This window comes from Astatotilapia calliptera, chromosome 7 (genome assembly GCF_900246225.1).
Source record: "Astatotilapia calliptera chromosome 7, fAstCal1.2, whole genome shotgun sequence".
NCBI classification, from domain to species: Eukaryota; Metazoa; Chordata; class Actinopteri; order Cichliformes; family Cichlidae; genus Astatotilapia; species Astatotilapia calliptera.
This window is the reverse complement of record NC_039308.1, coordinates 5,002,631-5,073,064: the sequence shown is the minus strand read 5'-3', so window position 1 is coordinate 5,073,064 and position 70,434 is coordinate 5,002,631. Positions and strand designations below refer to the sequence as shown.

The following is a 70,434-nucleotide window of genomic DNA, read 5'->3' as shown; positions in this document are numbered from 1 at the left end:
GACTCCAAAAAGAAATGCAAAAGAAAAAAAAAAGTGGTGTTTGAAGTGTCACCCTGTTACATCCGTGTCAAACGGCCTAAATTTGCGTCATCCTCCACCAAAGAGGAGGCGGCTGTGAAAGGCGCTGAGAGCTGTTCACAGGACGCAGTGACGGGGAACAGCCGCGATCAGGACTCTCAGGGCACCAGTGATGACATCAACAGCCAGGACTTGTTTATTACCCAGAAGACTTTCAGAACATCGCTCTCCGAACCCTCCAGCGGGGAAGTCAATGACGGAGCCCTTATGCTATCTCCTCAGGTGCGAACACAGCAAGGCGAGTGCCAACAGCTTAAACAATTTCATGAAGAATCAGAAAAATGGCCACATGACTCACAGCCTCATCAGCTCTTTGTGCAGCCAAACCCAGAAGAACCTGAAGAAGGTAAAGGACATCATAAGATACATAAGCAGAGAAAAAAGTCCCTTCTGAAACAAGAAAACACAAACTTATCTGGAGAGCAAAGAGTCTCACGTTCAGTGCATTTAAAGCTCAGTGAGGGGCATCCTTTCCTGGAGGAGCCAATCATTGTCGACTCCTCCCTGGATCTTGGAGAGCGTTCCCCTTCATGCCTGCCACATATTAATAAGTCATTACTTCCTGCCAGGTCCACAGTGAGCTCTTCCACACAGACAGAAAACTTCTTCACCACTGAGCTCTCCTCCTACCTCAGCTTCTGCCAGAAAAGTAGACCAGCTGTTTGTTTCGATGACGTGAAACCTTTAGACCTGAGCCTTCCACACAGGGTGAGAAAAGACCACAGGAGCTGTTTGTCAGTAATGGAGGTCAACCGTGAAGGAGAAGGAGGCATGGGTCCATCTGGGTCTTCACTTGTGAAAGAAAATCAGGTGCTTTTGGGTCAAGGAGAAACAACTCCCAGTCCGCAGTTGTCAGAATCTGATCAAAAGTCTGCTGATACAACGACATCCAGCGAGGACAGCGAGCAGCCGTGCCGCGCTGGCAAGCTGGACCTGATTCAGGTGATACCACATGATCCTATTTGTGTAGTTACAGAGCAACAGATGATAAATTAATTCATCTTACATATTGAACTTTATATTACAAACTTCAGAGCTAACACCAGATATCTTTTTATGTGTTTTTCAGCTTCAAGCCTCTTGAAATCGCAGTTCTCTCTTTTTTTTCACAAAAATACTGAAAATACTGGCGTAAGATGTCCCACTGATGGGAATTCTGCTGTTTTATCCTGTTTGTGGAAAAAAAATGTAATGTACAGCTCTTTTAGGAGATTTAAAAAAAATAAAAGTATGACTGTAAAGATTAGTTTGTGGAAGATTTAGGTGTAAGAACCATGATAAAATATGAAAAACAGATTTAACAGTTACAAATTATTGATATTTATTTTCCCATTCTTTGCCACTCAAAGCCTATCCTGTATCCTATTTTTTACTAAAAGTATTCAATATAAACACACACTCACCAGCAGAGTGGCGGCAGGGTCAGTTAACCAGCTCTAAGGACACTCTCACGCTAGTAGGGACTACAGGTGGGTTTTGATTATCGATTTATCGATTAAAATCGATTCTAGCTTGGATAACGTGATATCGATTTATTAAAATGCTGAATCGATTTTTGAATACAAATTTATTTTGCCCGAAATGCAAGAATCTCAGGTTAAACCTCACAAAATTTCAGCAACCACCAAACAGCTAAAGCAGTAAATAAGAGCAGGTACACGGATTCTGCACAAAGACGTAAACACAAAGCGCGGAGATGTGGCTTTCTCACCCGACGGCACGGACACGGTCGGGGCTGGAAGCCGACAGCTCGCTGATTCTGATGTTTCGGCGAGTCCGCGCTTTGTGTTTACGCCCTTTTTGCGCTGATTCTGAAGCTGTAGGTTTTTATCTCTCTCCAAACAATATTGACTGAACCAGCAGCAAAAGAAGATCCAAACTACACTTCACACTAAACATCGTCATGAATTCCCTCCCAGTTTTGCTGTTTTGCTTCCACCACAATAAAATCACACTTCATGCAGAGCTCGCTCGCTCTCTCTCTCTCTCTCTCGCTTGCTTATTACACACAAGTCTGCCGTTGTTTACAGCGCTGTCGGCCGCTGTTTTTTCCCCCCTTTTACTCGCTTCTGAAAAGAAAGCCTCATTTCTGCTGTTCAATTATGAACAAATTTAAACTTTTTAAAATTATGCAAAATTGCAAAACACTTAGCTGTGTTGCAATTCTGTAACTTTGCTCTGCTTTACTTCAGCAGCATCAGGTAATGTTCATGTGTTGATTAATGGTTTTCTTTCGTTTTGATCTACTGCAGAATATTTTTAAGGTCATCTGCTATAAAATCCCAGGCCAGGAAAATCTCCTTCATGTTTTTCTGTGTTACTTTGACACAAAGGCATCTGCTGTGATGCTTACACCTTTGATAAAGTCTCGCAAGTGTCAGCTTTCTTTTTATAGATATAAAAATATGGAAATGTACTGATGCGTGATCAGAATTATAGTATTTCTGACTGAGGCAAAATTTCCCCGATTAAAATCGAATCGAATCGGATTGAATCGAATCGTGGATCGAATCGATTCGGGACCTTGTGGATCAGAATCGAATCTATTCTAGAAATCAGTGACGATACCCAGCCCTAGTAGCGACCATTGTGTTGTTCAAAGTTTTAGGAGCAGGGGTTGCTCAGTAGGTAGCGTGGTGGCCCCATGATTGGAAGGTACCTGAGCAAGGTACCGTCCCTACACGCTGCTCCCCAGGCGCCCAATGGCTGAGTGAATTGGTTAAATGCAGAGAGGAATTTCCCCACAGGGATCAATAATGTATATATTATTATTATTATTATCTTTCAATCAGTGACAGACGTTCTTTGACTAGTTCCAATAACCAAGACTAGAAAACCATTGTTGATATCGTATGTCCAGAGCACTAATAAGGATTACGTGCATGTACGCTGACTTCAATATTTGAGGCCATGTTGATTATGAGTAACACCTTGTAAAAGTACATATATAACACAAAATAAGGATAAAGATAATATGGTCACCTTTAATGCTTTTGTTTAGGACTCTTTTGACAAGTTGCAAAAATTAGTGTCACGTAGATGTCCGAGTTGTTGGCAGGGCCGATAAAAAGTATTAATTCAGTAAGGACTAGATGTTACAATCCCGGACAATGCATGAAGATTCATTCACTTTTTTAAACATCTCTCAATCTGTCAGATTTCTCTTATCACCCTTAAAAATACTGGTGACCAGCAGTGCTACCCCTCAGCCTCCTAGTAGACACACTACTAGGAGGCTGAGGGTATCAAATTTAGGCATCTTATTGGGGGCAACTCATGTTCAAGAAAGAAAATTATCCAGGGCTGTGCATTTCAGTTGGTTCGTGTATTTTGACATTATAAACACTTAAGAATTTCTGTTTTTGCTGAGTAGTAATAAATATTTATCAGGAGAAAAGGAGTAACTGAAGTTTCTTCCACTGTTCAGTAACAGTATGACTTTTTTTGGTCCTCAGGTCAGAGCGGTCCAGATGAAACTCAACGAATCCTTCTTTTTCAAACCCAAAGGAGAGGGACGGTCACCCAGGCCTGAGTCACCGCTGATGAAACTCTCTCAGGGCAGAGACACTAAAAGGAGGAAGAGTCGCTGAGGTCACAAGGTTTTAATATAGGCTGCTATTAGCCCTGTTGGCTGACGTCAACAAATAAGATGTGACGTTTGTGTTGACGTTAGTGGCCAATAGTTATCTGTTCAGTCATATCAATTTCGTGCTGACTAAATGTTCAGAATTTCATCTGAAAGCCTTTAAAAACTTTTATATAAGATTTTTTTGCTTCCCTGGAACAATTAAATGAAATCGTTACTGCCACACGAACAAACAAAGAAGACTTTAAAAACAATTATTTAACACATTAATATGGACCTAGAACTTCACAATTGGAGCACGCTTAAACTTTCCTAGCAGACACCATCTAACGTCTGGAAAACTGTTCAATTTTATGAGCTTCAGCTGAGAAGCAGCGTGTGTCAAGTGTCGAGCATTCCTGCTGAAACTCAGCCTGTGCCTGAGGGTCTTTAAGTAGAAGGACAGCTACATTAACACTATCAGTGAGCTCAGGTATTTTATTATATATGCCGTAAAGTTCTGATCTACATTATATGGACAACAGTATTGGGCCACACGCCTCAGTTCAGGTGTTTTCAGTCCCATTATCATAAGGTTAAAACATCATACACCCAGATGTGCAGTCTGCCTTTACAAGTATGAACATGGTCCTGCAACATCAGCACAAACACTGTGTGCTGGGAGCTTCGTGGCTGAGCAGCTCCTGTACGTGTAACGTGTAGCTGTACGTTTATCCAAATACTATATGTTAGGAACATGAACAGAAGAAACATGCTTCCATTAAAAGAAAAATAAACTTCTGGGATAGAAATGACTGATTACTGTCTTTTGACCTGTTGTTCTAAAGTTTTTAGTATTCTGTCATGTTTTTTTAAATTGCTCTGTAAGTTTGTCCGGCAGTGGCAGTTTTTTGATGCCATGTCGCTATGACAGCATGTCGTAGTTCATAACATCATAACAAATAATCTGTTGTTAAAGTTTATTTATTGTGACGTAGTAGAAGTTCACTTTCTGTTGAGTGTTGATGCAGTATTTACCAAGTTCTTAAATGGTGCTAAATAAAGATCTTTATTATTTAAGTCTGTCTGCCAGCAGAGTTTGTGTGTTCTGCTATGAAACATGGAGAATATGTGAAGATGAATTAAGACCTTATATTCAACCAAGTGCTACAAAGGGCAAGCTACATGTGCAACAGATGTTTTAAAATGATCTCAGTGTTTTCAGATGGATTAGTGAGAGTACAGATCCAGAGGTGGGCCAGACCCACCATCACAGACAAGGAGAACATGCTTGCAGATAAGTTCTGATGCACAAACTACTGAATAAATGCCAGCTGATGTATTACATGTGTTTTGCTTGCACAAATGAAACATACTCTTTGAACATCAGAGCCGAACAGCAGTGGTGCAGAGGTAATCCAGCACCTCCGTCTCATTGGACAAAAAGCTTTTGGTCAGAGTCCAGTCGGTTTTCACTTTGGTCAAGCTGTTATTGCTTAAATGTGTCTAAAGCATCCTAGAGTCTGATCCTGGGAAAGCTTCACTCCTCACTGGTCTCAGCCTCACATCTCACAGCAATCAGATATGGAAGATTGAATTCAGAGCTCTCTTTTTCCTAATTATTCTTCTGAAACCAATTTTATTTCAATTCTTACTTTTAATCATTCTGGAAACAAGATTAAAAAAAAGATAAAAAAGTTACTTTGTTGAAACACACCTCTTTCTTCTCCGCTTGTGTTTTCACGTTTCCCTAAAATCCCCCAAAATCAGTGTAATTCAGTCCAAGTCAAAGTGGCCACCAGGGGTCAGCTGTTGCCCTTACAAGATGGGCTTAACAGCATGAAAACAACACAACTAGTGTCACTTTAAATATCCACTGGTCCCGTCCCAACTAATGGCCTATAAAAAGGTATTTTACCAAGGTGTCACGCAAGAAACATTTCACTATGTGTAAAACCAATGAGCTGTCTCAAGACCTTCACAACCTTATTGTTGCAAAACATTGCTCCCTTTTTTTGTGATAGCCAGCTTCCCGCTCGCTTCCCTAACTGCAGCTGATGCGACAGGGCTTCGGCGCGGGTTTGCTGCCGTTGCTGCAACTAGGAACCGGGGAATATGGAGGAGAGAGGTGTGAATGTTTTTCATTTTTGTTCTCCGTTGTGGGTGTTTGTGGAGTGCATGTTCAAAATAGTTGGGAATGGAAGCAGCTGAGGATGCTAGTTGATTATGCTTTTCATATCTGAAAGTGCAATTGTTAGTACCTTGATATCTTTTGAATCAGATATCTGGGCCTAAATCCTGAGAAGCCATGAAAACTCTCCAGTAAGCTCCCATCCAAAAGTATGGCGTGGTCTGCTGGTTCCATTCTGCAGCCGTGTCGTTCTTTAATGGTGAGGCAGGAAATGGACCCAAAGATGCAGACTTGGAGGCAACCTTGAATAACCAAAGACTGACCTTTATTTAGTTGGCAGCTGCAAATCCATAGTACAAATGAAGACAGAGATGAACTAAATCAAGGAAGTACTACAGCAAAACAGAACTAGGCATGGGGAACATAGGAGGACAGGAAAAGCTTAACACCTAACAATATCAGAATAAAAACATAACCTAGGCAAAGGTAACATCCAAACTGAAAAACTCCAAAAATATAAAAAGGAGAATATAAAACAGGAAACTGGGTATGCCCGGTACAAAACCCAGGCTGCAGCTGTCTTATAAAATTGCTAGCATGGGTTAACATAACACAAAGCTTTATTATGCTTGATCGTGAACTCTGAAGAGCTTTATTCATAATCGTTCTGCAGATTGGTCATTGATGCAAAAGCTTCTTGAGCCCAGGTGACGCTCTGGCTCACACAGATGCGCCTCCCGGTGGCTGTACCGATCCTGCAGGAAGATTACAAGAGAGTTAGGATAGAAGATACCACGCTGTGGCTCGTGTTTTCATGCATTCTGTTTTGTGTTCAGAAATTACGATTACTGAAATTACTCATTGTGGTGACATACACAAATGCTTTTTCCAGACAGGCGCTGTGAGACTTGAAGACAGAGACTATTTTCTTCGGTGGTATCCTTCCAGTAAAGAATTTGAAACAGCATTGTCCATGAGACATTTCAAGCAATTGTTGAGCTAAAAGGAAAAAAAATAATAAAAAGACAGTAAAAAATTCAGTTTCATAGCAGCATGTGTCAAAGGTGTTGAGCATTGTTGCTGAAACTGACAGTCTTTAAATAGAAAGGCAGTGACATTAACACTGTCAGAGCGCTCAGGTCCTTTATGATATACACTGATGATGTTTTGAAATAACTCATCAGCCCAAGATTAAATTTTAAACAGAGTGGAGTTGCTTTCAAGTTTTGTAAAATGTAAAATGCATTAACAATAATAAGTTAAAGTTAACAACCAAATATAATCTGAGGTTCAGCTGATCTGAACATTGATTGAACTGAAAGACAATAAAAAAGATTTTTAAACACCACAGCTATTTAGGGATTTCTTAAAGCCAGCAGAACCTTTGTTCCCTTCTGACTCTACTAACACTCACTGAACATGAACTATCAGCTCCCATTAAACCCTTCAACCAGAACTCATGTGACAGTAATCTGTATTGATTAAAATAAACACAACCTTAGTCATGATCATTATAATGGTCCTAAATGACTCATGGCAAGATAACTAGCTAATACTGCAGAATTCCTCTTAGTTGACGCTGTTCTTTAGTGATGCAAATATCCATTTGGGGCTCATTTAACCAGCTGGTAACGCAGCTGTGAGGATGATATTATTTTCAACATGTTTTGTAAACTAAGAGAAAAAGGTGATTCAGAATCTTGAAATTGACATTTCTAAAATGCAGTTGCACAAAATAAAATAAAAAATCATAATAAATCCCTCCAAAAAGTTTCATAACAGATTAAAATGCAGCATATAGAACTGATTAACAACAATAAGTTTATTTAAAACCAGATAAAAACAGGTATAATTGGAAATAATTCGTCTAAATTTCAGGAGCAGGAGCGTTCCTCCAAACACTCCCCTGCACTACTATCTGACTGGCCCAGGGGCCGCCACCAGTCCCCTCTGAGGCCTTCCTCAAACCCCAGCCTCAATTCATGCTCAAACCATCTGCCATTATCTACTAGAAATGCTGTCAAACCTTTTTGCAGATGTGGTCCCAGTTAATTAATCTGAGGTATAATGTTCAGTCATTTTCTCAGTGTAACTTGTAAAAGTTACGACCAATCAAATAAAAACATTAAAGGGCCTCAGATTACATTTATCTTCAGACTGTGAAGCAGACTGACAGACTTATGTGCAGCAGCGCAGTAATAAACCGTGAGCAGCAGAAGCAGCAGTCCCACTGTGGCCTTCATGTTTACTCCTCTCTGGATGTGATGATGTCCTTCTGCTGTTGCTGTAAGAAGTGATCTGAATGTTTAATGCAGTCTCACGCTCACTTAAAGGGCCGTTATATGTTTGTCATGGTGAGTTTTTACTGTCACTTAAACACAAAGATTAGAAATCACCAACCAAGCGACATCTCTGCAGCTACTCCACACTGCATACAGAGACAGATAACATCAAGAGATATAAATGTATGCGACTCAACTAAGTAGTTACATTTAAAATATATTAATCTGAAATGAGATGACCCAAATGCATACTGTACAAGGAGAAAACGCACCTTTTATGAGGACAGTCCAAAGTCCAAAAGATGCAACAAGTCCAGACAGTGCAAAAAAAGCAAAATAAGTCCAAGAAACAGACAAGAAGCACACAAAGGCAGATCACTGAGGAGTTAAAGAAATGCCACCTCAAAGATTAAAGGGAGATGGCTGTAAAAACAGGATTATGTAACAATAGGAAATGGGAGGGAAACTAAGGAGAGCAAATGGGAAAGAAGAAAAACAACACAGAGGAAGTAAAACTTGACACAAGACACAAAAGAAACAAGCTAACACATTAAAACAGGAAGTAAGTAAACACTGAAGCCAGGACACAGAAAATAGACTCTGGGAAACACTGGAAAAGGCTTTGAAACTAACACAAAGAACTACAACGAATAAACCCGAAGGCAAAATACTAAACAGAAAATAAACAGGAAACAAAAGTTAATCAAGAGATTACAATGGAAAACTAAAAATGGAAGTAATTGAGAGAAAAGCTCTAAATAATCCTAAAATCCACAAACTCCCATGATGGAAAAAACATGAACGTGACACGAAAAGAAAGGAGTGAAAGAATAATTCCAGTTTTTTTCTTCCACGTGTATTTCTTTTTTCTAACACGCCTCTATTAACCCTTACAATCCATATGGGCTTCACTAGGAAACAACATAACAAACATTTAGCAGAGTCAAATGACTTCACAGCAGTCATGGGCACCTGCTCCAATCAGAAGCTGGGTGGTTCCATATGTCCCAAAATTACACTCACTTGACACTTTCTCTGGTACAACGTGCCTTTATCAGGTTTTCCCCATTTTACCGTCAGAGCTGTCTCAGTTCTTCATGGCACAGATTCAAAAAGATGCTGAAAACATTTCAGAATTTGGTGAGCAAATTGTGTGCTGTACATCCATGATGTGTCTCTCCTGTTCCAGCACATCCCAAAGGTCCTCCTTTGGATTGAGGGGTGACGTGGAGCCCATTTGAGTACACTGACCTCACTGTCATGAGCCTTCTCTATAAGAAGTCATTACTACCTTCCAGGTCCACAGTGAGCCTTTCCACACAGACAGAAAACTTTTTCACCACTGAGCTCTCCTCCTATCTCAGCTTCTGCTAGAAAAATAGACCAGCTTGATTAGAGGACCTGAAACCTTTAGACCCGAGCCTTCCACACAGGGTGAGAAAGGCCCACGGGAGCTGTTTGTCAGTAATGGAGGTCCAGGTGTCTGATATGGAGTGTCCTGCAGAGCAGTCATAGAGATTACATGAATATACGCTGACCTCATTATTTGAAACTCTGGCCATGTTTAATGTAAGTCTCTGCGATGTAACAATACACATGTAACAGGAAATAAGGATAAAGACAGTAATGCAAGTAAGTACTTTTACTTAGGACTTCGTTACCAGGTCACAAAAATAAGTATGGTTGTCACAAAGATGTCTGAGTTTTTAACAGGGCCCATAACAACTATTAAAAAATATTAAAAAAAAAAAAACACACGAAGTTTCATTCACCTTTCACTCCTCGAGTTAAATTCAATTTTATTAATACAGCGCCATACATCTCGCAATCTGTCAGATTTCTTTTGTCACCTTTACAAATGGTTGAAATCGCATTCTTTTAGCAGCCAGCAGGGGGCGACTCATGTTCAAGAAAGGAAATATCACCGCAGATGAAACTCTCTCAGGCAGATAAATTAAAAGCATTAAAAGCAGGAAGAGCCGCTGAGGTGACTGGTTGCTAAACTGCAGTTCATGCAAAGATATATATATATATATATATATATTTTAAATTATTATTATGGGGTGATATTAGCCCTGCTGGCCGATATCGACATATGAGCAAACAAGATGGCATATTTTAATGTGAGAAGTCAATATTTATCTGTTAAATCATATCAATTTGGTGCTGACTAAATGTTCAAAATTTAATCTGAAAGCCTTTAAAAATTTTATACTAGATATTTTTCTTTCCTCGAACAATTTAATGAAATTATTAAAACACAAACAAACAAAGAACACTAAAAAAATAAAAAATAAAAAATGTAATTTCACACGTTAATTTGGACCCAGAACTTTATAACCGCAGCTATCTTAAACTTCTGTAGCACACAGCGAAACGTCTGGAACACCGTTCAGTTTTAATAGCTTTAAGCTGAAACGGTGTTGAAAGGTTAATCAGAACGCGAGAGTTCATGTTCAGGTTACACGAAACAACCACTGTTTTCGGCCTCACTCCTAATCAGAAGGCCCTGTGTCCGCTACCAGTATGATAGGCTACTGGATTTTTTTTTTTTTTTTGGCAGGGTAAAGATGAAGTGTGGAAATTTCTCCTTAAAAAACAAAACAAAACAAAAAAGTAAACGCCCGATTCAAAGCCGAACATTTTTATTGAAAAAACATGCGTGGGTTGTTTTTTTAATATATATACACAAAGCATTTTGGAAAATACAGTCATTATAAAATTGCTGCTAGCATGGGTTAACATAACACAGAGCTTTATTATGGCTGATCATGAACTCTGAAGAGCATTCATTCATCACCGATCTGCTTTTGCTTAAAAGCTTCTTGAGCCCAGGTGACACTCTGACTCACACAGATGCGCATCCCGGCGGCTGTACCGATCCTGCAGGAAGATTACAAAAGAGTTAGAACAGAAGATACCACGCTGTGCCTCGCGTGTTTATGGATTCTGAGTTTTTTTGTTTTTGTTGCTGTTGGTGGGGTTTTTTTTCGGGTTTCTTCTTCTTCTTTTTTTTGCCTGTCCCATTCGGTACTTAACAATAATTATTATTACCGGGATTATTGTCTGAAGGACAAGAAAGATGCCCAACTGATTTATTTTTCCATTTATTTTTGGTCATGGCTTTGCCAAATTGCTCCACTTGATAGATCTTAATAATAAAATTATTATTATTATTATTATTATTATTATTATTATTATTATTATTATTATTATTAGGGAAAGAAGGGAAAGAAAAACAGGTGAAGAGGGACAGTGAGAGAAGACCCTAAAAAAGCATGCACACTGTTTTGTGTTCAGAAATTACGATTACTGTAATTACTCATTGTGGTGACATACACAAATGCTTTTTCCAGACAGGCGCTGTGAGTCTTGATGACAGAGACTATTTTCTTCGGTGGTATCCTTCCAGTAAAGAATTTGAAACAGCATTGTCCAGGAGACATTTCAAGCACTCCTTGAGCTGAAAGAAAAAATAAAAAGACAGTAAAAAATTCAGTTTCATAGCAGCATGTGTCAAAGGTGTTGAGCACTCAGCCTGGAACTCAGTCTTTAAATAGAAAGGCAATGACATTAACACTGTCAGAGCGCTCAGGTCACAAAACTGTGTGCTGGGAGCTTCATGGCATTGCTCTCCATGGCTGAGCTATATGTGTAATTTGTTAGTGACCCAGTAGTGTTGTACATATAATATATATATATATATATATATATATATATATGCTTTCTTTAGAACAAAAATAAAGTCTTTCTTCCTCTGATTATTATCTTTCGACCGGTTGTTCAGGTCAAACTGTCACTTCGTTTCTAAAAACGCCACAGCTTATTTTTTTTATCTGGATCAAACGGTCATAAAGTAAACACATACATAACCTCACGTCATGTATGTGATAAAAGCAAAAGTTTGTCTTTGTGACATTTTAACGTGTTTTGTCATCAAACTCAAAACATTTGAAAATGAATTTTTAAAATAACTCATCGCCCTTTTGAAGTTTTGTAATAACCTCACCCACGTAATGTGAAGTTCATTCACAATAAACAGTAAAAGTTTTTAACTTGTAACTCATTTAAGTTATGAAGATTACTAATAAAATCAGATAAAAATCTAATAAAAACATTCAAGAGGGCATTTATCCCCAGTTAAAAGCAGACTGACAGACTTACGTCCAGCAGCGCAGCAATAAACCGTGAGCAGCAGAAGCAGCAGTCCCACTGTGGCCTTCATGTTGACTTCACTCTGATGTGATGATGTCCTTCGGCTGTCGCTCTAGAAAGTTAACTGAATACTTAATGCTTTGTCACACTGATACAAAGGGCAGTCTTAACAGATCTATTATAGTGAGTTGCCTTTTTGGGTAAAAGGAAGTGTAAGAGACACACCACCACTTAAACATGTAGATTAAAGATCACTCACCAAGCAACACCTCTGCAGCTTCTCCACATCGATTATGGAAACAGATAACATCATGTTCCATCTATTCAAGTCAGCTGAGAACGATGACCACATTTTTAATTTTTTTAATTAAAGTAATTTTGTTTGAGAAGACATGCGTAACAGCATAATGTCTGTTTATTTCTGCCATATGATTCTTTATAATCCCCCAAAGCTGATTCTGTTCATCTGGACATAGCGTCTTCAGTGCAAGAAACATTTTGTCGCTTATTCAATTACTTGTTTAGTCTCAGCTCGACTGCAGGGTTCCCCAACCTTATAACCAATACATTTGCATAATGACTGAAACTAGCACCACTGACTAATAATGGGCCATGAGGTCAGTTTCATGATCATTAATATGCCAGCTATCATGACCTCCTTTATAATGTTTGTGTGACAAAGTGGGTGAGAACACCTTTTGTTCAGAGTTAAAAGCTGGATATTCTTAGTTAACATTCTTGTTTTGATTTAGCCATATCTCATATGTATTCTGTAGTAGGCAAACGTGTACTATCCCGGGTTTGTTTATGTTTCACACTGTTACAGATTATTTAATGTAACATCTTGGTTTAAATCAACTCTGACAAGTTTGTTAATTGTCTAGTTTGAACTCACCTTACCTACCTGTGTGCCAGGAACAATAGGAGGAAATGTAGTTTCAATTCCCCGTATTTATAGCGTCCAGGTTAGTCTGAGATCACAGGAAGAGACCAGGTCAAGAAGGGGGAGAATTCTTGTAATTTGATAAAGTCTTGTAATTTGACTTTGTGTTTGTTGAGAAATGGATTTATTGTTGTGATATGTATTGACTATACCTTAGTTTTTATAGCTAATAAAGAGTAGCATTATACGTTTATGAGAATGGTAACATTTGTCTTACCTACTGCATGGAATAGTTCAGAGGAGAAATTGTTTGGATAGCAGAAGAACTCTGGTGTTAGTGGGAGAAAGGACCAGGTCAGTATAGCTGTGTGCATGTGACCATAATTTCTGCTGATTTAAGTTCAGTTATGTTTATTTTTACTGAGTTAACTATGAAGTTGACTTTCTTATTTATTTTTGTAAATATTGTTTGGTCACAAAAATGGTGAATACATCACTCGCTACACTGGACAGCACGGTTACTACTTATTCTCCAGCCAAATGACTCTACAGTAGTGGGCACCCGCTACAATCAGCAATGACAGTAACTCGTCACTCGGATGGTAACAGGTTGCATATGTGCACACATAAATGCATTCAGTGAACACAGTTATGCACACTGTACTGAGTTGGACCATATTTATTGTATCACGTTTTTCATTGTATAGATTCAAAAAGGTGCTGAAAACATTTGGAGAGATTTTTTTTATCCATATTGACATGATAACATCACACACTTCCTGCAGATTTATTGATATTATTTATTAATTTGAATCTCCTGCTCCAGCTGTCGTGGAACTTTGTAAATAAAGTCTGCAACATGGTAGGAGCTGTGATCAAGCTATTTATTACTGCACGCAGGAGGTCTCACACACACACATCAAAACATAACAGGTTCATAGCGATGAGTGTTCTAACCTTGCAGCGCCCCTTTTATAACACCGCACAAACTCCGTGTATCTTTTCAGTTACAACAGCCTTTCAGCTGTTGCTGAACAGAGAAGACTCCCACTATCCTTTCCCAGGTTACATCCCTCTGAGCAAAACAGTTAGCAGATAACATAGTAAAACATCATTAGGCCTAGCTAAGCAGTTTTCACAAGGTCATGCTGGCACATACTTGCTTCATCTTAAGCAGGCAGATACACAAAAATCATACAGTAAGATTCTAAACACATAAATCTAAATGTGAGGATAAATTAGAATTTTTCCGTAACACAACAAATCTCAAAAGTCAGCTATTGCACATCTACTCTCCCTAGTGTTTATACTGTCAGAGTGCAGGCAGATTCAGTTTTAGACCGTGAGAGTCCACATGTGCCCAGTGAGTGTCATTTGTTCAAAAACACCCTGCAATTAAAGCGTATCCTTTTCATTCAAAATTTCCGTGTGTTCATATAGTTGTGGTTTATGTACATCCAATCTGGCCATAATGAGTGTATGTAAATTTCTGACCACAGTATTAGAGAGATTCCTGGAGGGCATCGAAAGCAAAACAATCGTGGGTTTACTTATGCTTTGCAAAACATCTTAGAAAATACAGTCATTATAAAATTGCTGTGTTCACAGATTAAAATAACTAGAGCTTTATTATGGTTGACCATAAAAAAAGCTGGCCTCCTGAGGGATCATGCTGGGAATGGGCAGATGGTCTGTCTCATAAATCTGGAAGACACTTTTTCTAGTCGTTCCTGTTCATTTTTGTAATTTACTCCATAAAAGTCACAACAAAAAGAATTTCTTTCCTGAGATCCTCTTCTTTGACTGCAGCCGCCTTCAGTAAACTCTGTATTCCCATTCATGAACGTTTCTCTTGATTGTCGAGTTTGAGAATAATACACGTTTCTCCTCAAGATGTGAGGGAAGATTTTCTGCAATCATCCACTTTTTAAAAAATCTTCTGTCTTCTCTAAGACAAGTTAGACATTAAACTGCTTATTTGTCACGTAATACCAGGAACAGGCCTCACTTGGCCATGAAACTGCTCTCACTCAATTATTCAGTTTCTTTAAGCCTCTGAAAATGGAGGACTGTGAATAAAAATGCCTACAATTCTTAATTAATATTATACATCTGTTGATGCCCTTCACTGTTTCAGTTAAAATCCAATGGTGAAATTGCAAAAATATATGGTAAAAAAAAATAAATGTCAAAATGTAGCATGTACTGTTCCAGGAGTGAAAAACTTGTGACCCCATATCAGGTTTTGTTGTGCTCAGTAGGTAGTTGGAAGGTCAGGGTTCGAATCCACTGAATGGCTACCCAGAAGCACCTGAGCAAGGTATCGTCCCTACACATGGCTCCCTGGGCACCTGATTAGTGGCTGCACACTGCTTCACTGAGTGAATGGGTTAAATGCAGAGAGATTAATTTCCCCACGGGGATCAATAAAGTATACATTATTATTGCAACATGAACTTCTGTATGGATGTTGTTGTTCCAGTAAGGACTGTATATTGCTATGCTAACAACAAGCCCTGGATCACAGGTAACGTGAAAGTTGGTGATCAGCAGGAGCTCAAGCGCATGCAGAAGGTACTCAGAGTCTAGCCGAGGGAGGCAGAGAAGCCTTGCAGGAGTCAGCACAGACTCCTTCAACATCTGCAAAACGCTGCTGCAGATTTTCTATCGGCACGAAGAAGAGGGGCATTTCACACCTGTACAAAATTGTGAGGAAGGCAGGCTTCATTGTAGGAGCTGGATATCCTGACATCAGTGCCTGTCTGTCTATGTTGTGACAAACTTTTCAAATGTTTTCTCACTTCATACCCGGGACAAACGGCTGACCTGTGCGGTTTTAATGCTTCATTAACTATTCACTAACTTTCTTAATGTTTAATTACCCACGATGAAACCTCTTTCACTAAGTTAAAAACATCCATGCATGTTCTTACAGTACACAAGTTCATGTACACTCGTCCTGAGATTCCTGAGTTCAAAAAAAATAATTAAAAGTCCCAAAATTAATGTGACACTACATACACTCATCATCGACATGAAACTTCTGACCACAACTGCAGATGCTTGTTTTTTTGTTTTTTTTAATTGAAACATTCATGGAGAGGATCGCAAGCAAATCAAGAGAACATGGGTTTATTTATGCTTTGCAAAGCGTCTTGTAAAATACAGTCATTATAAAAATGCTGGCAGTGAAGAGTAACATAACAGAGCCTGTTATTATGCTTGATCGTGGACACTGAAGAGCATTGTTAGTCACTGCTCTGCTCTTTCTTAAAAGCATCTTGAGCCCAGGTGACACCGTGGCCCACGCAGAAGCGTCTTCCTTTGGCTGTATGGATCCTGCAGGGATATTACAAAAGAGTTAGTACTGAAAATATTACGCTGTGTCTCAGTAAAATGTTCGTGCAATTTGTTTTGTGTTCAGAAACTGTTATTATTAATCTAATTACTCATTGTGGTGACATACACAAATGCTTTTTCCAGACAGCTGCTGTGAGTCTTGGTGACAGAGACTATGTTCTTCACTGGTATGCGTTCTGTAAAGAAATAGAAACAGCATTCTCCAGGAGCTGTCTCATCCAATGCTTCAGCTGGAAGAAAGAAAAAGAGCCACATCAGTTCAGTGACCTCAGCATCCTTCATGTTAAAATTACGTGAATCAACCAGCTAAGAAGCCTCTGGACAAAAAATAGCCAGAGGCCTTCTGACTCTATGAGTGATTAAACACAGCCTTAGTTATGAGTGTACAACTCATGATAACAAGCTAACCCTGCAAAATCCATCTTAGTTGACACCATGCAAAACCTCATCCTTGAGGTCCTCATCCATGATATTAGGTTTTCAGATGTCACTTTAACTCTGTAACATGACATCTGAAAACCTAATATCATGTCTATGGTACAAATGCATCTTTGTTACGCATGCATATTTTATAACCAAAGCCAAACAACAACCTTTTTAAATGTATTTACTCAAAATAACAGCACACCAAAAACCATAACTAATCTGAGGTTAATTTAGTCAAATGCAAACCTTGTAAGTCATGCAATTTATGATGATTACTATTAAATTAGATGAAAATTGAAATAAAAACATCAAAGTGCCTCAGGTGTAATTTATCCTTAGCCACATGCAGACTGACAGACTTACGTGCAGCAGCGCAGCAATAAACCGTGAGCAGCAGAAGCAGCAGTCCCACTGTGGCCTTCATGGTGACTTCACTCTGGATGTGATGACGTTCTTTGGCTGTCGTTCTAAAAAGTGATCTGAAAGTTTAATGCTTTGCCACACTCATAAATAGGGCAGTCTTAACAGATCTGTCGTAGTGACTTGCCTTTTTGGGTAAAAGGAAGTGTAAGAGACACAGATGTCTTTGTCACTTAAACATGTAGATTAAAAATCACCCATCAAGCAACACCTCTGCAGCTCCTCCACCTTGAGTATAGAAATAGATAACATCAAGGATGTAACATGGATTCAACTCAACTAACAACGATCACTCCATTTTCACTACCATATGTTCTCGAGTCACATGACTCTACAGTACTCATAGGCACCTGCTTCACTCAGAAGCAATGGAAGCAAAATGGAAATTTTCTATTTCTAAAAACTGAAATGATAAACAGCTGCTGGTATGAGGTTCCAGACCCCCTCAACATCACAGTCACCTGACACTTTATCAGCTATACCTTGATCACACCAGGTTGAATCAATCTGGCTTATGAACTGACTCAAGCACTCATGCCTCAGGTTCAACGAGATACTGGAAACATTCCCCAGAGGTTTTGGTCCATGTTGACATCAAATATTTGCTGCAGATTTGTTGGTTGCACATCCATCAAGCCCCAAAGGTTCTCCATCTGAATGTGAAGGCCATTTGAGTACCGTGAGTGCGCTGTCATCTTCAAGAAACCAGTTTCAGATGATTTGAGCTTCATGACATGGCACATGGGTGTGGACCCAGGGTTGTGAGTTTTTTATGGGCAAGCCTGGGACCACGACAACCATCCTGCTGGATGCAGCTGTCAGTCAATGGGTAAACTGTGGTTAAAAAGTAATGGATGTGGTCACTAAGAGGCCCAATAAAATATCCCACACCCCATGACACCACCACCAGCAGACAAGGTAGGATGGATCTCATGTTATTTGAACCAAATTCTTAATCTACCATCAGGCAGACTAACCAGACAAAGCCCATCTTCTTCATGCTTTGATATGTTGTGTGTTCAGAGATACTCTTCTGTATCTGCCATTGCCTTTCTATCAGCTCGAAGATGAAGAGGCTGCTTTTAGCTTCTTCCTTGACACAAGGGGCCACCACAACTAGTTTAGTTGTTAGTAGTTTGATTTGGTTTTACACAGGATGCCTTTCCTGACACAACCTCAAACAGCATTTGAGCTCGAATCAAACCAGCATTTTTTTTTCCAGCCAAGCAAACGTGACAACTGCAACGAAAGCTAGTTTGGCCTCTCTCCTCTGACCTCTCACATCAAAAGTGTATTTTTACCCAAAGAACCGCTTAGAAGATATTTTGTATTATTTAGACTGTGACTAATCTATGTGAACTCTAGACATGGCTGTGTGGAGAAGCTCCCAGCCCATCTGGCACCAACAGCCAAAGTTCAAAGCCACCTTAATTCACCTTCTTTTGTCATTTAGACGCCCAGTTTAATTTTCATCAAATTGTCTTGACCACGTGCACACGCCTAAATGCACCAAAGTACCGCAATATGATTGGCTGATTAGTATTAATAAGCAGTTGAACAGGCATACGTAATAAAGTGGGTAGTGCACTCTTTTATAAGTCTTTGCAACTTTGAATTCAATTTTTATATTCCAGCATGCACGTGTGCTCTTACTGGTGCTTCACTGACAGCTGAGCCTTAGTCAACGTGGTTGCATGTGGTGTGGATTTATTTCTGAAAGCATTATTTAATGAATTCCACAGAACAGAGTAGCTATGGGAAAGTCATGCAAAACAAACAGAAACAAACACCAGTCAAAACTGTTTTATTCACAAGTGAAGGACAGTTCAGAGATGAACAGGCGCAGACAAATGTTTAACCACAACCTTTAGTTCCTGTTCATGTGTTGGTGTGACGAGCATTAGTCGGTCAGACCGTAACCACTGCAACTGTTATCACAGGAACAAATTTTCTCTCTTTTGCATCAAACATCATTTGGGTTGCTCTGCACCAGAAGAGACTTAAGTAAAACACAAAAAGCAGATACCTTAACCCTGTCGCTGGCCTCCGTGCTGCTTTGTGGTTGACGCCCCAGAAAAATATTCCATCACCATTTTCTGAAGTTCAGCTGTAAGTGAAGCCAGAAACAAAAAAAACTGCATTTATACACTAATTTCACCATGAAATTTGAATAGGAGTTTGCACTTTCCTCCTTATCTGTAACGATTTTGGAATTATAGAGCCACAAAAAACAGTGTGTCATCACTCCATCCCATTCCCCCACTTCAGAAAAGTCTTAAATATATATATTTAATGTAACTTTAAGAAAAAAAAAGAAGTCAGTGCCTCAAAATGTTGGAATTGTGATTAAAACAGTAGAGTGGTCAACGAGGTGACTGAAGTGCACTCTGAGGAGGCGTTTCCTTGAAAGAAAGCAGTGAATCATTATTACGAGAAAACTGAAACAATGATGAAGTAAAAAGTTGCAGTAAAATGTCTCTAACCTTTTAGCAGCCCCAGTAAATGAGAGGCAGATCTGAGAAATTAGAATGTACTCTTTTAACCACAGCCCAGCACCTTTCGTGATACCATCTCGACTGATATAGATGACAGCGACAAACAGAAAAGATTGTGTGAGATTGCTATTTGTGTGTTCCATTGTAAGCCTGTTGCCCCTGATCTTATCACAAGGAAGCAGCTTGTGGTTCAGAGAGGAATCCACACAACGACTGCATATCTGGGTATTGTAAAATTGTAAAATATAATACCCATTACGCAACGCATGGGTCTGGGTACATGTGCGTGGTGCGTCTGTAATTTCACACATTTGCGTGTGTGAAATTCCACAGATCAGCATAAAATTACAGCTATGATTCTCAGCTCTGGTCTCACCTACACAGTTTTAACTAAAAAGTAAAGCTAAAGGTTATTCAAAGTAAAAGCCTCCAACTTTAATACACAAATACACATATCTGTCTTTTTTTTAGCATAATTCAGAGTGAAATTATTTATTGTGTTTTTTCTTTGTATTTGATCATGAGACCGGATTGGCCTTTGGTTTCACATACTCATTGTTGAACATGTTGCTTCAGCAAAGTGAGGGAAAAGGCTCACGTGGATGGACTGCTGTTATTTATTTCATTTATTTGTATTTCTAATATTATTTATATATTTATATTTATTTATGCATTTTCTTTATGTTACCTCTGCGTGTGTGTGGTTGTGTGTGTGTTTTATAAATCAAGTAATAAATATTATCAACAGACAGGAGTTTTCCCTCTTTCTCTCAAATGCGCTGTATCTTTCAGTTTTGAATAATTATAGATTTTTTCTTTATATCAGCAAAATATTTGAAAACATTTTTATTTTTAATCAGCTGAAGGAATACCTTTTATCTCATGGTCTTTGTGATAAGTACCAATCAGGTTTCTAACCAATCATAGCACAGAAATAGCTCTTACTAAAGATAAAAGTAACCTGTAGCTCAACAGTGACTCACACGGAGTTTCAGTCTGAGCTCGATCGCCATTTCCTTTGACTGCGTGTCATAATATTTTAATTCAAAGGCTTCATTATTCAGTTTCAATCAGTAGCTTTAGATCGGCACAAGCAAAAAATCAGTCAGGGGTTCCTCGAGCCTCGGCTCTTGGCGTAACGCTCTATTTGGAGGATTGTCCAAATCATCAGCAGTCAGAGTTCTTACACATGCAAAGCACTTTGCCCCCTCAGTGCAGCTCTGACTTGCTCAGTGTCTCTAAACCAATTAGTCCAATTATTTCGGGCTCATGTGCAGTCCTGTGCCCTGATTGTACAGTGTCGATATAAACTGCATGAACTATGTGCCCTTTGCAAGCTGACTCAGAGCTGCATGTTCTCACATGAGAATCTGTTTTTAGAGACAATGTGCTGTAGTTCTGTGAAATTAGCAGTGATTCTGTGGTTTCAGCTGACATTTATCAGTCAACAGTTGCACAGTCTATGCATGGTGATAACGTTTAATGTCATGTTTGCCAGATTCAGGAACTTTTTGGTTCCAGCATCAAGTCCACCGAGCGTCTCAACAGGAAGCGCTGCACTTTCTCACCTCACAAAATTTGCCTGACAACATTTCTTCATTTTGTTTATAAATAGTTTTGCACTCCAAACATGGTGACGAAGCTGACCCCGAGGCCGACCCCGATGCGCCCATCAGAGTGTGTAAATGTGTGTTTGAAAAAGAGCCTGAGTGAATGAAGCCTATAGTAAGAAATCACTATTAATGCTTAAATACAGCTAATACCAAGCACTTAATGAACATGAAACAAGACTGCAATGATTCATTTTAGGTTTTTTAGTAGTTGCAATATGACACATGAAAAAAAATCACTATTTTTTAAATTTTCTATGAACTATTTTTAACACATTCTTAATGGTTGTAAAGACATGTCACAAAGAAAAGCAGCTTTTGTCTCTGGATAACTATGAGAGCATTTTTTCTGATTTGTAAATGTTTAGTAATGTTTAGCAAATTAATCTGTAAAAAAATATTAGTAAAATATTAGTAGCAGCTTTTTGTTCTATTTTGTCTCATCATTTGATTCATGTTTCCATGTGAACCCCAAATGAATCAGAAATATTGAATTACAAGATGTTTTTACGTGCCAACTGTTTCTAGATTAGATTAGATTAGATAGAACTTTATTAATCCCTCGGGTGGGTTCCTCTGGGAAATTCGATTTCCAAAAAAGCACAGCACCGACAGAAGTTACAGAGTTACAGAATATTATATATATATATATATATATATATATATATATATATATATATATATATATATATATATATATATATATATATATATATATATATATATATATATATATACACACACATATATATAAATACAGAGACAATATAAATAAAATATACGAAGGGGATAAATAGAATAAATAGGAATAAAAATAAAAATAAAGATAAAATAAAAATTTTCTCACTCAGCGGTGGAACTCCAGCAGATTTGATGCACTGATCATGTTTAAAATTGGTCATGTGACACTTGGTTCAATTCAGGTTTACAGAAAATAGCATCGGTTCACCTCAAGGTGCTTTTTATTGATTTGAATAAAGATTTTCTAGTATTAGTCAGAGAACCTCAACAATCAGATAACATGCTTGAATCTGTTCCAGTGAAAGTTTCCAGCAGAACATTGATGATACAGTAACACTGTGCTGTGATGGTTGGGAACATGCCATTAGATGGAAATGTCTGCAACATAGACTGTAAGTAAAAGTTAGTCTCTAGGTTTTTTTCTAATGATCAGCAGGAGGCAAGTTGGTGTCTGGAAGCTGATGAGGAAATGACTCAGAAAAAACTTTCCTGATGAGCTGATGTCATCAGTCAACAAATTTCAGTCTTTAATAAAGTGTGTTTGTAAATTATGGCTCTTTTTTAATGTAAAAAAAGAAATAACAAGCTTTAGGGTGTAACTACCCTTTGATTGATAAGTGGCTAGCCTGGGTCATGATTGACTCAAGCTGAAATATGATGCCAGCATGGAAGTGGCAAAAGTTACAGTTACTTTCAGCAACACATGAGGCGGCTTCCAAAAAGGGAGCTAATCCCCACAGACTCATTACTTTACAGCATTAAAAAGCTTATTTATAGCTTGGTATATAACACAGTTTGGGCCTCTGTGGGTAGTTTCCCCCTCATAACAAGCCTGAATGGCTTGTTCTGACAGGCAGCTGGAGCCAATCGGTGGTCTCATCTCTGCACAATACTGGACCTCTTCACTGTATGTCATTAACATATTCATAAAATACAGTCCAGAATCAGAGGATGATGTACAGTTCATCCTCTGATTGTTCCCTGTTGTGTGAAGTCTCGTTTTGAAGCCTTGAAGTCTGTGTTTCCAAAGTCGTCATCTTGGTTTTCTGAAACCAAACGACTTAAGAAAAGGTGGAGCTGACTGCATGCTCACTGAGCATACCCTGGGTAATTCTTCTTTGGACTTAGAAAGAAAAAAAGAAATAGAAAATACTTTTAATGTTTTATTCAGCATGTCCCAAAAAAGAGATTGAGCCCATAAACTCATCAGGAAAGTGATTATTTAGGTCAGGTTGGGGGACTGGTGGAGTTTCAAACATCCAGATGTTTGACAATGATGGATATGTAAAAAAATAGAAATCACTGTGCATGATGACTGCCTTAAAGTCTTTTATTTAAACAGATGGAATACAGATATGTTTACTAGATACCTCAGACTTTTGTACTTTCTGACCATTAGGAAGAACTCGGCTGTGTTTAAATGTGTGTTATAAGAAAATAAAAACATATTAGGCAGGAGAAAAAGTCACATCATACACAAAAGAACTAGACATAAACCCCTCAGTGTAAGGAGTCTCCTTTAGTGAAAATAGGTCTAATGAAACGTAAATGTCCCGTGCTCATAACCAATAACTGACAACAAACAAATCTTCACACCTTTGAGATTCTAAAACCAGACAGCAGCTTATCAAATTATTATGTAGTAAAAGAGCTTTAAAACAAAGACTGATATAAACGTTATTAACCTCCTAGGACCTGGCGTCCACATATGTGGACATCACATTTTGGGTTATTTAGATCAAAATACTCAATTTTGCTCTACAAGGGCCTGATATCCACCTACGAGGACATTATACTGCTACTGTTCTATCAAATTTTTAAACGAATATCCTCATATGTAGCTCTTATTTTTCTTAAAGACAAAAATAAGGTAAAAAAAAAAAGATCTGGTAATTCTTTGTATTTACATTCATCGGGCCCCAATATGCCCAACTATCAAAGAGAAATTAAAAATGCATGCCGTGGAAGAATTCGGGTCTTAGGAGGTTAATACCACATTGGGGAAATTTGCTTGTTACAGCAGCACAAGGGTCAGGAAGAAAAGGCAAGTTAGATGTGCACAATAATATATTTTATAACAATTATGTACTAATAGTATATTAAGTTGTTATGGGTTAAAAGACATGTATCTTCATGGTGGCTAGCAGCTGCCTTCAGTTTTGCAGCGCTGATAGAGCTCCTGAGCCCACGGGAAAGTTTGTTTGCAGCAGATCTTTTCCTGTGTGGACTCTGATAAACATGCAGATGGAAAAAATAAAAAGTACAAATCTGTTTACTCCCTTCTTTCTTTAGTTTTCTGTGGGTCATAAATTATTCATCTTTCATTTTGTCATTGGTTTCATTTAAAAAGTATCTAAAGAATGACGTACAAACTTACATGGTGCTGTGCATCTTGATGACTCTTGCAACCTTTTCTTTTAATTAGGAGCTTAAATCCCCAGAAAAGAGCTCGTTCAGGTCGCAGAGGTAGTCCACTGGAATGTTTTCTATGTCTCCCACCACTGTCAAAGAAGGAGAGCCAGACACGGCTGTAGAAGGGCATCAACCCAAGAGGTGTGAGCCTCCTGGTGAGAGGAAGAAACAACAGGAATGCTGCTACAGCAGGTTACTTATGTGTGCATTTCTGACCAGTGTGACCATGTGTTAGTGATGATCTGGGGAAGCAGATACTTGGAGGTTCACACAGATAAAAATATGCAGCACTGCAACAACAAATTACACGCAGCCCGAGGACCTTAACCATGTTCTTTGCTCATTTTAACACTGGCACTAGACACACGGCTCAGTTGGAGCCGGATCACCTGGAGCTGAGACCGAACAGAAGGAAGGCAAGAAGTGCACTGCGTGTAGTCAGAAACTGGAAAGCATTAGGGCTTGAGGCATGTGCAGACCAGCTAGCTGAGGTATTCAGGGAAATCTTCAACCTCAGCCTGACCGAAGCAATCATGCCTTCCTGCCTCAAATCTAAAACCACTGAGCCCATACCTGAGCAGAAACATGTGAGTACCGGTAGTCTAAATGACCACAGGCCAGTTTCACTCACTTTGGCCATAGTGAAAGGATGACTCTGGTCCACATGAAATGTCCCCTGAGTGTCATGTTTGCACCCTGTCACCCTGAACCTTGGCATTCCCCATGGATGTATGCTGTTCCCTCGCCTGTATGCTGTCTTCAACCACGAAACCGTCCATGTGAAAAACTCCATTAGATGGAGATGACACAACAGTCGTGGACTGATTACTAACAATGATGAGGAACACAGTCTACAGGAACACAGCATCTTACAAAAAGCACGTCTATCTTTCTACATACAGTTTACACTGTTTATAGAACTCTATATAGTCGTTCATACATTTTTGCTGATTTCCACAACTGAATATTTTCTTTTCATTTCAGCCTCATGTGTAGTTTTCAGTAGTGTTCCTCACATTTGGATGTTCACATTCTAGTCAGTTTGACTGTTCGCTAAAGGAATAGTTTTGACTGTATGTGTTGTTTATTCTTTATATTATTGTAAAAACTTGTATTCAAAGCTAAAGATAAGATAAAGAGGTGCTTTAGACTGCATAATGACTATTGCATTATAAATGCACAAACAAAACCACTAAAACATGTTTGTCATGAGTCATTCCCCCATTTTAATGAAAATGTATGTGTGGTGAAGTGAAGTAATCGTAACTTCATGCACACAAGATCTTATCTGTGTTCAGTGGTGTAAAGGAGCAAGTGTGCATCTAAATCACTTCCGTGCTTGCATCTGCAACCTTTTCTTCACGATCATTCTGTCACCTTGATTTAGTTTTTATTTAGTTTTGTGTGTGTGTGTGTGTGTGTGTGTGTGTGTGTGTGTGTGTGTGTGTGTGTGTGTGTGTGTGTGTGTGTGTGTGTGTGTGATAATAGATAAAAACACATGAAAAAAACATGTTCTATGTTAAAAAAGACAAAAGAAAAATTATTTCCTCAAGTTCTTTACAGTTTTTCACACTTGCTAAGGCCTATTTCTTTTCTCAGAAGCTACCCACTTCTTATAATGTGACCAAATCACTCAAAAAAATGAAATTGGGTGGTTGCTACATGCACAAGATCCAAACTTGTAATTTGAGCTAAATAATTCAATGTTTCTATGGTGAACGGAATTAAATCATGTAGCATCTGCATGAAATTCAGCAACTTAATTTGTTCTTGTTGAGATGACATGATACAATCTAGTAAGAGTGGCTGGATCCAGGCAACTAACCGCTCTTACTAGATTGTATCATGTCATCTCAACAAGATGACATGATACAGGCTGACAGATGCTACATGATAGAAACATGGAATTATTTAGCTCAAATTACAAGTTTGGATCTTGTGCATGTAGCAACCACTCAATTTCATTTTTTTGAGTTGACTCACGAAATTCTAAAGAATGACGTACAAACTTACATGGTGCTGTGCATCTTGATGACTCTTGCAACCTTTTCTTTTAATTCCCCAGAAAAGAGCTCATTCAGGTCACAGAGGTAGTCCACTGGAATGTTTACTATGTGTCCCACCACTGTCAAAGAAGGAGAGCCAGACACGGCTGTAGAAGGGCATCAAGCCAAGAGGCGTGAGCCTCCTTGTGAGATATTATGTTATTAATATTAATATGTATTAATATTATGTTAAACCTACAAACATATATTGTGTTGAAACAACACAATCAAGATAGATTAACATAACATGATTTGTTTAGATGGAATATACGTGGCTAGATAAAATGAATTATTTCTTTGAGTGCAAGACTAAACTAAACATTAATTCTTTTACACTTTGAACACGAACTACATTCACCTCTGAGTCTCATGGCTACACCGCACAATCACATCAAAACAATTTTATCAGTGCTGAGAACCGCATGTTATCAGATTGCACTCATAAAACGTCAGGATAATACCAGAGCTCAGCACTGGTTACAAAAACAGAGTCGGGACATGTAAATCAAGCCTTTCCAGCTTCACGTGGCGTGTTGTCATCTCCAAAAATGTGCAGGAAAATCAGAAATCAATGTATAAAAACATCAATGTACACTACCTTCAGAGATATATTTACATATACACAAAGTCTATGTCTCATACTGCAGTTTGCTTATGAAAAAGGGCAGCTTCACACGTTTTCTCGTCCTGTGTGTTCAGCATTTTTTTTTTTTTTTTTTTGTATTGCTAAAACACAAACTCTGGTTCTCCAAAACTAACTCCCTGAATCAATCACTCTTTTGGCAAAACCTTAAATTGTTGTCATCTAGTTAGACACAATTTTCAATTCTTATTTAAATTCTTTTCAAAAAGCTCGAAACAAATTCTCACTCAATGGTAACAACAGGAAACACAACACGACTACAGCTCTGTTGTCATTCCGTGAACGCGACAACTCAAAATCGTTCACACTGATTGCTAATAAAGCGACCGGCGAGTTCCAGTGAGCTGAAGGTTTGATACCAAGAACGGGAGGAAACAATCAGAGAGGAGGCAGATGAGGAGGAGTGAGATCTACCACAATAAATCACTTCTAATAATCATGATGAAATTTGATTCTCTGTGATAAAACTGTAACAACCCAAATGAAAGAAAGTAGAAGACCGTAATTTTACTTATAAAAGTAATCTACATAATTCATTGTTTACTATAATGTTTCCTTGACTTATGCGTCTCAAAACCAAGCAGGATGAGAGAATGTGAAACTGTCCACATTCATTAGTCTAAGACTGGAGCCATATACAGCACGTATCACCTGTAAATGAGGGAAGTACAATGCTAACATAATCTTGAATCTTTACACTATACTCGTGTTTTGGTACATCACTTGCTGCGGTGTGAAACGGATGCTCAGTAGAGTTATTATCTTGACTGGTTGTGTATGTGATCTGAAGACACTGTGTGGTTTTTATTGCTGATAAAACTGTTCCCATGCAATCATGAGGTTTTGTCTGATGAGTCAGAGGTTTTGAGAAAGTAGTTTGAAAAGAGAAAGTCAGAGATAAGTATTATTAACAAATAATTAAATGCAGAGTGGTGTATAAACACACAGTGCATCATGGGAATCCCCCAGCAGCCTACACCTATTGCAGCACAACTAAGGAAGGATTCAGGGTCATCTGATGCAGCCCTAACTATATGTGTTGTCAAAAAGGAAACTTTTAAGCTTAATCTTAAAGGTAGAGATAGTGTCTGTCTCCTGAATCCAAACTGGGAGCTGCTTCCACAGAAGAGGGGCCTGAAAGCTGGGGAAAAAAAGCTAAAAAAAAAAAGTTAAAAACCCTAGGGACCACAACTAACCCCGCAGTCTGTGACCAAAGTGTTCTGCTGGAGTGATAAGGTCCTCTGAGGTCTGTGACATAAGATGAGCTGATTATTCAAGCTTATATGTGAGAAAGACTTTAAATTTGATTCTGGATTTAACAGGGAGCCAATGAAGAGAAATAACCAGAGTTGGCAAAAGTGCAGACATCCTGTACTTAAGTAGAAGTACAAATGCTATTAGTAAAACGTACTTCAGTAAAAGCTGAAGTACTGATTCAACGTCTTTACTCAAGTAAAAGCAAAAATGTACAGGCTCTCAAATGTACTAAAAGTAAGAAAGTAAAAAGTTGCTCTTTGGAGGATTGGCTGAACTTTGTGCTTTATTAACATAATGATAAAATAAAATAGATTAGGATAGATAGATAAAATAGATGGGAATACAAACTTTAGGCTATTTTTAATTCTACTTATCCTCAGCTTGAACCAAAAGAAAAAAAAATCTTTGTTTTCTGTTTCCTACAGAGCCAATGTCTGATTTAAAAACATAAAGACTTTAAATTACCAGTTTATTAAACCCCACTGGAGCAGTCCGTACCTTGAAAGCTAAGCTCTCTTCTTTCTCTCCCATCCTGTCTTCCTTATCTTTCTCCATCTCTGAGTGACTTTAGCTCTTTTTTTTCTCTCCCTGTTAAACAGAGCAGCTGGACCTTTAGCCAGCAACACACTGTGAGACAAACGCCACACAAACAGTTTGTATGTTGCTGTCACTGATAGAAAAGTTCATTTGAAAGACCTAACGCTTAAAAAAGTCACTGTCTTTATTTATACTCGCTCCTGTTCAGTAGGGCTAAGTGTTGTGGCAATAACAACAACAACAACAACAAAAAGCACCTTCACACTTTTAACCCCTGAGTTTGGTACACACATCATCTGTTTTTATGCCACATCCTCTGGTGATTAATAAATGAACAGGACCGCCTTTTATGTGTTTCTGTTCAGGCTCAAATCGGTTTAAAGTTTGGATGTTCGCAGTGAGGAAATAGTACCTCCCCCCAAATGCGTTACGTGCCTGTTTTGAAAATGTAAGGAGCAGAAAGTACAGTAAGTAAAAGTAGGAGTAAAAGTAAAAAGTAGTAAAAAGAAAATACTCAAGTAAAGGACAGATATCTGAAAATTGTACTTAAGTACAGTACCAAAATATTTGTGCTTTGTTACTTACCACCTCTGGAAACAATGCAATTATATACAATAGACTATCAGGATGAGGCTTCCTTGCCACTTTAAAATATGTGATTGCAGACAGCCTGGGCAGCTTTAAAGCGGACTTAATGTCTATCACAGAGTCACTGCCGTTCTATTGGGCTCTGGCACTGTCTTTATTATGTTTCATGCAGAGTCTTTCCTAGTGTATATTTGAGGATGAAGACCACTCTATTTCACAATTTTTTATGTGATCGTCTTACTCAGAGAGACCTTAAACAGGCACCAGTTGGAAGTGAGTGCTGTTCATGCTTGAAAACCCCCCCAATGTGGCTGAATTAAAATAATTATGCAAAGAGGAGTTGACCAAAAGTCCTCCACAGTGATGTGAAAGACTCGTTGCTAGTTATTGCAAACACTTGACTGCAGTTCTTGTTTCCAAGGGTGGCACAAGCAGTTATTAGGTTCAGGGGCCAGTTACAGTTTTACTCTGACGTGGAAGTCCTGTAAACGGTATAACAGCCGTGTGTACTGATGTGTGGAAGGAGTCAGTTTTGAAAAAAGAGAACATGTTTTGAGTGCTGTTTTTCATTTTGGCAGTGAGTCTGTGTGTGGAGGTTTGTGTGTGGAGTTTTGACAAAGCAGTTTTTGTTTTGAGAAACTGAGCCACACTTTCTGGAAAAAAATTTTAACTTTTGAGGCGAAAAAAGAAACAGACAAAATATATTTTTTCTTAAAAAAAAAGATGTAGAATTCTACCTCCGGACTCTTCTCTGTGGACGGCAGGTGGCGCTCTCGGGTATCGCCACTCTGTGTTTTGTTCCGGTAGCGCTTCCGGGTTCTAATGTTTACATCTGGGAGCAGCTACAAAGCACACAGTTTGTTTTCCAGGCTAATGAAAACCTTCTTGCACGTTAAGAACAGCATGTTTTCCAAGTGCTAGGACCTGTGCACAGTCACGGTAGGCCCTCCATGACGAGTGCTGTAATTATTATGTCACGTGTGTTGTGTTTTAACACGTCAGCTAACAAATGTAGCAGGCTCATTCATGCTAACCAGCTAACGCTAGTTGAATTAATCTGTAAACAAAATCATGTTGGAGTGTAAAAACTATCCGGGACCATTGTCACGGTTTTTGTTTTATCGGGGGCTTAAATCAAAGGTGCTACGGCTTGATTGGCATTAGTGTCCTGTTAACTTTATCCATGGATGGAGTTCCTGTGTCATCAATGTTAAAGATTTCTTAGAAAAAAAGATTAAACGTATCCCAGAAGATGTACAGATGGACTGATTATGTTCTTTAAAGTAAGACGAAGGTTTCAGAGAATATTAAATGAGGTTAAAAAAAATGTTGTATTTATTATACAGCTGTTTTTTTATGAGGGGAAAAACCTCATTCTGCCCCATGGACTCACCGACCACTTCATTAGGTATAGCTGGTCGTTGACAGATATCTAATCAGCCAATCGCGTGGCAGCAACATAGTACATTTAGGCATGTAGACATAGCCATGAGGACGTTCAAACTGAGCATCAGTGACGTGGCTGTTGGCGGCAGATCTGCTGGTCTGAGTATTTCAGAAATTGTTGGATTTTTCCACAGAACCATTGCTAAAGTTTACAGAGAATAGTTCAAAAAAGTGAAAATATTAAGTGAACAGCAGTTCTCCAGGTGAAAACACCTTATTGATGTCAGATGTCAGAAGAGTTTGGCCAGACTGCTTCAGGCAGATAGTAAGACGATGGCAACTCAAACACCCACTCGCTACAGCCAAGGTATGCAGAAAAGCATCTCTGAACGTTGAAGCAGATGGGCTATAGCAGCAGAAGACCGCACGGATTGTCACTCCTGTCAGCAAAGAACAGGAAAATGAGGCTACAATTTGCACAGGCTCACTAGAACTGGACAATAGAGGAGTGAAAAACATTTCCTGGTCTGAATTTGACATAAAAAAAAAACATGAAAATCATGGCTCTGTCCTACTTTGTATCAAAAGTTCCGGCTGCTGGTGATGGAGTAAAGGTGTAGGAGATATTTTCTTGGCACACTTTGTGCCCCTTAATAGCAGCTGAATATCACTGAAATACCACAGCCTACCTGAGTATTTCTGCTGACCATGTCCATTTCTTTATGACCATAGTGAATGCATCTTCTGATGCCTGCTTCTAATAGGATAATGCACCATGTCACAAAGCTCAAACGATCTCAAACTAGTTTCTTGAACTGGACTAAAATTACATCCACAGTCACAGAGTACTTTTGGGGTGTGGTGGAACAGTAGATTCACATGATGGGTATGTAGCCAACAGTCTGCAGCAACTGTGTGATGGTTTCATGTCAGTATGAACCAAAATCTCTGAGTAAAGTTTCCAGCACCTTGTTGAATCTATAGCAAGAAGAATTATGGCAACTGAAGGACAAAGAGGTCCAACCTGCTACTAACATGGTGTACTTAATAATAATAAAAAATAAAGTGTTTGGTGAGTGTATGTACACGTTGATCCACGCTTCCTGCCTCCTTCCTCCTTGTTTGAATGATGACAACATTTCATAAGTTTTTACATTTTACAACTGGTTCTGGTTCTAAATGAAACTTTGGAGCAACATAATAAACAGGATTGATCAATTTGTAGTTAAAGTAAATAGTCTGCGGTACCTTGCTTGACAGAACATATAAATTTTTCTGTTGTTGGCCATAACAAAATGTAATTTAATCTTTAGTAAATGAAATCTCATTAAAAATAGGAAATGGGTTAAATATTTCTATATTTCCTGATGATTTTGCTTTTTTAGAAAGCCAAAACTCTTTGGTGAGCACAAAATATGCACAAAAAACCCTGATATGTACCTGTGGTTGTGTTTAAATGGAACTAAAACTCAGAAATGCTAAATATTTTAAATATTTTATTGTTTATTACACTGACACAGGCAGCCTTCACGAAATCAGCTGCTGACAAAAATAACAGTAAATGATGAAGAAGAAAAGTAGACATACAAGGTCTTCTGAGACGCCGCAAAAGCTCAGCAGGACGCCGATGCCAGTGGATGTCACCAGTGAGAAGAGGTCACCTGGAAACAGAGGGCGACCTCGGAAGACTGCCGCTGTAACCACAGATAGTTTCTACCTGAATGACTGTGCAACAGAAAAGACCACCGATGCAGACTTCAATGTGACGACAGTCGAAGACGCCCAGAAACATCCAGAGACTAAGTCCAGATCTTCAGGTTAGTGGCTCACTACGCCCGTTTTAAACACAGAAAGTTGATGTTAGTGTAAGCTATTGTGGGATATTTGTCATGTGATTCTCAAACTATTTAACTTGGCAAAGCCAGTGCTGACATCGAGTGCAGAAAAAACAATGTTACGAGCCTCTAGTCAGAGGTAGATCCTGTGTGTTTGGCACAAACCAAGTAAAATAGAGTATACTGTATATTTCTCTGTTAATGTGGACACTAGTAAATTGTATTATTGGAGCACTGTAAGATGAAATCAAGTTGTGATGCCCCCTCAGGTAGACTCTCTGCTGCTGTCTGCCGGCTTTGTCACGGGAAGTTTTCTCCGCGCAGCTTGCGGCACGCCTTCAACAAATGGCCTCGGGATTCCCTCAGTATTGTAGACGAGGAGTCAGACGCCGTGGCCCAGTCACCGCTTCTGTTCCACACAGACTTCCAAAGGCTGGTCGGGGTCCAGGTGGACCGTGACCCTCGGCTTTCGGAATTTATTTGCAAGAAATGCCATGCAAAGTTTTATAAGTGCCAAAGCATCCTGATCCGGTTTCTGCAGAGAGTCAATCTCCCGCCTGTGGGGAAGGAGAACCTGAAAAATCAGTGAGTCAATAAAAAAACAAATATATCTACCTGAGGGTGACTGTAAAGTGTTTTTACTGCAGAAAAACATGGGGAAGTGTTTGTGTCTGTTTCAGGAAGAATGCAAAGGGTCCAGAGTCCTCTGTAAACCATTGCTCATCAAGTAAGTAAAACATTACTTCCTCACTCCATCTTGCTGAAGTTCCATAAGTTGAACTGTTTTAACAGGCTCTTCTGTTTTCTTCAGCTCCCTCATCCTTTACCTCAGACACAAAGTGCCTCCACAGTCTGGTGTCCTGGGCTCATCACCACGGAGAGGCCTGCCGCTCCTGCCCCGACCTGAAGGAGGTGCTGGAGGGCCAGTGCCTGGGCGCCATTAAGGCTGTTTGGGGTTGCGTCAATGGTCACAGATACATCATGGACACTCACCGCAGCACTACCTCCAACCAGTGCTCCAGCAACAGAGCATTAGGGAGTGGGAGGGGTGATGGAGCAATGTCAGAGGAGGAGGAACAAGAACAAGACGGCGAGGAAGACGAAGAGGAGCAATCTGGCGGGAACGGAATGACCTCATCGAGAAGTACTAGTACTGTGGTTCAGCGCAGTCCACCTGCAGCAACGGCTCAGACGCAGAGCTCAGCGCCTGATGACTGGACGGGCGACAACGAAGGTGGGAATGCTTACAGTCGTTCAGACTAACACTGAGACTACCGGTGTATCAGCCCTCTTCAGTTCTTTCAAGATGTTTTATGTTGTACAATAAAAGACTCGCACAAGATCAGAGATAAAACCCCAACAATCAGATAATCACTGTGCTCAGTGATGGGCAGCCACCTCCTTTCGATGTGTAGGAGCAGCAGCTTTACTCTGAGCACCTCCCGGGTGGCTGAACTTCTCACCCTGTCTCTAAGGGAGAGGCCAGTCTCCCTTCAGGGGAAGCTCATTTCTGCTGCTTGTATCCGCGATCTCATTCTTTCGGTCACTACCCACAGCTCGTGACCATAGGTGAGGGTGGGAGGTAGATCGACCGATAATTGAGAGCTTCGTTTTTACATTCAGCTCTCTCTTCACCACAAGGCTGAAGAGGCTGAGGAGTATGATCCCCCTATAGTTGGAACACGACCTCCGGTCCCCCTTCTTAAAACTGGGACCAGGAGTCCCAGCTTTAAGAGGAGTTTTTTTTTTTAACTCCCTCAGTGACCTCGCCCCTGGAGATAGGTGAGTCGTCCCCCTTGTCCCAAGACTCTGCTTCCTCCATGGATTAAGGAGGTCCTAGAAGTATTCCTTCCAGCACTCGACAATCTTCTCAGTCAAAGTCAGCAGCGCTCCACCAGCACTATACACAACGCAGGTAGAGCACCGCTTTCCCCTCCTGAGTCGCCTGACTGTTCACCACAATCTCTTCGAGGCAGTCCAGAAGTCTTTTTCCATGGCCTCGCTGAACTCCTTCCACACTCAGATTTTTCCTTTATCCACTGCTCGAGCTGTGTTCCGCTTGGCCTGTCGGTACATATCCCACAGGCTAACCAAGCCTGATAGGACTCCTTCTTCAGCCTCATGGCTCCCTTCACCTCTGGTGTCCACCATTTGGTTGGGGGATTACCACCACAACAGGCACCAACCACCTTGCAGCCGCAGCTGAGTGCAACGGCTTCGGCAATAGACGTGCTGAACATGGTTCATTCAATTCAATTTTATTTTATTCATATAGCACCAAATCATACCAACAGTTGCCTCGAGGCGCATTTGGACTCAGTGTCCTCAGTCTCCCTCGGGATGCTGTTGAAGATCTTGCAGACCATCTGCACTTAAATGTTCATATTTTTTATTTTCATCAAATAAAAATATATGATTGACTCACATCAGCGTGTCTGAATATCGGTTCATTTTGAAGAAATGAGAATGAGTGTTTCCAGGAAGATAAAATATTAAAGATGTGTATTCATTTTTGGAGACTCGAGACTGATGTGCACAGACATTCCAGCTGAAATATAGAAAATACTTTTTCTTCTTCTGCACATACTGAAACCCATGTTAAGACCTCATCATTGCTCATATTAACATTTTCTCCTCCTCTCTCCTTCAGATTACACAGGTCACGAGGAGGCCTTGTCTCCTGCTCCGGGTCAGCTGGAGGACAGAACTGCTGGCAGTGATCTTTCTGACAGGTTGGTCCCACAGTTCATATTTACTGGTGGTTTGGCAATTATTAGAAATTGAAATTTTTCTAATTTTGTGTTTGTGTGTGTCCAGGGTCATCTCTGAAGATGAGTTTGATGAGGGTAGAAAAGGAGGGCTGTCTGATGAGGAGTTTGAGCCATACTCGGAGAAGAGGTGGGTGCAAATAGAAAAGATGGGCCTGCTATGGTGAAGTAAAGGGAGTGGAAACACCGCCTTATCTCACTATCTGTTATCACCGGTCTACGGGGCCTTTAGTGTAGATCAGCCTGTGAATGTAACACGATAACGGCCGATGTAGATTTGATTAGTTTAGTGTTAAGTCTTGCCAGTCAGCAGCTGTGCAGGCTGTTATTATGAAGCCTCTAAGTTTGGATCTCCATTGATATACAAGCAGCATGTAAAGAATCACAAGTCTTTAAAAGGTTTGCTGACTGGCCACAGTCACAGTTACACTCTGACAATAAAGGGTAAAAGAAAGAAAAAACCTTTACTACAGTAAAAATGAGAAGCCTGTGCCTGCTACCACACAGCTGCTCTATAATGAACCTCAGCTGTGCACATACATCAGGGCAACAGGCTCATGTTTCCTGGTTGAGCTGTTAATTTGCTCTTTGGATGGGACAGTGACCACCTTTGCAGTTACAGAATATGTTCCATGTCTTTCTCTCATAAGCTCTCACTGAATTTATTTTCCCCTTATCCTTCTAGAGCCCACAGGGTCAACGTCCCAAACAAGAGAAGAAAAAGCTCAAAGGCCCCAGAGGAGCCCAAAATCAGAAAGAAGCCTGGACCCAAGCCAGGCTGGAAGAATAAGTTCAAACCTAAGGGGTACGTGATGCAGCTTCCATTAAGGTCATTTTCAGCTTGGGTGTAGTTTATTCTTTGCTTCAGTTTTTTTTTTAGAAGAAATGCAGATTAACAATCTGTGTGTTTCTTTTTCAAAGGGAGGAGCTCCCCAACATCTACAAGTGTCCATATCAGGGTTGTACGGCTGTCTACAGAGCTCCCGATGGTCTCAAGGTCAGAATTCACTGCTCACTGTTAAATGAAGCCACCTTCAGTTGTGCATGTTTCCGTGCACTAGTTTTGATCTCCTGTATGAATAATCTTGGCTTGCTTTTCTTTAAAAATTTGGGATAGCGGTCTCATGTGACTGGAGAAATGCTTCTTTATTAAATATTGTTTAACTGTTTTCAGCAAGGTGAAACAATTCCTGAGCATAGCGCTGTCAGAGGTCTGTTTACTGCTAACTATAAAGTGAAATGAATTAAATATGTATGAATGAAATAAAAACAGATGAGATTGATTGTTGCAGATTGGTAATAGTATCAGAGATTAAAGATTAATAATGAGTTATTTCCATTTAAAATGAATTGTCCTTGACTGAAGGCAGTTAAAATGAATGAGAGCAAACGTGCTCTGCCTTCATCTGTATATACGACTGATTGTGTTCCTGTTTGCTGACTTTTTAGAAACACATCAAGGAACATCACGAGGAGGTGAGGGAGCGACCGTGCCCTCACCCTGGCTGCAACAAGGTTTTCATGATCGACCGCTACCTGCAGCGGCATGTCAAGCTCATCCACACAGGTGAGATGTCAGGTTTGACTGACTTTCTGGCTTTCCAGCTTTAGTCATCCAGCTTTGAGTGAGAAATAATTCGTTATAGCTGTTTTTATGCATGCTTTTCACATTTAGGCTGTTTCTGAAGAATGATACACGAATCTAAAAGCTTCCTCAGACACGTGGAACGCAGTACTGATGTTACTAAATCAATCATTTCCATTTCTAAGCATTTATTGTTAGCATTGCATAAATTAATGTTTATAAAGATGTTTTTTTTAACCTTACTTTAATGTCTGAATTTGTGGTTCATGCTCGTCGTGTCTGTGTGCTTCCAGAGGAGAGGAATTACATTTGTGACCAGTGCGGTCAAACCTTCAAACAAAGAAAACACCTATCAGTTCACCAGATGAGGCATTCGGGGGCCAAGCCACTACAGTAAGTCCTTTAACATTTTTGTAGCTCATGAGCCGTCAAGCTCTTTTGGTGGCTTCAGATTGATTTTACAAACCTTTAATTGCTTCCTGTTTTCATCACAGAACCACAGAATATGCTTTCAACTGAACAAGTCATATATACCATCAAATGTATGCACATAGATTTATGTATCTCCAAGTTGGGAGATCATCTTGCTCTGGTGCATCCTGCTGACAGACGGTCATACTGGGATCAAGAGTTTGATAGCCAAGTCAAAGTTTCAGCCTATTTATCTCTCCCCCTCAAATTCAGGGATTTGGAAAACATTGATAGAACAACGAGATCAGTAAATGCCCTTTTTGACTGATATCAGAAAACGGGCCTCATCATCGTTTTTCTGGAACTGTTTTTACAGTATTTCAAATGTTTAGTCACTACAATTTTATATGGAAAGTGATGAGCTCGGAGCCTAGAGACCAAAGTCGTCTTCTGTTATTGGAAATAAATCTTTGAAACGAGACTTTCAAGTGTCAAAATAAAATAGAGAAAAATAGTGGCACAAGAACTGAGCCCTGAGGAATTCCATAAGTGAACTGATAAGAGGACAAACAGAAATTCACTTTTTTGAGAGAGCGAGAGGAATGAAACCCATGTTTCCCAGTTTAAAAGCCAGAACCCCATCAGGAGAAATGATAAATGCTTTTGTTTTTTCCTCCTATCAGATGTGAGGTTTGTGGCTTCCAGTGTCGCCAGCGAGCATCACTGAAATACCACATGACCAAACACAAAGCCGAGGCCGACCTGGAGTTTGAGTGCTTGATGTGCAGCAAGCGTTTCGAGAAGGCCCACAACCTGAACGTGCACATGTCCATGGTGCACCCGCTGACACAGGCTGAGGCTCAGAGGGGCAGCGGGCAGCAGCAGCAGACATACCCGGACCTACACACCATCACGCTGACCGGGGAGGTGGTTCAGCAAGAGCAAGACAGATGACAGAAGGAAGTCTTGATTCAAGGCAGAGATACTTGAACTGTGGCACAGGACCCAGAAACAAAACAGCAATGTAGCACGGAGTTTCATTTTAGCATCAGCAGTTGAGTTTTCATCCAGTGTTCCTTCACACTGACGCTCATGACCTTCTTAAGACTTTTCAGCCGATTTGTTGACGACACAGCAGAAAAGACATTAGGTAAGAGTTCAGTGTCAAAGCAATGTTTCTTTACATTGTGCAATTAATATAACGATTCATGAGTTATATCAATTACCTGATATTCAAATCATCCATCTTCTGCAACAAACACATTGCTTCCTGTAACTGTTTCCAGAATAAAACGGATTGTTTATTTGCTTTTATTGTGAAAGAGCAGCAGTAGGAAATGTGAGGCTGGCAGTCAGGATGAGTATATGGAGTGGTTCACCATATATCATATTAAAAGCTAGTACAATTATGACTCTGTGAAATCTGAGGATAATAACTTGAAAAGAGAACAGTACGGTGGCCCTGAGACCTCAACGCACTCATCACGCTGACTCTTGAAAGATAAAACAACCAAAAATTCCAAATACTGAAAAAGATGCTGCCAAGTAGACCAGACAGAAATATTAGAATATGAACTAAAATACAATTTTACAGTAAGTTAAATCAGATGTTTTACACTGCTGCTCACAGTCTGACAATAACTGATTTCGTAGGCTTTGTGAGTAATCAGCTGTTAAGACCACCGTGTTGTTAATCTTGAATACCTTCATTTAATATCTGACATTCACATTACTGACTGTGTAACCGGCTTAAATGCAGCTGTAATACTGAGACCTTCTCTTTGCCTGATCCAAGTAAAGCGTCTGTATGTGCTGCAATTCCAGGAAGTTTTCTTATCGGCTCACTGCTTTTATTAAGTTATTACAAATCAAAGTCTTCTTTTGAATTGTAGCATTGAAAGGGCTTCAGGTGTACATGTGTGTAAGAAAGCGTGTAATGTGTAAAAAAAAGAAGAAAAGAAACCCCCCAGTGTGAATAAAACAGGTTTTCTTTTTACAAAGCTGAGTCTGAACAGTGCAGTGTTTCCACGTGTTTCTGTTGGAGGGAGGGTTGGAATATTAGCGTGGAGAGATCTCGGTCGATTAGAGGAAGTCCATCTCTGGGCTGGAAGGCTCGAGCTGCACAGACAGCGCCGCTGCCAGCTCCGGGTCCAGTTCTGCACTCAAGGATTCCAGCTGGACCGAGAAAACCACAAGCAGATAGGCGGGACAGGAAGGAGATATGAAGGTGTGAGACAGGTGTGAAAGGGGCAACGGGTAATATACATGCTGATGCACCTTCTGCTCACCTGTCGGAGCTGCCCCGAAGAGAGTAAAGTCAGAGGCGTTTGCGAGATGGCTCTCAGAAGAAACTGCTTGGTGCGGCCAAGGATGTGGGAAGGCTCCGCCTACCAAAAGAGATGATGAACGTGAGTCCAGAGCAGTGTGCCAACTCCAATACTGCCATATGACCAGTTAGAAGTTAGAGTACAAACCACCAGCTGCTTCTTAGAGGATTCAGTGTCCAGTGATTGAGTGTTTCCTTCCAGGAAGAGCTGCAGCATGCTCAGGTAGCAGACGATGGCAGTATGGAGGAACCCTGGACAACGCACAGCTCTCTGTAGGAGCTCGGCGCTTTGCAGGAGCAGCAAACTGATCGGCCACGAACACAAGGAAATTTAGAAGGTACAACAGGTACAAATAAGAGGTGAGGTTGGAACTTCCATCTTGTCACGTTTGTGTGTTTTGGCCTGTTGTCGTTCCTAATGCGATGGTGTGTCAGCTTTAGTGCAGAGCAGCATTTAATTTATGTGGCATTCATGAATCAACCTAGCTGTTTGCAAGGCCCCACCTCCACTAAGCAGCTGCAACACTCACCTGCAGAAAGCCCACGGCATTAGTTTTGTAAAGTCATCTGACGTCACCATGGTAACCGACTGATAAATGCTTTGCTCTAGAATTGAGTGAAAAATAAAAACGCAGCACATCAGTTCAACCACATCAAATTCAAATCAGATTTAAAAGATGACCGGAGCACCAAGCTGCTGTTCACTTTACCGCTGGACTTAAAGATGAGCAGCCAATCAGGAGAGTCCATCAACACAGCCAGGAGCTCTGTGCATAAAGCCCGGCCTTCTTCATAGCTCCTCTCCTAGAGGAAAAAAAACCATGCACGTTATAAAACACAGACAGAAATAACAATACAGTCTTGTCTTTTCCTCTTCAATTTATTTTCCATTCATATCCGTTTCCCTCCTATCCCAGCTCTCATTGGTTGACGGGCAGGTGCTCACATGGACACAAATCCATAAAAAGGACTTTTATACACGCAGAATATCAAAAGCAGCACCAGGGTCCAGAGGTTGGGGTCAAGACCATACTGCTAATAAAATATTGTTATCCTACAAATTGAAATAAAATAAGCAATTATCATATTTAAATTGCTAATGTTATGTTCATATAAGTTGTGCATGTCTTCACAGTCAGTTCCTGTGTTCCTGGACTGTTTCTGTGTAGGATTCGTGGAACAAAAACAGACTAGACAAATGCATTGGAAAGACCTGTTTCCACTCTGAGAACTTGTTTATGAGTGTGAATGTTGCACAGTTCTAAATTCCAGCATTGTTGTTTAGGTGGTCAGTTACCTGAGGATATAGCAGTGTTGTCAGGTGGTCGTTAACGCACAGGAAAAGAAGGAAAACGAGCACCTGGAAGCAGAAACACAACAGCATTTTTGAAAAAGTGACTGAAAGCTTTGGAGACCAAATAAGCAGGATGGAGATGGGCTCAGTCAGACAGTGAACCTCTCAGTGTGATACTTTTGTTCTACTCTTCCCTTAATCAGAAGTTTAGATTTATATAACTTTCATCCACATTATTAGACTTTTTACCTTTACCCACTGTAAAACTGGTTCTATTATGTTGTAATCAAACTGCCTGTATGTGAATTGTATATAATAAATTTAAATATAGCAGCCGAATTAACAGCTGCTGAGAATGACTTCATAAAACCACCCAACGTCAGAAAAGGGCAGCAGCTGCAAGTCTTTTGTTGCTGTTGATTGGCTAACTTTGGATGCTCTGTTCAAAAGAGCACAGTGGATTTGTCTTATTAAACAAACCCTTTCAGCTCCTCTCACTTCTTTTAAGCCAGCTTTCGTCTGAGTGGCTGGTGGTGGGTGGGGCTTCTGAAGAATTCACAGTCTTTTGCCCATTAGATAGAATTAGATGGTGCACTAACTGTGAAAAAATGGACAGCATGCAGAATTAGTTTTATGCTCTTACCTGTCTGTATTTGGAGTCTCTGTCTGGTCGCAGGAAATTCAAAGCAGCTTTGAAGCTCTGCTTGTTTGCCTCACAGCCTCGCCAGACACGATGAAGGCTGGCCGCCAGCAGCAGAGCTGCAGCTGGAGGCATCTGCAGCAGCTGGCCTTTCTCCAAACTGCAGAGCAGATAGAAAGAAGAACTTTAACATGGGGTTTCTGTAGGGTTCACCAAGATAATTAGACACTTTTGAGAACTATTATAACCAAAGGAGGATTCATTTAATATGTTTCACCATAAGTGAAAAGCAACAAGCATTTATGTCTGCATCACATTTAAAGGACTACGCTGCACTAATGCAGCCACAACAAACCCCATGAAGCTCATGAAGGTGGCTGATACGAAGAAAAGTGTGCAAAGCTGTTACAGACATCAAGGCAGTCTAAGATGTGAACATATTTCATGTGACTTGTTCAGGTGTGAGCAGCTGTGAGGAGGTGTACATAATTTGCTGACAGTGGTTCATGAAGGAAGCGTTACCTGCAGGCCCAGTGCTGACATTCCGTGAGGAGCTGCAGCTGCTCCGGCAGCGTCTGTTCATCACACAGACGACGCCACAGTGACAACAGGACCGGACGGAGACGCTGCCACCAGTGCTGCACACGGACACACAACAAAGACGCTATATTCCTGTCATGTCTCTACACAACATCGCAGGCTTCACACAGGCTCTAATAGATCACTGATCTGTGATTCCAGTGATAAAAGATTTTAGGACTTTCTAAATATTGAAGGTGCCAAATGTGTTCAAAGGCATTTTAGTCAGAATGAACAGACAGTACCACTGTGGAGATCAACAAAACAGGACATTGCACGCTGATCTGAGACCAGGCTTTGTTGACTTCATATGTTGGTTGTCCACAACGTACACTGGCACCTAACAGACCCTGGAGAGGAAGCACACCTCTCAATAATCTCACAAGCTCACCTAAAGGTACAACCTGTATGAACTTTAGATTTCAGAAAGATTCTTACTCTCAGGAAGTGTGCAGTTATCTTGCAGGACAGCACGCCTGCTGGAGAACACGCTTTCCTCTAGTGCATGAACAGAGGGGAGTGCAGGTGAAGAAAGAGGTGAGCATAAAAAGAACTTTTTCCAGCCAAACATTTAAATCAGATTAATAAAAGACATTAAATGAGCTGCTCACCTGATGCTGGTTGATGTGTTCTATTAGCCTGTTGCAGCTCAGTGTTGTTCCCCCTCCATCAGTGTTTACTTTAATCAACAACACAGCTGGAAGAGCCAGGAGCACTCTGACACACACACAAACAGTAATTCAGTGGATTAACAATCGCAATGAGCCGACACGTATCGCAGAACGAGTGTGCCAACAATACCCCATCAGCCTTATACAGCCCCCCCTTTGGCCACGCCCCTGCAATGCCTCCCTTCTCATATTTAACAGCGTACCTGTTCCATGTATGCAGCAAGCGCTGCAGGCTGACGTCAGTGCTGATGCTCTGTGAGGTCACTGTAGAGGAGCATCTCTGAAACAACACCTCAAACAGGAAGTCACCCACACCAGCTCTGCTGCCATGGCTGCCAGACCGCTCCATCATGTCCATCTCATAGACAAGCTCCTGCACATACACAAGCACGTAAGTGTTATTCACTAGTTTAACTGAAGTCACACAGACTGTACACTAATGAGTAAAACACAACATGGAAGCTGATGACGCTCCAGAAGCTGCTGTGCAACTTCTGTGTACGAGGGCTTTTATTTTTTCTGTTTTTACGTCTAAAAAAAGACAAACTTTACTACTACTGATATTTCTGCTTGTTCTGCAGAGTGAAGTGTGACACTTAAGGGATTTTTACCCATTCTGTAGCCATTTTTCACAAATCCACGCTCTTTAATTTTCAGGGCTTTTATTTTTTATTCATTGAGCATTCAGAATTTTTGTTGCATGTTTTTTAAATCAAATAAAAGGCTAAGATTATATTATTTTATTATAAGAATATATATGTAAGAAGATCACTTCACTAAAATATTTTTCTTGATCACAAAATGTTTTGTGTGAAGTTGCTAGCTTTAATACAATATACCTCAATATAAACATTATTTTTACCACACTTTATTAACTATAATGTCTACACAGCCCATCCATATGCTATTGCTGCAGAAATGGGGGGGAAAGGAACTTTTCAAAGTTACGTATCATTTTTTATAGTCATGAATACTTTTTTTAAATTTTACTACCTGTTTCACCAATTGATAAAACTGCAGAAACAGTGATAAACATTAGCATATAAAAGTCCAGATGGTGTTACTGATACACAGCAGTTTGACTGTTATACAGAAACAAAGCAAAACCGCCTTCTTTTTTTCCATATGTAATAATTTCTTAAATATTACATTAGATTCTTTGTTTTTACCAGGTTTATAATAAACAAGCTTTTCCGAGTGGTGCAGTTAGTGTACACGCACCTGGAGTCGGGACAGGATGTCTGGTAAGCAGGTTCCTCTTCCTGGCACTCTGTGCTGTTGTGCTTCCAGGCTCTGCCAACTGCTGACATCAAACATGCACACATGGACACAAATCCATAAACACTGTTTGTCAGGTTAACTGAACTTTTCCAAGCTCTAAAAGAGGTTTTTAAGTTACCACAAGCACTTTGCCTCTCCCACCGCGCCCTTCCTGACTTGAAGAAACATTTTTATTTGGGTTCTTGTCAAATATCTGACAGGTTCATTTTAAGGACTTCGCACATTAATGTTAACTACTAGTACCTTAACTGCTGGTCCATGATGGCATTAAGCAAATGAGAACAGAGGTTTTTCATGTCTCCTCCGCAGCCTCCCTGCTTCTCTGGACGAGTCAGATAGAGCTCCATGCAGGCCCACTGCTGATACTCCTGACTGCAGAGAGGAACAAATAAATAAAAGCAGGAACCCAAACAACTTTTTTTTCCTTTAGAGGTGCAGGGGAAGAAATTTCATCACAGAAAGAAGTATTTCAGATTTTAAGTTGACCAATCTCTCCTTCAAAGTCCTCTTCTGCACCTCTAGACCACCACAGCTTCAGTATTTTTGCTTGAAAGTCCTCTGCACAAGTTTGAGGTCTGCGGTGAAACAGCTGATTTGCAACAGGATCATAAAATTAGCAGCACCGCTTCAACCGATCTGTACGTGCATAAGGATTCATCCTGGAAGTGGAGGCTGGGCCAGTAGGGCATGTTTTTTTGCCTTTTGTTTCATTTTAAGTGCAGAGTTTCTAAACTTTAGATTAAACTTCCTATTGCTTTTTATGGCATAGATTTTATTTTCTAAACTCACACGGTGTGTTTGCCGTCTTACCGTTCAGCGTCAGGCAGGGCGTCCTCACTCCTCAGTACTCTCAGCTCATTAGCTAACCATTCTGAGAACAATAACTAGACAGACATAAGGAGACTTCATGATTATTACATCAATACAGCTACTCCATGAATCATTTTCTACATGCACTCAAACACCTGTGCTCATTAATGCAAACAATGTTTGCACAGGTGTGTGTTTAATGGAGAAACAGGGGACCCAGCACAGACCTGATACTGTGGTATCTGTCTGAGCTGCTGGAAGGCAGCGTTCCTCCACAGATGCCAGGCCGTCTTCCTCCAGGTGTTGTTGGAGTCAGTGATGCTGCTCCACAGCCCGGTCTGTTTCTCCTCCAGTTGTTCACTTAGCCCAGCATCAGCTACAGTTCCTCTGGCTTCAGGTAACAGTCGTGGGATGAGGTACAGAAGCTAAATACAAACACAGAATAGTATAAGTAGGTTTAAGTAATGAAAGGAGGGAAGGCCCAGAAAGCTGGTTAAGACTGACGATACACAGAATGATGTAATAAAGGCAGGAGGTGTTTTTAATGAGTTTTAAGACTTTATTCTATATCGCACTTTGTTTATTCGGGCTGTTTGTTTGGCTTTATTGATTAAATAAAAGGTACAAATGCAAGCACTGAGCAAAGAAGTGGTTTGCACTGTGACTGTGCAGCGTCTGTCATGATATTTGCATTTGTTCCGCTTCTTTTTACACAATAAAATCAAAACTTTGCACCGCCCTCATTTCATAGCCAAGGCCAAGCAAGTGTGGAGGAAACATAAGCTCATTATAAACTATTTGATCACATGCTTTTATTTCAGCTTCTCAAAGGCAGGGTGCGAGGTAGTTCTGCGTTTCTGTTTTATTTTATTGCAAGTCTCAGTTTTGGACACATCTGTTTTCTAGATTTAGCCCTCAAATTTAACCCTGTGCTTAAAGGTGACCCATTATGCTCATTACCAGCTCCATGTTTTTATTCCTGTGCTGCACTAGAATTGCTTTGTGTTGGTTACAGTTAAAAGAAAAATTCCTTATTTGTCTCTTTTCTGTGACTTTGTGCAGCCCCTTAGGTCACACTCTGCCAGAAACCAGCTGCTTTACATCCATTAAGGCCACCTTTGACTCTTTACCCAGTGACAGCCTATAATGAATTATCATCAAAGCTCTTTTTCTGAAAAGAGTGATTTCTGTCATATTTCATACCTGCTTATAGAACAAAATGTTCGGGTTTGCATCAGAAATTAGAGCGAGTACTTTATTCTAATAGCCCTCAAACCACATCTTTGTTGATATATACTGAGGTGTCAAAACTTGTCATTAAGGCTACTGGGCAAAGTCATCAAATGTCATCTTTATGGGGGAAAGAGTTAAGACAGCTTTCGTCTGATTGGCTCAGTGGGTGGGGCTTCTGTGCTCACAGTCAGAGCTGTGAGTCTAAAATGGGCAAATTAGGGATATCTAATATTTAACAGTAAAAGTTCACATAGATTACTTTACATACACAGAAATCTTTAATTAAAAGTTTCCAAGAATATGAGCATCCATATTTGTCGCAGTATGTATATGACAGGAAATAAGAAAAAGCATAAGACAAACAAACGGCCACCAAGAAATTATTCTGGAAAGGTTTGCATAAATTCTGGAAAGAAAAGCAATAAGCAAACCTCATTACTTAATCACATGTCAAATAAAAAAGGTTACCTTCTTATAGAGACTATGGGGGATACAGTCCTGCTGTTGAGGCAGTGAGTCCTCTCTGCAGATCCCATAACAGACAGCTGCTACACACAACCTGGACATCCACAATGAGCCAAATCACTATTACTGAACATATATTGTAGATGTAAAGATGTGGATTGTATGCATGGCCAATCCTTGTTAGTTACAGGTGCAGGACATTATCATTAACAAAGGAATTAAATATGATATCCACATACATTAACCAGTCAACTTTCTCTGCTGTAGGCACATAAAGAGAGCATGCAATCATTAAAACGCTCCATTAAAAGTCAACATCCATGCATGGAAAGCCTCACCTGGCACAGAACAGCATGTTGGCGTGTGTGCTGCAGGACAGCGCCAAGCTCAGAGCCTCTTCAGCCGGCACTGGCTCAAGCCGAATGGGCAGCACCAACTGAACCAGAGGGCCACGAGACACCAAGGAATACAGGTGGACCAGGAATGCTGCCAGGCCGAGTATATGGGCAGCATTCAGCGACAGCCACTTCACATAGAAGAATAAAAAAACTTTTTTTTTCTTAAGCATGAGAATAAAATTAAAAGTCCACGACACAAAGTGAAAGTCAGATATAAATAGAGGGAATAAATGTGGGTTTATGCACCTGGTTGTGAAGCAGGTCCCAGAGTCTGTGTATGAGGCTGGAGAGGAGCTGTGTGTTACCAAGCAGAGCGCTCACAAACCTCGAGGCCCATGGGCTTTGTCTAAAGATGCAAACAATTAGAGCAGCAGCAATTAGTCGACTGAAAGGAAACTGGTTAGGATGTAATTTGACGACCAAATATAACTTTAATTTATTGTTTTCTATAGCTCTTTATTAGGGGTGCAACAATACTCGTATCGATATTGAACCGTTCGATACAGTGCTTTCGGTTCGGTACGCATATGTATCGAACAATACAAAAGTTGTAATTTATTTTATCAACTTTCCTTCTGACGATGCTGTCTGTGTTGAGCGCTCAGTGAATCTGCATTCGACTACTCCGCCTAGGCTGCACTGTCGAGCGCAGATCCACTGAGCGTTCAACACAGACAGCATCATCAGAAGGAAGAGCACAGGGCAAGCTAGCGAGACAGAAGTTAAGCTCTCCTTGCAACATGGCAAATTGAACCTACCCCACCCTCATTCAGATCTGGCGTTTGGAATTATTTTGGTTTTCATGTGACATATGACCCTGAAGGTAAGCGCGTCATGGACTAAAGTAAAACAGTATGTTGGGTGTACCACGCAATGCTCAATTACATGGGTGGGAACTAGTGTGTTAGCGCAGTTAGCTCGTTAACGTGTTGGCCGTCTAGCCCCACGCAGGGGTAGCTCGTTAACGGAGATTTGCCGTGTTGTGGCGTTAACATCATTTCAACGAGATTAACGCTGACAGCACTAGTGGGAACACAACGAATATGACTGCACATTTACGCCGACATCATCCTAGTGCAAAGACAAGTGGAAGCAGACAAAAACAACAAGCGTGCATGCTACAAACTTTACCCGAGTCATTTAGACAGCCGTTAGCACATGATTCTCCTTATGGGGACCTGCTATGTTTAATATTGTGGCGAGCTCAGACAAGGAGGAGACGGAGGTATCGTTTGGTCTTGCTTCCCGTGAGCCAGCCAGGAAGCACAGCCGTTTATTGACATCTGCAGAAGAACACTGCCGCTAGCTAACTGCTCAGCGCGGCAACCGCACAGCAGCAACAACAACAACACCACACAGGGCGCCCTCTGACCCCGGAAGGACACACCGTCGCAGCGAGAAGGCGTCACCCGTCACTATGGCAACATAAACAAAACATAACTGTGCAAACAGAACCCCGAACAGCCCTGACCCGCTACATAGGCCCCACCTAAGGGGTCAGTCGTCCCCGACGACCCCATTACCCCACACAAAGTCCTGCAAATGTCCAGGTGCCTTCTTTTGGCGCACCGGCCGGACACGACTGGCGGGGAAAAGTCACTCGGGTCAGAACATGGGGTGCCACCATCATCCCACTTCTGACACCAATGTGGCGAGCTCAGACAACGAGGAGACGGAGGTGTCGTTTGGTCTTGCTTCCCGTTAGCTAGCCAGGGAGCACAGCCGTTTATTGACATCTGCAGAAGAACACTGCCGCTAGCTAACTGCTCAGCGCGGCAACCGCACAGCAACAACAACAACAACAACACACAGGGCGCCCTCTGACCCCGGAAGGACACACCGTCGCAGCGAGAAGGCGTCACCCGTCACTATGGCAACATAAACAAAACATAACTGTACAAACAGAACCCCGAACAGCCCTGACCCGCTACAATATGCTGCTGAGAATATAGCCCAGAAGAAGCGGATAGTATAGCTTTTATTTCGGAAAGAGCCATTTCTCTGTAATAAACTCTCTTTTCCAAAGATGAGTGATTCCTCAATCAGATACAGGTGTTACCGCGCCAGATCCGCGGCCCCGAACCGTAGTAAGGAAACCTCTGGCAGTTACTTGAAGGTTCCGTAACTGACTCGTAGCCGGCAACAGCTTACTATACAGGTCAACTCCGCTAGCAAAAAGATCGAAGGAGGCGTAGGAAACTGCTTCACCGAACTTTATTTCTTCTCTAAGGCACGAACACCGCGTACAGTGGGCTGAAACAGTTTACTCACAGCGAGCAGCGCCGACACAACTCTGGCTGTCGAGGGAGTTATTATATTCCTTTTATTTATTTTCTTTTCGTCTCTTCTGTAGCTAACCGTTACTTTTTCCCCTTCTCCGCTCTCTCTCTTCACACACACACCAGGCAGTCCCGCTACACACATCCCGAATACATTTCCCATCAGGCTTCATCCTTAAAGGGCCATGCCTGTAAAGGCAGGGCTCGCAAAATCGCTAGCCCGACGTCCCGGGGCTAGCGATTTTTCCAGTCGGGCTACCAAAATCTATCTCTGCCCTGCCCGTTGGGCTATTGTAGGAAGGAAAAATATATGTCAATGCTTTTGCATTCTTTCGGAAATGTAGCTGGGTAATTATGTCATTGGCATCGGTGAGCCACTGTCAATATGTGACATATTGAAATCGCGTTTGAATTTGCGCTTGTTCTTTGCTTTCACTTTGCAAATGTCCAGGTGCCTTCTTTTGGCGCACGGGAAAAGTCACTCGGGTCAGAACATGGGGTGCCACCATCATCCCACTTCTGACACCAATGTGGCGAGCTCAGACAACGAGGAGACGGAGGTGTAGTTTGGTCTTGTGTTCTTGTGCAGTTTGCCACAAACGAAATCATAGACCCCCTATACTTGCTTCCCGTTAGCTAGCCAGGGAGCACAGCCGTTTATTGACATCTGCAGAAGAACACTGCCGCTAGCTAACTGCTTAGCGCGGCAACCGCACAGCAACAACAACAACAACACACAGGGCGCCCTCTGACCCCGGAAGGACACACCGTCGCAGCGAGAAGGCGTCACCCGTCACTATGGCAACATAAACAAAACATAACTGTACAAACAGAACCCCGAACAGCCCTGACCCGCTACAATATGCTGCTGAGAATATAGCCCAGAAGAAGCTTATAGTATAGCTTTTATTTCGGAAAGAGCCATTTCTCTGTAATAAACTCTCTTTTCCAAAGATGAGTGATTCCTCAATCAGATACAGGGCTCACGAAATCGCTAGCCCGACGTCCCGGGGCTAGCGATTTTTCCAGTCGGGCTACAAAAATCTATCTCTGCCCTGCCCGTCGGGCTATTGTAGGAAGGAAAAATATATGTCAATGCTTTTGCATTCTTTCGGAAATGTAGCTGGGTAATTATGTCATTGGCATCGGTGAGCCACTGTCAATATGTGACATATTGAAATCGCGTTTGAATTTGCGCTTGTTTTTTGCTTTCACTTTGCAATCACGCGAACTGTGTATGTCACACAGTGGAAATTTGTATTTATCTTGTATATTGTTTTTATTCTGATTTTTAGTGTTTATTTATGAGTGTTTTATTTGCATGGTTTTATTCTGTTTCTATTGCATGGTTTTTAGTGTTTTATGTGACATGGTTTTTATCCACTGTGGACTGGCTGCACATGGGACAAATTAGCTGATAGGGACCACCTGCTGAGGCAGGGGTGTGTCCAGAGGTGGCCTATCAGCTGTGTAAAGACCTTTTAAAAACAGGCTAGCTGAGCACTGAAGAGAGAGGCTGGAAGGTTAATGCGAGATGGCCAGTGTGATGCGGCGACCAAGTCCTGACCTCATGGAACGGCAACAGTAAGAGACAACGCGTGTGATTGGCAGCAGGGCAGAGGTTTACCTCTGCCTGCATTTGTGAGTAGGGTCTCTACTGTTGTTTACTGGGTGCAGCTGGATTGGGAGAGGGTCACCATGGCCATGAGCCAGGGCCGCTTCTGGGACCATTGTTCTGGCCCCTATTTGTTATGTTGCAGGACACCGACGCAAGGGGAGCTGTGGCGGTGGTCACATTATGGATTCGGGTGCAGAACGCAAGCCGGGCTGGGAAGTGATGGGCCAGCGGAAGGACAAGAAGATGGGTGGCTCTTTCTTGTCTGCTGAAGACGGGGCTGGCGTGGACTCTGCTCTAAAGGAGGAATTCCTGGCCTGCTGATGGACCCATAATGAACATGTGGCCTAATTATAGCAAGGGGGGTTTTAGTGAATGTAGAAAATGGTAGTTTTACGGGTTTTAGAATTGTTTTTAGTAGAGAGCAAACATTTTATTACATACATTTTAAGGGTGTTTTTATTTGTGCTCCCTGGCCTAGTAATAAACTGTTTCTGATCAGACCTGCTTCCTCTCTGTGCCTGTGGTATCTGACTCGCTTGCTCCCCCTTGTATTTTAAAGAATCTTTCTTTTTAGCGTGACATTCTGGCGCGACCGCTTTAGTGTTCGCCACGCGCTACATGTATAGAGAGCGAAAGCACTGATTGGTGAGTGATGATAATTTGCGCACCAATTCCTCTGACATAGTCTTATCAATCGTTAGCTTACTATGCAAACATGACAAGTGAAATCTCCCGCAGCAAGCTTAAACATATGAGAGGTTGATCGCGCAGAGAATCGCTGACCGTTATGTGTGTGTGTGTAAAAGTAGCAGGATATATATTTCAGTTCTGCTGAGCCAAATAAGACAGGTCAGGGTGAAGAAGTGACAGCCAAAGAAAAGCTTACCACAAAACGGAAAAGTTATGACAAATCAGACTATAAGGCAAAAAGAAAGTGCAGGTTTATGGTTTCATGGACAAAAGAATTTCTGTGGCTGCAATATGACGAGCTATATAACCAGGGCTGCACATAAGTGGTCCGCAGGTGCGCATTCGCTGTCAAAAAAAAAAAAAACGCGCACAAGATATGAAGTTGCAACGCGTGTTTGCGTACATAAGATTTTCTGGAGGAGGACAGACATTTGTTTAGAACTCTTAAAGATGTCGAAGAAGCTCCTTTAAGCAATTACTTTGGTGTTCCTCCACCTCCAAACAAATGTCAGAAGGAGTCCGAACCACAAAAGAAGCACGTATTCTCGGAAAAGTGGTTGCAGGAGGTGAGCTGGCTTCAAACAAATGATGAACGCACAGAGATGTGGTGCGGAATGTGCTGTGAAAATCCCACTCTAGCGGACAAAAACAGTGCTTTTTATATGGACGCAAACGTGCGTTGCAACTTCTTATCTGGTGCGCGTCTTTTATTTTGACAGCGAATGCGCACATGCGACCACTTATGTGCACCCGTGTAAATAACATAATGTTCTGCCGGGTGTGTTGTTGGTTTTCTCTCGATTTCTGAGTCGACAAGCGCCTTTGTTACTGGGACCAGTCATTTTAAGAAAGGCCCCCATTAGAACCCATGAGAAATGCAAGAAATGCATTATTGCTCAGTCTGCAATATCTTTCCCAGAACAAACACCAATTGCAAATAACATACTAAAAATAAACCTGAAAAATCTGTTTAGAACAGCGTACTATGTTGCAAAGAGTGAACTACCACTGGCAAAATGTAGCAGTCTTTGCAAACTTCAAAAAGCAAATGGCCTAGATCTTGGTTCCACTTGTCTCTTACCCGTGACTTCAGTGGAAATTTCAAATTCAGGATCTGACACAGACTGATTCATGTCCTACACAGTTCTTACAAGTTCATAGAAATTTCTGTTCAATTATAGCCAAGTATTTGAGTTGATGATTGTAATTTTTATACAATGTTGTAATTTGTGTTTCAACAATTTTTTGATTAATGTTTTGTTTCCTTTACAATATTATACTTTAATGTATAATATTGTAAAGGAAACAAAACAGGAAACAAAACATCAATCAAAAAAATTGCTCTCTTTTTTATTCGGGCTACTTATATTTATTTTGGGCTACCAAAAACTGAAGAGTCCCTGCCCGAAGGGCTACCAGGGATTTTGAAATTTTGAGAGCCCTGAGATAGATTTATTTTTTTAATTACTTTTGTTTCAGCAACATTAAATTTAAAAACTGTACTTTTGAGTTAAAATATATATTTATAATTTTAATAAATGACAAATTAAAAAGGCATGAACATTTTTTTTGTATCGAAAAAATATCGAACCGTGACACCAAAGTATCGAACCGAACCGAACCGTGAATTTTGTGTATCGTTGCACCCCTACTCTTTATATAAGAAGACTCTGAAGGTGCCCTGGACAAGGTTTTATTTACATCTTGCAGAGGTCAACTTTCATTTTACAGGCACTAGTTAATATTTTGGCCTTTTAATTGGACAACACAAAGGAGACACATGTTGGTTTTATCACACCTTCAAATCAGTCAGAATCAGGATTCCAGATTCAGTGTTAATGATTAGAACCTATTTAGAAACTTGCTATCTGTTATTGCAAAGCTCTATTAAAGGCTTTGAGTCTGGCAAGGCATTTAAAAAGAGCTCAGGATTATTTAAATATACGATTTGCAACTTTTCCTGAAAGTTCCTACTCACTTATTCGGAGGGTTTGATTTGGAAGAATTTAGCAAGCACTGGCAGAAGTTTCTTAGGATCATATTGACAACCTGAGAGAGAGTCAATAAAAATGCATACTAGTTAGCACACACATACAGCAAGAGGGCTGCTGATTTATAGACTTTCATCAGTGCGTACTTTGACATGGAGCTCGGAGGATGGAGGAGCGTCAGTGTGAAGACTGATGACCTTTTGTCCAATCGGATCGTCGGGACGACCAGGGAAGATGACACTGAGCGTGTGTGAGATCCTGGACAGCTGGGCCGACATGTCTGAGGACACGTGAGTGTTGAACAAACTGTGGAGGAACCTGAAGGCCTAACACAGGCTAAGCCTTCATCAAAACTATTTTGTATACTTTTTCAAACGTACACATCATTCAGTAGCTGAGCCTTTATAACAGACACTCACTTCCTGAGGGTCTTTGATTCACATACTGTGGCGCCATCTTGTGGTTCACAACACAACAAGCCAAAAGCAGCAAACAAAACAAAAAAACTCTTTATTAGAGTGAAAAAGGTGGAATAACGTGGGGTATGCTTTAGGACAGGCTTTAGGACAGGCCTGCCTTCTGACTGACAAGTCGGGGCCCTTTGCACGGTGAGGCATCTGGAGGCTTCACAGTGGGACATTATTAACCAGTGGGCAACATTATTTTGGCTATGCCCATTTCTTATGTACAGAATGTGTACTTGTTGTTTAGCCCTCTTCTTTTTGTAAATCCGAAGTATTATATATGAGGAACCCTATAATTAGGCTCAAATTAGTTTAATTTGATGTTTAGCAACTACATCAAGGAGTTTAAACTATCAGCTAAAATATTACTAACCAAATGAAAGTACAGACCTGAAAGTGAGGTTTGTACGCATGTTGCTTAAGTTTAAATGCCACAAATGAAAAGTATATATAAATAAATAGAGATAAGATCAGAAAGACCTAAGAAACTGGTCTCTGTGTGAATCTCTATTATACACTGGTGAAGGGTTTTCCTTGACAGAATATAAAACGTGTGAGTGAGCGCATGAACACCTTCCCACCTCCATCATTTCCATCAACGACAAGTTCTGCAAACTCCTGCAGCTGAACCTTCAGGACCTCCAGGGGGTCATCATTGCCGTCTGAACACGTAGCATTCACTGAAAACAGGAGATGAGGATCAGTTTCTGACTATGAGATTGTTGTATTATATGAAATAAGTGCAAAGCTGAGGCTGCACAGGTCAGCTGCTTATTATTTATATGTACAGGGCTCTCAGGGCTGAGAGTGTGGAGACAATTAAATATAATCAGCAATCAGTCTAACCTGTCACTCTCAAGCACAGCAGCTCAACTAACAGAGTCTCTGCAAAATTATACCCACGCGTAGACTGAAAAACACAAATCTGTCAAAAGGTGACAGAATTTATCGCACCGGTTTTCACTCATCATAGAGTGAAACCTCATCTTACATCTAATCTGACTTTCCCCACATAAACTCATCACACTGAGACATCAGTGAGTCAGTGTGATGAGTGCAGTGCTGAATGATCATGTGTGATGACACGCCTCTCTGATGCAGCAGGGATAAAATCGACTCAACACAGAGGTGTACATGCACACCCAAACCCTTCAGGGTCTGGAGACGAAAGCTGATGAAGCAGCGTTTAAAACGTGCATTCTCCGAATGCCCAGCAGAGGGAGACTACACTTGCTGTCATGAAAGTATGTTTTCATTGATGTTATTGATTTTTTTATTATATTGTAGTCAAATAAAAGATAAGTCACCATATCTTGTAACTTATGCTTGACCATTCGTTACAGGTTGGGGATTATTTTTTTAAAGTCAGAGGCAACAAAGTTTCCACAAGACTAGCCCAGCTGTTTGTCTTCATGCTTAAATTGGGAAATGAAGAAAGTCTCCAGCGTCTGTCTCTGGTTTGGACGTGCAGATCAGCAACCCTGCCGTTCTGTCTGAGCCAGCACACCAATAGCAAGTAGAGCTATAGCAGGCAGAATGCACTGCATTAATCCAATTTACCTGTAGTTGTTGCTGATATATCTCCACTTATAAACTCTAATCACTGATCACTTCCCTTGAAAGACATTACCAGTCATTCTGTGCTCTCTTACTTTCTACTAAGAAGTACATCTGTTGAATGTCTCTCTGTCTGCTAAACCAAATAGAATTCCAAATTATATCTATTATGCACTATTTTTATCTTACAGAGGTGCTTTGCTGCTTCAGGGACAGGGTGACCTGTCGGAGAAACTTGGATTCTGGCTTCTGACAGAAATCCCAAAAGGAGAACATCAAGTTATCGGATTGTCAAATAGAGTTGGAAATCTAGTGCCAGAACAAGGATAAATCCATGTCTGAATGACTTTAAAGGAAACATTTTAGACTGTCAAAGAGCTCAGACATGCATCCCAGTGAGATGCTGAGGCAGGACCTCCAACGTACAAGTATTTCAAAGATCACTGGGTCAAACTTCCACCACAGCAATGTGTGAAGATGTTTGACCTCTCATCTTTCAAACTGTTGCAGCATGTATGTATGCTGTATGATCTGAGCACTCAAGACCACCATGACCTGACAATATGAACTTTGTTGTGTTTAATCAGGGTTTGTTTTAACTTTCAATTTTGAGATGCACACAGAACAGAAGAAATCAGGAGGCCTTGAACACTTTTTCACTGCACTGTGCTAATAATCAAACAAATAATGTCCATCTTTAAAATAAATAATAATAAATAATGTCAGCGGTCCTTTAAAAGAATACCCACTATTCTGTTGTCTCTGCTTCTGGCAGGACTCCATGTAGGATGAATACTGTGCAGCAGGGATCTTATCAGCTCTAAACACACACAAAAAGTAACAAATAATCATATTGTGGTGATGATGATCAATGTTATCACTTAAAACAACTAGAAACTTAATTAAAGAAGAAACTCTGGGAACAACCTGCTGACATTTTCATCTCTCTGATAGAAACTCACTTTTTCAACGCTTCGATGAAACTCATTCGAGCATCGACTTTCACAGGAAGCTGCAAATAAATGACAGTTCATGCATGTCATGCAACAAAAACACAACCTCACACATGAGAATGCACAGAAGAATATCAGGAGGGATAACAGGAAGCGCTTACCACTCTCGGAGTGAGCAGCGCGGGAAGGAACCGAGTCAGGAAATACGGCCTCCGGAAAATACTGTGAGAAGACCAGAGAGGACTTTCAAATAACATGTATTTTATATTTAAAACAGATTATGAGAAAAGGGCCTCCTGAGCACTGACAGGCTGACTGGTTGGTTGCTTCATGTATATTAAAAATACATGTAAAATTGAGTTATACCATTCAGATCTTCTCAAGAAAATATCACAAAGTAATCCAGATCATTCTGTGAAGTCTGTTCTCATACTTTTGTATTTTCTATCCCTTTAATGTCTTGTGTCACTTTCAGACCATTAAAGTCTCTTCGTGGTTGTCCTGCTTTCGAATAACACCTTTCTGTAGCTGCTAAATTCTTTTAAAGAAAACACCTTAAAGCTCTCTTAAGCCGAGGGTTGGGGGCCCTGGCTCCTCAGCCCTGTGTCTGGTATAAATGTGCTGTAGTTTACCTGGCCTCCATGACTGTGGCAGAGATTCTGCCTGTGCTCTCAAACAGAGACACAGCTTTGTCCACATCCTGGGCAGCCTGACACTGAGGCTGCAGACACACAAACATTGGACTATTAGTCTTATGTCAACCCAGGACTCAGCGATCCCTAATTACACCCGTGTCCACACAAAGTTTTGTGTTGCTTGTTACTTAAGACGTAGAAGATAGTTTGGGTTCTGATGCCAGTTTGCGGGTTGCAGAATAGAATAACAGAGCATAGAAAACAGAAGGAGGGCACAGCATGGAATAGAATATGTATCAAAAATTAAAATTATAATAGAATATCCACTGTGTGTCACTGTTACCTGCACCGATGTACCTGCAGCCGAAACATCCTCATATAAACCCATGTCCTCCACTGACTCCTGCACACACACACACACCATGATATTTAATTCATGTGTGCTACACTATTAACCACAATCCACTCACAGTGTTGTTTTTATTGTATTATATGGAAAAATCAAAGTAACACGGTGATAACGACCTTCTTCTTTCCCTTTTCTTCTTACCTTGAGGTCAGCCAGTCTGGTCTTAGCCAGTGAGACGTACTCCATCAGCAGGCTGCGGTGTTTCACAGGCACATATGGAGGGTGGAGGATGTGAACCTAGCAGGGGAAAATGACAGTGAGGTGTCAGAGCTGGGCTATTCCTCTCAGTTTCTAGCGTTTTCTTATAGTGTACGCTCTCCAGGAAATGCCATAATTCTGCTAGCATTTGTTCCCAGCAGACATGTAGTTATGAATATATAAAAGTATTCATGGGCGATCCATTTTTCATAGCAGATATGTTACAAAAAGTAGAAAATAGCAGCTGAAAATGATCATTAACAAGCAAAACAAGCAAGCAGCATGAGAGCTCAGGAGAGCGGCTGTTGACAGCAACGAGCAGGCAACACAGAAAACCTCCTGGAGCGATTAGCATCCCCAGAACCAGAGGGGACTTTCACGTGGAAATGGAAATGCTTTGTCGAGAGGTTTAAATAAGTAAAACTTAAGACTTTTTTAATATTTAAGATATTTAAGTGGTTATTCTTTAGTAGTCATAAATATTCTATAAATGTTTTGACATATTGTTTTTTAATTGGATTTTTTAAACTAGTGTATTTCTACAAATGGCAAATAAAAGCTTTTATCTTCTGTACATGAAGTTTTCATATCACCGTGTCCATTGAATTTAATGTTTCAACTTCAATAATTCCTCAAAATATGTGGTCGGACCTGCTTCTGCTTAACCTTGAGTAGAATTGAAGTCTTAAATCTAAGAATTAATACATTTGCCGTGTGTAAACAAATGATGAATAATCTTATTTTCCATAAGCAAAACACTGCTGCATTAATGCACTCCGATAAGCATTAAGATTTCAGTGCAACAGCGACTGAAGTAGCTTCAGGTTTAACAAACACTGCAGCTACAGCGCTCAGGATTCAGACAAGTCAAGTGAGTTGAAAAGACTGAGAAGATGCACTCACAGTAACAAAACCGGCAACATTAGTGCTACTGCAAATCAAAGCAGTCTGCACTAGCAAAACAAATAAGGGAATATAAGCATATTAATACCCTGTGCATTCCTACTAAGTGTAAACTCAGAGACGCGTGGATGTCACCTTGAGGTACTGTGGAGGTTCAAAAGGCACGAGGTCAGAGAGGAACTTCAGCAGGAACACCAGCGACTTCTTACTGCTTGCATGATAGCTACTGCCACCACCGAACGACATCTGGAAAGGTAGAAAAAGATTCTGATGGTATTAAAAATATTCAAATAAAAGGTATAAAGCTCTCAGTGTTTCAGTCTATGGCAGAAAAGGTAATTCCCAAAACTATTAATAAACTAGAAACTATTAATGGATGTTAAAAGGCGAAACCTTGAACCAGTCGCTGTACGAGGGGAAGATGCCGGGTCCTTCCAGTCCACCCTGTCGAGCCAATAAGAAGGCGGTTATGAGGTTCTCAAGGTCATAACCTTCGAATGCAGAGTTCAGCAGTCTGGACAGCAGCTCTATCGGAGACACAGAACAGGACAGATATCACTGTGCTCCTCTCTCTCTGAAATACTAGTTTACTGCTACAGAAACTCGAGTTTATTTCAATATCACTACGCTGGTTTGGAATAAAGGTTGTGCATGATTTTTCTTTAAATTTGGTTTTTCTTTTTCCTTTCACACATAAGACTTCCACCTGTGCTGATAGACCATCAGCACGCCTACCTTTGAGGCTGGGCTGGGCACATTGGTAGTACACCAGCAGGGTAGAGAGGAAGCACAGGACATGTTTCCAGTTGACTTCATGGGTTTCCAAAACCTGCTGCAGGTGACGCAGCAGCTGCTCCACGCTGAAGACTACAGCCAGCTGTTAGAGGAACAAAACAGCACAGAACAGTTACTCAGCAGTCCCTGCTGACCACTGATTTGTAAACTGTGGGTCTTTTCAGCTTTTTAGTGAAAGCGTTAATCCTGAAGAGGAAACCACTGATGTTGGTAGATAAGCGCTTGTGAGCTGGCAAAATGTGAAAGAGACAATATCATACAAATGAAGGTCTCAAAGTTAAAAGCAACTTAATACCTAAAAGTCATAGTGAAACCAGCATCCTGCCGCACCTTTATAATTGATCATATTGCAGTGCAAAGCTTTGTTTTAACTTGTGATGAGGAGATCGATCTGAAGAAAGTGCGCTTAAAGGGAGAAGGAAAGGAGCTAAAACTTGACTTCTAACAATCAAATCAGTAGTTTCTTTACTCCGCCTCCTCACTTAAAAACCAAATGTGGCTGATCGTTCTCGGTTGTTCCCCCAACCTCGGGAATAGTTTACAGTCTCACATAAAGTTGACAAAAAGTTCAAAAGTATTTCCACCTATTTTTAGTTAAGAAATTAATAATAAGAAATTCACATTTAGCTTCAATTCAGACACAGAAAGAAAACAGATATAATACAGAACATGTTTTCTTCTTCTTAATCTTAATTACATGTGACAAACTGACAAACCCAGTTACAGTTACACATTTACCTGACGGAAGAGAGAAGTCAGCAAGCGGCTGGCTTTTGCAAAGGTCCACTCATTCTGCAGGGTGATTGCATCTGACACTGAGAACATATCAGTTGTGTCATTTCTGCAGCATAAAAATGACTTTTAAAGATTTATTTACACCACATCAAATATCGCTGGACCTACAAGTGATTTGAGTTACTTAGACCTTAATTTGATGCTTTTTGTGATGTTTCCTAAAAGAGTTTTTATTAAACTTATTGTGCAATATTTATACCACATGGAGAGTTAAATAATTCTTGCAAAGACAGATGTGTTATAGATGTTTGCAGATCTGTCATGTCTGAAGCAGCCAGGGATTGAACCATCAATCTTCCAGTGAGTAGATGACCTGCTCCAGGTAACCAGGCTTGATCCTGCTTAGCTTCCAAAATCAGACGAGATCGGGCGCGCTCAGGGTGGTGTGACCTTTAAATAGTCATTGATCATTTATAGCTAAATAATATAAACTGGTAGCTAAATGGGTATTGATTAACCCATTAAAGTTTTGGAAACTTGATGATTTAATCACCTTCCTTAGTACTATTGATGACAGTTTAAACGTCACCTGCACAAAAGGCATCAACAGACAAAAACACAGATTTTTACATTGTGATCAAATCTCAGTAACGATTTTTTTACTGCGTACTGTAGATCAAGAAAATCTTTCTGAAACTGAACTCTCAGTTCCCTCTTAAAGGTCTTGCCAGATGAATAGAGGTGGATAGGTTCCAGCTAATCTTCAACATTAAAAAAAAACTAAAGCCTCAGTCTGTTTGAAAGGGCCTGTGACAAGTCTTTACCTTTCAGTCGGGGCTTGTAGGTGAGAGTCTGCGTGAGGGAGTGTTTGAAGAAACGCTGAAGGCAGTCGGCTGACACTGAAACTCCACACAGTGAGGCATCAAAAATCTGAATCCTGCAGAAGACACCGAGCGAGAAATTACACACTGCATGTAACAGCAAGACTAAAACTGGTGTCAGGCACCGTGGTTTCAATAAAGTTTATATAAATCAAGCTCAGCATTTGACATCCAGAAGATCACCATTTCTCCTGCATATAAAAAAATGAGCCGAAACCTAGAGGTTATGTTAGTGTGACTATTTGTAGGTAAGTATAAATCCCTTTGCCCGCTCTCCTGCCTTTGATTCCTGAGTTTTGTAGGAAAATCTAAAATTTAGTTTTCTTCTCTGATCTTGCAGTGACATATATATAAACGCAGGTCTCCTTTCTCAGACAGAGACCTCAACAGTGCTGTCTGATTGCAGGAAAGGTAAATAAGAAATAAATTTTTAAAAACCCAGAACCAAAGCTCAGCTCCTGCTTCAGCAGACTCCAGCATCAGACTCTCGTCCACAATATCGAGAACCCCTGAAAGACGACAGAAAGCAATAAAAAGTGTGGCTAAAAATAAAGAAAAGAAAGTACTACCTTTACACCAAGACAACAATTAACAATCGAAGAAGTCAAAAAAGATGTTTTCCGCATGCAGAAGTGTGAATCAAAGTGCTTTAGTTAATATTTTATCGACACAGGACAGGCTAAGTGGGACAAGGACACGCAGACTCACAGAAGAGCAGGTCGTCTAGAATCGAGCAGCAGAGCAGGGAGAGCCTTCTGTCTGCAGCCGCCGGATCGCGCCTCAGCTCAAAGCCTGCTCCCACTAAGACGCCAACCACACCTGAAACAGGAGATGTCCCTAGTGCTCTCATTTCATGCATATAGCTCTGGCTGTGAGCAAAGAAGCCCCACCCACCTGCTGTTCAAACCTTTTGTTTATGAGGGGCTGCCAATCAGAACATTTTATTTCAGACAGTGGATGAACTGAGGGGCTGCACGAATGCCATGTAAGGAAAAGCTAATAACTGACAGGACCAAAGACCAAATCTCTAAAACCTGAAGCAGCATTAAGAACTGAACGATTTCTTGAGTGAAAGCTACAAACATATGAGCGTCTCCTACTTGACAACACTTTCTGCTGAAGCTGTTTGGTCTCCTCTTCTTCCTGTGGAGGCCTCCATCCACACAGGAGCCTCAACTGGGACACCAGCCATGATCTCACCTCTTCATCACTAAACAAAGGTAAAAAACAAAACAATGACTGTGTGTGAGGAGTGGGGGTATTTAATCTGTCAGAACAGCCCAGATCATAAATAATCAGACAGTTACACCCTGTTTTGATCTTCATCTCTGTGAGACTGCGCAGAAAGAAAATCATTAACTGATATTTCTTACCTCTCTAAAATGTACTTCAGATTGAGGATGTTGTAAGAGTGAAGATAGTAGACCATCTCCAGTTTGGGTAGCCTCTGAAAAACCCCAACAAATTCTTTATTTTAGCAACGTTCACCAAGTGAAAGACTTTTTTTTACAAAAAACAAGAGCACAGTTTCAATCTTTATTAAATATAATTCAGTCCTGAGTGTAGAAATATTAATGGAAACCAGGAAGGTTATCATGAACTACATCATCTCGCTTTTGCAGCTGTGTGCAACACCTAGAAGGTTACAGACAGAGCTTCTCCACAGAGGCCTCTCCACCAAGTTTCATGTAACTCTCCAACTTGTTTTTTAACTTTCTGATACAGAGATACAGCTAAATAAACTACTGTGGCTTGGACCCAGAAAGCAGAAAGGGATGGATCCAAATATTGATTCTTTTTTTGAGTCCAACAGAAAGTTGGTTAATATTCCACCAGCAACGCTGGGCAAAGTCTAGAAAAGCAAAATAAATTAAACATATGAGGACGGTTGTTCTGTGTCAAAGTCAAAGTTTCGTTTCTCTTTTCTCACTATCTCACTGCTTCATTCAAACTACACTCACCCGACTCTTTTTCAGGTTCACCTTGGTCGTATCGGGTTAGACCCCCTTTGTCTCTCAGAACTTCTTTAATTCTTTGTGCCACAAATTCAACAATGTGCTGGAAACATTTCTCAGACATTTTAATTTTATTCTCCCATTCCAACACATCCCAAAGGTGCTCTAATGGAGATCCGGTGACTCTGGAAGCGATTTGAGTACAGTGAAGTCATTGACATGTTTAAAAAACCAGTTTGAGATCATTTGAGCTTTGTGACATGGTGTGTTGTCCTGCTGGAAGCAGCCGTCAGAAGATGGGTACACCGTGGTTATAAAGGGATGGACAAGTTCAACTACAAGACACAGGTAAGCTGTGGTGTTTTTAAATGATGTCCAGTTGGTCCTAAGGGGTCCAAAGTGTGACTGACTGACTGACTGCATAGATGGCAGCAACTCTCCGCTCAAAAAGAAGTCATATGACTTTATCAAGCTGCAGAGTCCCTTGATCACACAACCTGTCCAGGGATTGTGAGTATGTGGTTTCAAAGAGCTACACCTATCTTCTCAATGGGTGATACAGCTGCTTATTTAGTCAAAGGAGCTTGCAAAGAAAAGCGTCTGGACTTCTTTAAGTTGCTTTGATGTAGTCTCTCTCTTCACTTGCATACCCACCACGGAGGCCGTGGAGACTGTCAGAAAACGACTACAAGAAGACAGCTCCTTGGAGGACAGGACCAACTTCACACCCGATCAGATCTGCACACTGTTAGACCTCTGCCTCACCACTACATATTTCAAGTACAACGAAGGCTTTTACAGACAAAAGCATGGCTGTGCCATGGGCTCCCCCGTGTCACCTATTGTAGCCAACCTTTACATGGAGGAAGTGGAAAGGAAGGCTCTTGGCTCTTTCAAAGGAAGAGTACCCAGCCACTGGTACAGATATGTGGACGACACCTGGGTCAAAATCAAGACACAAGAAGTGGAATCCTTCACTGCGCACATTAACGCTGTGGATAAAAACATCAAGTTCACCAGGGAAGACACAAAGGACAACTGTCTGCCTTTCCTGGACTGCGCTGTGCACATTGAAGAGAACGGCAACCTCAACATCGAAGTTTACCGGAAGCCCACACACACGGACCAGTACCTCCTCTTTGACTCCCATCACCCTTTGGAACACAAACTTGGAGTAATCAGGACCCTACAACACCGGGCAGAACATGTTCCCTCTAAGCCTGAAGGAAAAAAGAAGGAACACACACATGTAAAGGAAGCACTCAAAACGTGCGGCTATCCTAAATGGGCGTTTATAAAGTCAGCAAAGAGGCACAGAAAAGAAGATCAGACACCAGGGAGGGAGGATAAGAAGGACAGACGCAACAACATTGTCATCCCCTATGTAGCCGGTGTATCAGAGAAACTCAGGAGAGTTTTCTCCAAGCATGACATCCCGGTGTATTTCAGACCCAACAACACGCTCAGACAGAAACTGGTTCACCCGAAAGACAAAACGCCAAAACACAAACTTAACAATGTGGTGTTTGCTGTACAGTGCAGCGAGGAATGCCCAGACCTCTACATTGGAGAGACCAAACAGCCACTTCACAAGCGCATGGCACAACACAGAAGAGCCACCTCCACAGGACAAGACTCAGCAGTCCATCTGCATCTTAAGGATAAAGGACAGTCTTTCGAGGATGCCAATGTTCACATTTTGGACAGAGAGGACAGATGGTTTGAAAGAGGAGTGAAAGAAGCCATCTATGTCCACTGTGAGCGACCATCTTTGAACAGAGGCGGGGGTTTACGACACCAACTCTCTGCCATCTATAATCCAGTTTTGAGATCCCTTCCCAGACGCCTTAACGCCCACTCACATCCTGGGCCATCTGACCTCAGGAATTCGCATGATAAGGTGGGCCCAGGTTTCACAATGAGCTCACCCGAAACTCTGGCTGATTGGGACCCACGCCCAGTTTTCCACCTTGGCTCAGGCGATTAGAGGATCATCAGGGGGTCCTTTTGTCCCTCTGTGGGGGGTCACTCCCACTAGGTTTATATCTGGGACTCTCCACCATTTGACCTTAGAACTGAAGAAGCTTCTCGGATGAGAGGTGAAACGTCTTCAAGCAACTTAAAGAAGTCCAGACGCTTTTCTTTGCAAGCTCCTTTGACTACGATGACCTGGATGACTGAGAACCTTCACAGACAGCTGCTTATTTACAGTATACAAGCTCCTGTGTGTACACACACCTGATCTCTCATGTACTCCTGCCAAAGCAGTTTGGGGCAGATGGCTCCTTGTGACAGCAATTCTCTGCTGGATTCCAACAGAACACACAGCTGGACCTGGAAGGAGGACCGGAACGGACTTAAATCGGGGAAAAAGGGATAGCTGGACTGGGCGTGATAAAGAGAAATTTCAAAATTTAAAACAAGAAGGAACAGACTGTTGCTTCTTTAGCCAGAAAGTTCCAGACATCATATACAACAATATTTGTCTTTTTTGTTGCTTGTTTTTGAGCAAACCGTGGAGATCACCATGTAGATATGAAAGTTTGGCAGCTATTAACAGATGAATCCACCACTGCAACAGATGCTTCCCCACCATAATCACATTAGATCAGGGGTGTCAAACTCCATTCCTTGAGGGCCAGCCTCGTGCTTGTTTTTGAGATATCCCTGCCCTACCTGCTGCTGATTACCTGGATCAGGTGTGCTTTGCCAATAAGAAGCTACAAGGGCAGGTTAGTTGGAAAACAAGCAGGACAGCGGCCCTCAAGGCCTGGAGTTCGACACCTGTGCATTAGATGGTCAGATGCTCTGGCAGTTACTCACTCTCTGAGAGGAAGTGAGCATCTCTCTCTTTGTCTCCTCTTCCTCCCTTTCGCTGGTTTCCTCTGTGATCTCCTTCAGTCTCTCCAACACCGTCTTCACCGACAGCACTGCCACTGGGACACCCAGCTGCACAGCTTGACGCCTCAGCTCACTCGCTATCCACACAGTGGAACACAAAACATTAACTTTATGCCACAATTACGTTGGTTTTAGGTGGCACTCAAATTCCACAAGTCACATTAAGGGATATGAAAGCACAAAACAAAAAAGAGACATCTGAAGAAGACAACAACATTTTCCATTCATAATAATCACTTTCATGCAAAAGCATTTTGGCATTTTTGCCCTTCCGTGGAATAGAGGTATAGAATAGCCCTTTATAGTCATTGTACATGTACAAAGAAATTTTGGGTGCGTCACATCACTTCATGTGTTTGCGCAAATGTTTCAAGACAGATTCACTGGTAACTGCAGCAATGAGCTTATTTCAGCCATTGAATCCCATCATTGATGAGAGCTGTGCACTACAGTACAGTATAATCAAGAAAAATTCAGATGTTTTGCTTTCAGCAGACACAAACATAACTGATTAAAGTGACAATAGTTGTATTAGAGCAATAAAAACACTTTACCTAGTAAGGTGTCACGAGGGGTCACCCCAGCAGGAAAATGCATGTTTGATTTGTCAGTTTTTTACACTGAACTGACGCAACCCCAGAGGGGATTTATGCCTCCAGCTGGAATCAAACCAGCATCCTTCAGCTTGCCAAGACAATATATTAAGCACTACAACCTGGGATCACCTGTAACACCTGGAGTCAGTGAATAAGACCTCTTCATTATGTTTATGCTGTTGGTGCTCACCGGAGAACTTTTAAATGAATTATCTGACTGGTATTATGGCTTATTGTCGTGTACAGGCCATCCAAAAAGGTTAGTGCTTCAGTTTTGGAGAGTGAAATTGTAGAAAGCAGCAGCTTTCCACACATTTAACAAAAGCGGCGTACAGCTCAGAGAGCATTTCAGAGTGCTCGTCTCACCCAGCAGTGACCCAGTGATGGTGGATAAGAGACCTTCGGACGCCACTTGATTCTTCTCTCCATCCTGATGAGAGGACAGGTTGCATGTCTCAGATTGCTACAAAAAGTGTGAAAAAACATATATGTGATATTTGCGAAATAGTGCAGAGTGATACTGCTTCTTTTTTTTTTTTTATCTCTAAAAGCATTTCATGCACTTCCTGCAATCATTCTGTGCTTGTGTTTCCAAGTTGAAGGTTATCGTTTCTCTTTTAAACTCCTGACAGTCGTGACATTGTGCGTTGTTACATGTTCAGTCTACAGAATGGCCTAAATAAAATCTTAATGAAATGACTCAGTGTAGGCGCTTAGCTTCTCTCCCCTCACTCACCCCGACCTCTCTGAACAGGCTGCAGATGTTCTGCTGCTGCTCCAACAGCTGGATCGCTGCCTCCTGCAGCCTCTGGGCATCTGTCAGCTTAGGCCTCTTCAGCTCACGACCAGCTAGGAAGACAACAATAAAAAAAATAATAATAATAATACTGCACGAAAGGCTTGTTTCAAAACGTTTCAGGCAAGTTTTGTTTTTTGTTTTGTGTATTTTATGTTCAATATAGGTATTTGTTGTGCCTGAAAATGAATAAATAAATGAAATGAATGAATGAAATGAATGAACGTTTTTATTATCTTCGTGTTCAGTGTTGACGGTGGGTGCAGCTGTCAAACTCACCGAGGAGGCTCGACAGAGTCCTTTTCTGAGACACCGACTCACACGTAGCACTCAGAGACATTTCACTCTCACTGTCCGCTCACAAAACGCCTTCACAGAACCTTCACTCAGTAATAGCGGGCAAAATAAATCGTCTTAAATCGCATTTTTTAGCTTTTACAGTAGGCAAAATCTCTGTTTTGGTTCAAGCTTTCCTCCATGTTTCACGCGCCTGCCGCTCTTCTCTCTCATTGGCCCGGACTGCAGCCAATCAGATCCCTCCAACTGTGGGCCAAACAGAAAATATGCCGGAGTGAGTTCATAAAGGTTTGCTTTATTTCTTTAGTCTTTTCGTTTATTTTAATGGTTTTGTTTCGTTATTTTATTTATCATTATTATTTTTTAAAGATATAAATAATATGAAAACCAAAAGGTTGAACTGTGTACATATTACTGTGTCTTTTTCTTTCAGTTGCTTCCTATAGGTGTCTCCACTGAGGAGCAGTGTCTCCTCAATTTCACCCTCCTGTATGTCCTCGTTCACAACATCCATGAACTGGTGCTGTGCAATACCACAAATTATTGTATAGATCTGATACGAAGTAAATACAGGGCCAGTATTACAAATACCATTATCAATACTTTTGACCTCTAGAGGCGGGGGTGCAAACCTGGAATGATAATGTTCTTGTCTCTAAAGCACTTTGGGTCTGCTTCTGTTGTTTAAATGTTCTATAGGCTGTGAATAAAAAAGAAATGACAGTCAGTACAAAAGAGTCACTCATTTCATAAAGAACGTTTGAGGTATATTTTTTTATTACAAAAAATATTAATTAATATTTACCACCCTCCCTCCTCTGCACATTCCCAAACCATCCAAACCTTGCCTCTCCATATGGCTCACCCTGAGTTGTCCCTCTGATATTTTCATCTGTTGGAAATTAAACAAAACCTAAATTTTAAACAAAAAGGGTTTTTAAAGGTCTTTTAAAGGTAGCAGGCAGGTCTCTTGAAACCTGCCTGCTACCATGTATCATGACCACAAACATTCAAATAGCCATGCAACCTTCTTTTCCATTTAAGTTTTCAATCAGAGACAGCACAGCAGTACTGCCATTTACTATTATCACTATTTGCCCAAAGCTTTCAACGGAGAACTCTAAGCAAGGAACTTTTCTTGCCATTTAGGAGAGCTGTTAGTGTTGGGATAAGAATACAATAAATAATTGACACAGAGCGCAGGTCATTGCTCTCGCTTCTTGGCCTCGTGATGTTTACCATGCAGGAGTGGCTCCAATTTATCATAGCGCTCTGTATTATTAACCCCGATTCTTTTGTCCCCATGATAGAACAGAGAAAACCGACTCATAGTGTGTTAAAACATTTATATTTATTTTTATTCAATCATCTTCCGGAAGAGAGAGACCCCTGCACAGCCCAAACGCCAGTTGCAAGAGCTCTAACATTTTTAGCTCAACATGTGTCTTATATGGTGTTATTTCTGTACTTCAGACGTCACACACGTCACACACAGTTTCAAACATTGCTTATATGGAAAGTTCCTCTTTTCTGTGTCTTATCTATTAATATGCCTGTGCACTAAAACTTCCTGTTTTTTAGTCTGGCTGAGCACTTAGTTTGTGAGTCAAAAGTGGCCTTGCTCTACAAGCCTTCATTATTAAAGTACATAAAACAATATAATAAGAAAATAAGGATACTAAGGATATTGATTTCATGACGGTATCTGTATTATTATTCTGTAATAGTCAGAATAATGTATTGTTATTCTGTACTCTTTATGAATGCTATTTTTAAATTTTATGGGTTCTTCTGCATAAATGTTAACAAGTTTTCATCAGGCTATTAACGCTTGGCATATACTAGAGCGGTTTAAAATAATCCTTCCACTGGTCCTTGGTTCAGTCCTTGAGCTTTTTTCTCTGTCTGAAATAGGCTGTTATAGCTTCTCTTTCCATAAGGCCACCTCCCGCCTTCTTGTCTATTACTGTTTGTTTTGTAAAGCGGCGCTACGTCTTCAATAAAAATTGTGTTTAAAAAACTGCCACAGACTTTACATTTTCAGGCATCATTTATTCTGGGTGATCTCAGGAGCCCCCCTGGAAGCACTGAGCGTTCTTGAGTATTTAGATGCTATCTAGCTTCTTCTGTGGGATATCTGCTATCTCTGACATGACAGAGCCACAAGTTTTTTAAAAAGCTGTCTAAATCCAGCCAATCTGAGGCTATACTATCACTTACACATAAACTGACCTCATTATTTGAAGCTTCACCCAGGTTTAATATGAACATACATTGCTGGAACTGTATATATGGTAGAAAATAAGGGAAATGCTTAATCTTATTATGATGCTATTTTCCAATAACTTCTGACTGTGCATTGTAAATCTCACTTCACCTGCACCTTCTAATGATATGGTTACAAACTCTGTATTTTTTTTCCAATGAGTTTAATCCACTCGTGCACAAAGCAGCAGAAGTGAAGTGAATAC

At 40.8% G+C, this 70,434-nt stretch overlaps 5 protein-coding genes across 7 annotated transcripts in view; 2 read left to right on the top strand and 3 right to left on the bottom strand.

The window, feature by feature from the left end:
- The window catches only part of LOC113025165 (myb-like protein X), an 11,605-nt gene extending 6,912 nt beyond the window's left edge, over nt 1-4,693 (top strand). Inside the window, exons 3-4 of the mRNA XM_026172644.1 lie at nt 1-1,020; nt 3,534-4,693. The exon at nt 1-1,020 is cut by the window's left edge and continues 346 nt beyond it. Of these exons, the coding sequence (XP_026028429.1) occupies nt 1-1,020; nt 3,534-3,668 (1,155 nt within the window). The 3' untranslated portion in view covers nt 3,669-4,693. The remainder of the gene's footprint in view (nt 1,021-3,533) is intronic.
- Nucleotides 4,694-6,077: 1,384 nt separating this feature from the next.
- Nucleotides 6,078-8,515, bottom strand: LOC113025166 (C-C motif chemokine 3-like). 2 transcript variants are annotated; one of them, XM_026172646.1, is made up of 5 exons: nt 8,329-8,515; nt 8,175-8,202; nt 7,957-8,058; nt 6,650-6,773; nt 6,078-6,529 (listed from the first exon to the last, which is right to left on the bottom strand). In XM_026172646.1, the coding sequence occupies exons 2-5, from the start codon at nt 8,182-8,184 to the stop codon at nt 6,427-6,429; spliced, it is 339 nt and encodes a 112-aa protein (XP_026028431.1). In that variant the 5' UTR covers nt 8,185-8,202; nt 8,329-8,515; the 3' UTR covers nt 6,078-6,426. The 2 variants fall into 2 exon arrangements, with proteins under 2 accessions (XP_026028431.1, XP_026028432.1); XM_026172647.1 differs by lacking the exon at nt 8,175-8,202 and having other exon boundaries at nt 8,329-8,513.
- A 7,695-nt stretch (nt 8,516-16,210) lies between these two features.
- Nucleotides 16,211-19,381, bottom strand: LOC113025167 (C-C motif chemokine 4 homolog). Its single transcript, XM_026172648.1, has 4 exons — nt 19,327-19,381; nt 17,244-17,347; nt 16,561-16,684; nt 16,211-16,433 (listed from the first exon to the last, which is right to left on the bottom strand). Exons 2-4 carry the CDS (start codon nt 17,302-17,304, stop codon nt 16,343-16,345), a joined length of 276 nt encoding a protein of 91 aa, XP_026028433.1. The 5' UTR covers nt 17,305-17,347; nt 19,327-19,381; the 3' UTR covers nt 16,211-16,342.
- Nucleotides 19,382-30,425: 11,044 nt separating this feature from the next.
- znf276 (zinc finger protein 276) lies at nt 30,426-39,613 on the top strand. Its single transcript, XM_026172639.1, has 12 exons — nt 30,426-30,567; nt 32,535-32,831; nt 33,119-33,434; nt 33,530-33,576; nt 33,661-34,083; nt 35,500-35,581; nt 35,667-35,747; nt 36,303-36,422; nt 36,539-36,614; nt 37,067-37,184; nt 37,496-37,595; nt 38,297-39,613. Exons 2-12 carry the CDS (start codon nt 32,576-32,578, stop codon nt 38,565-38,567), a joined length of 1,890 nt encoding a protein of 629 aa, XP_026028424.1. The 5' UTR covers nt 30,426-30,567; nt 32,535-32,575; the 3' UTR covers nt 38,568-39,613.
- fanca (FA complementation group A) lies at nt 38,909-68,194 on the bottom strand. Of its 2 annotated transcripts, none has more exons than XM_026172637.1 (42): nt 67,946-68,194; nt 67,607-67,719; nt 67,237-67,333; nt 66,197-66,351; nt 65,612-65,707; nt 62,792-62,865; nt 62,519-62,628; nt 62,127-62,237; nt 61,864-61,927; nt 61,362-61,474; nt 60,541-60,617; nt 59,743-59,884; nt 59,401-59,534; nt 59,143-59,253; nt 58,048-58,143; nt 57,841-57,900; nt 57,495-57,583; nt 57,024-57,084; nt 56,872-56,921; nt 56,659-56,729; nt 54,934-55,032; nt 54,035-54,168; nt 53,876-53,946; nt 47,557-47,656; nt 47,251-47,438; nt 46,916-47,006; nt 45,442-45,639; nt 45,215-45,288; nt 44,648-44,776; nt 44,345-44,426; nt 43,327-43,496; nt 43,064-43,169; nt 42,891-42,950; nt 42,698-42,802; nt 42,396-42,511; nt 41,877-42,033; nt 41,237-41,299; nt 40,650-40,743; nt 40,470-40,545; nt 40,088-40,244; nt 39,902-40,000; nt 38,909-39,788 (listed from the first exon to the last, which is right to left on the bottom strand). In XM_026172637.1, the coding sequence occupies exons 1-42, from the start codon at nt 68,004-68,006 to the stop codon at nt 39,696-39,698; spliced, it is 4,347 nt and encodes a 1,448-aa protein (XP_026028422.1). In that variant the 5' UTR covers nt 68,007-68,194; the 3' UTR covers nt 38,909-39,695. The 2 variants fall into 2 exon arrangements, with proteins under 2 accessions (XP_026028422.1, XP_026028423.1); XM_026172638.1 differs by having other exon boundaries at nt 44,345-44,423.
- Nucleotides 68,195-70,434: the final 2,240 nt, after the last annotated feature.

Coding starts and splice junctions, on each gene's coding strand:
- znf276 (XM_026172639.1), top strand. CDS start 32,576: ATGATGAAGAAGAAAAGTAGACATACAAGGTCTTCTGAGACGCCGCAA. Junction 35,748..36,302: donor GAGCCATACTCGGAGAAGAG/GTGGGTGCAAAT, acceptor TTATCCTTCTAG/AGCCCACAGGGTCAACGTCC. Junction 37,185..37,495: donor TGTCAAGCTCATCCACACAG/GTGAGATGTCAG, acceptor GTGTGCTTCCAG/AGGAGAGGAATTACATTTGT.
- fanca (XM_026172637.1), bottom strand. CDS start 68,006: ATGTCTCTGAGTGCTACGTGTGAGTCGGTGTCTCAGAAAAGGACTCTG. Junction 67,334..67,606: donor GCCTGTTCAGAGAGGTCGGG/GTGAGTGAGGGG, acceptor CACTTTTTGTAG/CAATCTGAGACATGCAACCT. Junction 62,629..62,791: donor CTGAAGTACATTTTAGAGAG/GTAAGAAATATC, acceptor ACCTTTGTTTAG/TGATGAAGAGGTGAGATCAT.
- LOC113025167 (XM_026172648.1), bottom strand. CDS start 17,304: ATGAAGGCCACAGTGGGACTGCTGCTTCTGCTGCTCACGGTTTATTGC. Junction 16,685..17,243: donor TTATTGCTGCGCTGCTGCAC/GTAAGTCTGTCA, acceptor TCTTTCTTCCAG/CTGAAGCATTGGATGAGACA. Junction 16,434..16,560: donor TGTCTGGAAAAAGCATTTGT/GTATGTCACCAC, acceptor ATATCCCTGCAG/GATCCATACAGCCAAAGGAA.
- LOC113025166 (XM_026172646.1), bottom strand. Junction 6,774..7,956: donor TTATTACTGCGCTGCTGCAC/ATAAGTCTGTCA, acceptor TTTTCCTTTTAG/CTCAACAATTGCTTGAAATG. Junction 6,530..6,649: donor TGTCTGGAAAAAGCATTTGT/GTATGTCACCAC, acceptor ATCTTCCTGCAG/GATCGGTACAGCCACCGGGA.